Source organism: Mercenaria mercenaria, chromosome 5 (assembly GCF_021730395.1).
Source record: "Mercenaria mercenaria strain notata chromosome 5, MADL_Memer_1, whole genome shotgun sequence".
Taxonomy (NCBI): Eukaryota; Metazoa; Mollusca; class Bivalvia; order Venerida; family Veneridae; genus Mercenaria; species Mercenaria mercenaria.
Genome location: NC_069365.1, coordinates 26,294,947 through 26,367,035, shown reverse-complemented (window position 1 = coordinate 26,367,035; position 72,089 = coordinate 26,294,947). Strand labels below are relative to the sequence as shown.

At 34.8% G+C, this 72,089-nt stretch overlaps 3 protein-coding genes across 14 annotated transcripts in view; all 3 read left to right on the top strand.

Moving 5' to 3' along the window:
* The window catches only part of LOC123556764 (capping protein inhibiting regulator of actin dynamics-like), a 16,325-nt gene extending 8,169 nt beyond the window's left edge, over positions 1–8,156 (top strand). Inside the window, exons 7-13 of one of the 4 annotated variants that reach the window (XM_045347717.2) lie at positions 1,537–1,812; positions 2,520–2,712; positions 3,154–3,312; positions 3,742–3,822; positions 4,819–4,848; positions 5,125–5,232; positions 5,448–8,156. In XM_045347717.2, the coding sequence (XP_045203652.1) occupies positions 1,537–1,812; positions 2,520–2,712; positions 3,154–3,312; positions 3,742–3,822; positions 4,819–4,848; positions 5,125–5,232; positions 5,448–5,735 (1,135 nt within the window). In that variant the 3' untranslated portion in view covers positions 5,736–8,156. Of the gene's footprint in view, positions 1–1,536; positions 1,813–2,519; positions 2,713–3,153; positions 3,313–3,741; positions 3,823–4,300; positions 4,959–5,124; positions 5,235–5,447 lie in introns of those variants that run through there. The other 3 variants (XR_008370924.1, XM_045347718.2, XM_053543001.1) reach the window with 3 other exon arrangements.
* A 5,201-nt stretch (positions 8,157–13,357) lies between these two features.
* On the top strand, positions 13,358–27,815 carry LOC123558254 (rho-associated protein kinase 2-like). 6 transcript variants are annotated; one of them, XM_053542996.1, is made up of 10 exons: positions 13,362–13,465; positions 13,727–13,776; positions 14,643–14,713; positions 15,370–15,438; positions 15,922–16,050; positions 20,400–20,525; positions 21,886–22,011; positions 22,978–23,103; positions 26,779–26,862; positions 27,407–27,808. In XM_053542996.1, exons 3-10 carry the CDS (start codon positions 14,652–14,654, stop codon positions 27,693–27,695), a joined length of 1,011 nt encoding a protein of 336 aa, XP_053398971.1. In that variant the 5' UTR covers positions 13,362–13,465; positions 13,727–13,776; positions 14,643–14,651; the 3' UTR covers positions 27,696–27,808. The 6 variants fall into 6 exon arrangements, with proteins under 6 accessions (XP_053398973.1, XP_053398970.1, XP_053398975.1 ...); XM_053542998.1 differs by lacking the exon at positions 13,727–13,776 and having other exon boundaries at positions 13,358–13,465; positions 27,410–27,810; XM_053542995.1 differs by lacking the exon at positions 13,727–13,776 and having other exon boundaries at positions 13,358–13,465; positions 27,407–27,807.
* Positions 27,816–28,639: 824 nt separating this feature from the next.
* On the top strand, positions 28,640–67,379 carry LOC123556766 (streptococcal surface protein B-like). 4 transcript variants are annotated; one of them, XM_045347722.2, is made up of 18 exons: positions 28,640–28,931; positions 29,198–29,260; positions 33,749–33,874; positions 35,632–35,691; positions 36,796–36,840; positions 40,844–40,888; positions 43,224–43,316; positions 44,190–44,474; positions 45,928–46,101; positions 46,975–47,259; positions 48,666–48,858; positions 49,202–49,378; positions 49,569–49,703; positions 50,814–50,939; positions 60,795–60,854; positions 62,372–62,638; positions 64,254–64,361; positions 65,316–67,379. In XM_045347722.2, exons 2-18 carry the CDS (start codon positions 29,229–29,231, stop codon positions 65,601–65,603), a joined length of 2,499 nt encoding a protein of 832 aa, XP_045203657.2. In that variant the 5' UTR covers positions 28,640–28,931; positions 29,198–29,228; the 3' UTR covers positions 65,604–67,379. The 4 variants fall into 4 exon arrangements, 3 of the variants coding, with proteins under 3 accessions (XP_045203657.2, XP_053398969.1, XP_053398968.1); XM_053542993.1 differs by having other exon boundaries at positions 28,842–28,931; positions 62,372–62,506; positions 65,316–67,378; XR_008370923.1 differs by lacking the exon at positions 65,316–67,379 and having other exon boundaries at positions 28,643–28,931; positions 60,795–60,843; positions 62,372–62,506.
* The last annotated feature ends 4,710 nt before the right edge of the window (positions 67,380–72,089 follow it).

Genomic DNA, 72,089 nt, shown 5'->3' with positions numbered 1-72,089 from the left:
AGGCCACTGAAAGTTAGTTTTAAGACCGGTGTGCAAAACCGATGTGTCAAATTGTACATGTCATCCAAAGTTCAAGTCTGTATCATACAAAACAAGAGTAACAATCAAGGTTAACATCCTGACCACGTTTCATGAAGATATAGTCATAAGTGTGGCCTCTAGAGTGTTATCAAGCTTTTGTTTTGACTTTTTGACCTGGTGACCTAGTTTGTGACCCCACTAGACCCAGATTTGAAGTTAACCTAAAGATCATCAAGATTAACATTCTGGCTAAATTTTACAGATATATTGTCATGAATGTGGCCTCTAGAGTGTAAACAAGCTTTTCCTTTTATTTGATCTGGTGACCTAGTTTTTGATCCCACCTGACCTAGATTTAAATTTGACCTCAAGATCATCAAGATTAATATTCTGACTAAGTTTCATTAAGATATGGTCATAAATGTGGCCTCTAGAGTGTTATCAAGCTCGTCTTTTGATTTGACCTAGTGAACTAGTTTTTGATCCCACCTGACTAAGATTTTAGTAGGACCTAAAGATTAAAATTCTGACAAAATTTCATTAAGATATTGTATTAAATGTGGCCTCAAGTGTGCTAATTAGCTTTTCCTTTGATTTGACCTGGTGACCTAATTTCTGACCCCACCTTACCTAGATTTAAACTTGACCTAAAATTATCTGTTTTAACATTCTGACCAAGTTTCATAAAGGTATAGTCATAAAAGTCGCCTCTAGATTGTTAACAATATTTTCCTTTGATTTTTAGTCCTGGTGACATAGTTTTTGACTCACATAACCCAGATTTAAACTTGGTCTAAAATCATCAAGATTAATATTCTGACCAAATTTCATATACATTGTAGTTATCATTATAAATATGGCCTCTAGAGTGTTAAAAAGCTTTTCCTTTGATTTGCCCTGATGACCTAGTGTTTTACCCGAGATGAACTACATGTATATCAAACTCGTTCAAGACTTTACTGAGGGTAACATAATGACTAAGTTTCATGAAGATTGTGCAAAAGTTGTGACCTCTATAGTGTTAACAGTCAAATTGTTGACGACGGACGACTAACGACGGACGCAGGTCGATCACAAAAGCTCACCATGAGCTAAAAATAATTAATTCTATCTGAAATCTCATGCTTGTAGTTAAATGTTGACACTGAGGGCATTTGATTTCAGTTCAAAAGTCCGTTTCGGCTGTACTTTGTTGAAGTCGAAACTTCATTACTTGCTTTGTACACGAATGGCGAAAGTTTACCAGCCTCAACAGAGTCTCGGGTAGATAAACCTTTCTATGACAAAGAACCTTGGGTCAAAACGAGCAAACTAGTACAAACAATTAAAAGTAAACTTATTAACTTGTCGTGCGAGGTCATTTAATGATACTAAAGCCATGTGTGAAATGTAAAAAGCAAGTTGTTTCTGAAAAACACGGTTACATGAAAATGCCGCCAACCCGAGGACAAAGTGGTAACAAAAGTTCTAATTGTTACATATGCATTTTGTAATATTGATTTAATCAAATTTCAGAGACAAGGAATCTTTTGAAGAGAGTCAAAAACCGGTTGCAAGTCAACATGAGACAGAAAAAGAAGGGCTCTTGAACGAAATTCAAAGACTGTCTACTTTTGGGGATCAGTGTCGGGCACAACAAAAACGAATACATGAACTTGAAAAACAGCAGGAACAGAGCAACAACATCCAAACCGAGCTGAAGGCTAAAGTACAACAAGCAGAAGGAATGATTATTGCTCTTAGAAAGAACAATAATTCACTAGAGGAGGAAAAGAAACGTTTATTACATCGGTAAAAATGCAAAAAAAAAAAACAACAGTATACTTTTATCATAAATACAACGACAAAGATTCAATTGGAAATGTCCCCTTCTAAGACCGCAGTTATCCCCATTGCAATCAAAACTCTACAAACTGTATGATTGTTCAGATTCATGCAGAATAGATATGAACACTCACATACACAGACCAAGAAAAAGATATAGACAGCGCAGATAAAACAAACCTTTATCTTGCAACTACCCCTTTATTTCGCTAAAATCGGGTTGCCATGTAAAGTTTACCTTTTTTCGTCGCGCTGTCTTCACTCGGCAGATACAGACGTACTACATTTTAAGTACACGTAAATGGGGCATTGTAAACTGGCTCAAGATTTCAGAAGATGTGATGATCGTTCAAAACGACAAATATATACCTTGAAGTATCCATTATTTAAATTGGCTGTTCGTTGGAGCCAACTTGTCTTGATGTTTCAGGTTTACAATATTTGGTATTAAAAGGAAATAACATTAAATTTATTACAGTATGATGTTGGATTAGCGAGAATTTTCTGAAAATGACTGCTTTTAAAATTTTAAATAATTATATATAAGATGAAAACATAAATACTATAATGATAATGAGATGGAAGAACATTTATGTCGTATGAACCAACTTTTTCTGAATGTATCTGTTAGATTTGTATATTAAATGATAAAACTATTGTTCTATCTATAACAGGTTGAGCCAGTTGGCTGGTGCTAAACTTACTCTCGATAATCCAAATATCGCCGATCTTAGTGATACAAAACGACCGACAAAACTGGCAGAAGAGTTCGCTGAGCTTTATGACAATGAGTGGACAGATGCTTTTGAAGATGTAGAAATTGAAAATGAACAAGCGAAAACAGCATTTATGCTGAAAGTATTACAAGTACATAACATTATTGTTTTTTTTTTTTTAAATGATAATTTCAGTCGCTGATGTAAATAAAGTTAAACAATTTAGCTGACCAAGTGTTGACATAATACATACTGTCAGTTTATTTAAGTAAATTCTACTTGACGTAATAAGAACTTTTATTTACACTATCATGTAACTTTGGAACTTGGTGAGTATTAAGACTGCGCAAAGAACCTGTTTAATCAACTTACCGCTTGTGTTTTTGTCACTAAGCATTTAAAAGACAAAGCTCCACTTACTGTGTTCCATTATGTGTTTGTTTTGTTATTTATTTATTTCACTTAATCTATGTATTTTAATACATATGTCAATTGTTTACATATCCATACATTCGCGGCTGTATGGTTTTGCATCTATGAAGGAAGATAACCTATTGGATTTTTTTCATCTATATTTTCCCATTAAACTCAGAGAGCAAGTGAGATATGTAGCGAGGTGTCTAATGCCCATATGGATGGAATAAGGAAAGGCTTATGTACGTTACCCGTGCGTACAAATGATTCCTCTGGTAGTTCTTCGAAAATGCAACCTGAACAGAAAATCAGCCTTACAATGGATAACAAGGAGAAGGTGGGTTTTATGCAATTTTAGTAGGTGACAAATAATATTGGCTTTTGAAATAGCATGTGACAATAAAAAGTATAGCAAATGTAAAAGTAGTAAAATATATTGAAGAAGTAGGTAAAACTTTAATGCGTTTAGTTTTTAACATCTCTGAAAGATAAGAGCTTGCCTTGTAAGAACATAAAAATGCGTAATACGTACTCCTAACATTGTCGAATGAAAATAGATAATAAAACATGAAATCTATGTATTATTTTCAAATGTGCAAATAGCCGTTACTTTGTTCCAAGATTGGTGCTCTTATAAAAACTTGTATATTAGCAAAAACAGTACATGTACTTTACATTACATTGTACAATTTATAAATGTTCTATTATTATGTACATGTACATGTATATTTGTGGTTTAAAGTTTTGATAATCATTGTTTTAACAGGAAAACGACGAAATGACTAAAGCTAAACGGTCGCGCCGAAACAGCCAACAGGAACACGCTGAATCGCATGTTCCCTCCATGGTACATAAGTATATTTATGTTTATATTAAGTTTCGGCTTCTTAGACGTCTTTTTAAAATTATTTTTATTTCCATGCTTTCTCCACGATTTCTCAGAGACGTTAGCATCGAAAAGACTGTTTAGAAATGTTGTGATATCGATTGAAAACATCATTTGAGCTGAACAAGAGTTTACAACAATACCATAATATAAAAAATAAATTGTGAATTTATTGCGTTTTACATCATGTTGTTTTGCAACATTTGTTTGTCTATCCTACAATCTCTCGCATACATTATCACTTTATAATCAGTGACTGAAATGCTGTCAAAACCCCTAGTCAAGAGCATATAGTCTTTGGTTTAGAAAGAACGTATTTAAGTTAATCATGATAAAACACCATTTATTAAACTTTAACCAAGGTATTACTCTTAATCAGACAGCCTTACTAGGCACTTATTAATTAGAGTGTAAAACTGGTTACAGTCTGTTTTCACAGATGTTGTAGAAGCTAGGAGACTCATAAGAATTTGTCATAGAGCATCAAAAGTGAAGTATGTTTTAAAGCATCGATAACTTTTTAAGAGATTGAAGTAACATGAACTGGATGATTTTATTGTGTAAATACATTCGAATTCTTACTTGATAACAAACAGCTGTCTTACCGTATCTTAATGTTCTAATATTTTATTAATCTTATCTGATGTCTGATCTTTTTTTTAATGCTTACTAAATAGTTTATTCACAACGATATTTATGCTCATTTATGTTATATGTCATTAAATATCTTATTTTTTTGTCGTATTTTTATGTATTTGTAAAACGCCATTGAATATGTTTTCCGTAAAAATAGGCGTTTAATCAAATAAAACAGTTTCAGTTTCAGTTTTAACTTGTTAGAAAAATCAATGAATTATAACAAAGCACTGTTATAGTGAAATTCAACATAGCATTTTATTCAAAATGACTGTCCTAATTTATTTCTTGATACTTACGGTTTACATGTTTCTTTTTAAGGTAGTTCCAACAGAGCTGACGCAGATGAAGGTTTGTTCCAATACCCAAGTTGAAATACCAATATCATTCAATTATAGACATAAACTGGTAACCCTAGCTCTAGTAGAAAACACTGACTCGTCAATATATTTTGGCGAATATGTAATTTACCTTGTCGTTGACGTTATACAATAACCTTACAACACTAGTACTGCTGGTAATAAGTTGAGTAAACTTAGTTCACAAATAACATTTAGCATACTACAGTATTTAACACAGTTATAGAAAAGAGTTATCAATTAAATGTAAAATTACTCTTACTTTCAGGTACATGAGGTTACTTGTGACCTCAACATCTTGCGCCATGACCAGAAGAAAACAGTCATGGAGCTGCGAAAGTGTGTCGAAGTTAACTTATCCGAGCACCTCGAGGCGGTAGGTACAAACACACGTACTCGCACTCACACGCATGCGCACACACGCAAACACATTAAATTGTAATGACACTTCTTGAAATGAACAAATACTTATGTTAACATTTTATGTGAGAAATTAATGAATAGTAGATCTACTTTTGTTATGTAAATACGTATTTTCAAAATTCATTGCTATGTTAAACAATGTTATCAAAACACTCCCTTTATTTTCAGGTTGTTACAGATGTAATTGCAAAGGAAAACGATTTTGACATGGACCCTCAGGTTGCAGTTTTCAAATACATAGCGAAGTGTGTTAACATATGTTGGTCTATGTGTCGTGTCGAGCCTCCTGTATTTATTAGCTTTCCAGAAGGACATGGCGATTTGAGCCTAGATACAAATATCTTCAAACCATATACAAAGACGGGAAAATTTATAGACTACATAGTATGGCCAGCCGTATATTTGCACAAGAATGGGCCTTTGCTGTGCAAGGGTGTTGCTCAAGGAAGGACTTAACACACTCCTTGAAGATTGCGTGTATATGAAATCTTAACACGATTAGTCGGAAATATGTGAGCCATTGCGCATAATTTGGTGTTTCCGTTTCGTTCTGAGTTGATAATGGAAATGTTCAAAGTACTCTATGTTGTATGCATCTCATTTTTTTAATTAAATTCCATGGCCGGAAAAATCCTCTTAGACAGGTTGAACGCATAGTTTGGCGTCCTTTACAAACCCTCACCAACAAATGACATCGTTTGAAAATCTCTTTGAAACTACAATTTCAGAAATAATAATAATTTCAATGGCATTTAGTTTTAGTTTTCTATTTCACAGAGATTGTATAGAACATTTTTGCTTATTAATAATATGTAACAACTCTCGATCATTACTTAACAGCGCCTTTGTAAATAATTTTGAAATCTTCCGTCAATGCCGCTCTCACCGGTATTCGAACTTGCGACTTCAGAATAAGAATACCTACACCTTCCAAATGCAATAGCCTATCTCCCAATGCAATTAATTTGCGCACGTGAACTTATTTATTGTGATCTAAGTACGTATTTAGTTTTGACAGGCGTGCTCAATGTGCTATTTAAAAAACTTATGAATTTAACATTTTAATGAGAATTTGATCTATATTTTACATGCATATCTGTTTCAGATAAACATAAATGTTTTATTAATTTGTTTTCAAGTCAGTCTGCTGTTATCGTTATTATTATTGTTCCTTCTCATGAGAAGGAACACTTATGGTGAACATGTCACACTTGACTGAGCAGGTAATGGATACAAGGGTATCATCAAAGGCATCCGAATTCCAGTAGGCGCCGCCATTTTGTACTCATGCATATTCATTAAAAATAGCCTCTTTGCCAATGTGTTTTAACGCATCTTTAGGTCAATCTTTAGTGAAATACAACTACGTAATAAACAGACCAAAAACAATAATTTAGTTTAAACTATCTAACTCCTAAATCTTACATGTCATATTGTAGAATCGAGATTAACTAAATGAATATTCATCATCTAAAAACAGACTCCCGCCCAAAAATATCGTCTACTATTATTTTTCTCGGTTGCATTCTTTGCTGCTTCCAGAGGTTCTTTTTACGATTTTATTTCATACCAACTTTATTTTTTTAACATTTTAAGTATAACCATCAAAACATACTGCACTAATAGATCTAAAGTTATTCGAGATTTTTTACTTGTCTGTGAATGCTATTGCACGATACGTACCGTCGCCGGATTACGACATTTCAATTACTTCCCTTGTTTTTATCTAGAACTGTATGATGCATTTCTTCACTTTACTGAGCTATAAATATTTCGAACTTTGTAATTTCTTACCTTTTGATTAATTGTTTTGTAATTTTCAAGTTGTGAACTTTTTGTACGCACTTTTTTCAAACCCATCAGTTTGTTGGTGCCGACTTCTATAAAAACCCTTTTTCTCCTGGTTTAGTCGTTCTGGAGCTGTAAGTATCCATTCATGCAATGCAATTACTGGCATATGGCAGAACTTTTCTTCCATTATATTGCTAATTAAAATTAGGCAAACATATGACCAAATTCTGATCTGTGCCACTAGGACAGCTGTCGACATTGGTTCCCGAAATTTTGACAGAGTGATGGTATTTATTGTCCGCTGATAATATTTAGGTATGATCGCTCATCTAAAGGTGTTTGTTTATTATTTTAAGTTAAATCAATGTTTGTGTGAAATAACTTTAAGTATTCTTATAATAAATAGATAAGAATGCACGTAAACTAGCAAAAACATAGTTCATAATTATTTTATTAAAGATCCCTTAAAAAGAATATTTGATATGCGCTAGAAGGAACCTTTTGGTAAGCTAAATCTTGTTATTATTATTATCGTTCGTGATGATGTTGATGATGATAATGATGATGTTGCTGTTGTATCACTATAATCATCACTAACATTTTTGTTTTCGTTATTCTTTTTCATTAAATGAACACAACTGAAGATAAATGCAAAATACATCGAGAGGTAAATATAAGTGGCCTAAATTACGACATTTGATAAATTGCGCAGACAGAATAGCAAAATTTTAATTTCTGTTTGATGTATTTTAATATATAAATGTGCAAATATCTGGCGAAACTCGGTGCATTTTTACTTTTACTCCAATAAATTGCACGCTTCTAAAAAGGTAATTTTGATATAAAATTTAAAATAATGCACTATGGAACGCCTTTACTGCCTGGCGATGCTCCTAATTTGGATGTCCTGTGTTGTGATTTTTAAACTTTAAATATATACAAACGTTTTATATTGAGTACAGTAAACATGTACAATCGTCTTTACATTACATGTTCTCTAAAATGTATTATTATTTGGGGAATTTATGTTCTCTTGTGACATAAATTATTGTCATTTTTAGTAGGCAAGTAAAGCTATAATTTCTGCTTACAGTGTTATTTATTTTAACCCTGTCAATAATAACATAACGTGTTTCGATTATGTCATCTTGTATTTAAAACCGGGTTATTCCTTCAGCCAAGCCGACACTTCGTGTACAAAATCTCCTACCCTCCTAGCCCCAATACTAAAAATAATTCTGCTGCCGTGTTACATATTTCCAGCGTCAACTCACCAGGTCATGCCACATACTGCCGCGACGATATATAGTGCGTTTTGTGGATGTAGACAATCTATCATGCCAAGAGTTTCAAACCTTTCAACCAAGCATGTGCAGGTTTCGTTATTGATTCTGTTGACTTTCAACAATTAAAAAGACATCTATTTACTGAATATCAAAATCTTTCAATTATTATGCATTAAGTACAAATTTACAGTAAACACGCGTGCTATTTGATTTTACTGCAAAATATCAGCATTCTGAAATTATGAAAGCTTGAAAATATCATTGAAGAGACTAGTTTAATTGACAGTGGTAACTTTTGTTCTCATCGTGGCTAATGTAGTATAAGGACGACTTTGCGGTGATGGGGCGGGAAAAGCTGCCCGGCGCGGATCTGTACCGCAAAACCATTAAAAAATTTATGGAAAAATCTAACACGACTAGAAAATAACCTACATACAAGTAGAGCAAAATCTACCTCCGGTTATTCTGCAATAAACCACTTGCGTGCAGTGACGTCATCCGATCCAGGTGCGTAGTACGGTCGTAAAAAGTAGTTACCATTTTTTCTAACACTGTTGATAGTTTGATACTAGCATGTCGTGTTGGAATCGAAATAATAAGTTCCTACGTTTGATTTATTGTAGAATAACACCAGTTTTTCGTTCTTATGCGAAACAATATATTACGAAGGCCTACGGCCTTGGTGATATGTTCTTACGCATAAGAACTCAAAACACGGGTTATTCTACGATAAACCACGATTGGGAATTATTATTTCTTAAATAAACCATGGACGTACCGACCTTATGACATGAACACCAAGGAATAGTGCTCCACAGAGTTACAGACATGGGACGTTGTGCCAAAACACACGTCAAATACGTAACTTCACTTCCGTTTCCTTGTATACATTGTTAGATAAACTCCGCTGAAGAAGGCCGAAAGGTCGAAATCTCCGGCTACTGCATTTAAGCGTTTTAATTATATATATATCTTCGAGAATATGTATATTCTCGAGCATCATGATGTTATATTCCCGTATTTCGTTAAAACATAATAATCATGATAATTGAGTATTTCATTTCGCTGATACGTATAAATACCTCAAGAAATAGTTGCATTATTGTTTGATTGTTAATTTCACTGACTGCGTCGTCTGGAAAATATCTGTCGGTTTGCGCCCGGGAAAGATGACGCTATGGTCCAGGTTGAAGACAACTGATGATAATGATAGGAAGACAGAGAAAATTTACATGTGTCGTACAAACTTTATTCTTTCAAAGTTGCAGAAGTCATATAAAAGTGCATATAAACCTAACTGTAAAATTATCTTTTCATAATGTACATAATTTTTGCAAAGCTGAATAAGACAACGCATGCAAACGTAAGTGCTTTTAATGTTTGTAGTAATGTACATATAAAATTTTAAAGAATAAAACATATAGAATTTAATAAACGATAATTCCTTTTTTAGCTCATCTGCGCACGAAGTGTTCATGATTAGCTATTGTGATCACGCTGTATCCGTCGTTCGTGCGTGTGCGTGTGTCAATAATTTTGTTTAAACGACTTCTCCTCCAAAACCATTGAAAGGATTTTCATGAAACTTAGCCTGGTCAATCTTTTACCAAACCTTAGTGCTATTTAGTAAAAACATTGCCGCCAGACGGCATGGTCATTTTTATTAACAGCTGCTTTTAAAGTGACAGACAGTTCTGTCTCGCGCGCTTTTTACATTCAATGAATGTGTACATTGTATCCTTCGTATAGTATCTCATATTGTACAATCGCTGAAGACAGATTATCCCTGAGTGAATATTAATTAAAAAATATTACATATATGTCTTTGATTCTCACGACAGGTCATACTGCAAATCATACTGATTGAATTTTAACTGAATGTTCTTTTGTTTTGTTCACTCTCGCATTGCTATGCATGTTTAGTATATTTTGTTCTTATAGCGATGAACTGTACATGTTCAAGTTATATCATCTCCTCCAAAAGCACCAAATGGATTTTGATGAAAATTACCAATAATAATCACTGGGAGGTCCTCTTCCAATGTTGTTTAAATGGTTCCGGTTCATTAAGCATATGGTTCACCACGGTTAATAATAGGTTTTTAGCTATCAAACTTCAAAAATTTTCTTCTCTAAAGCTACAATAGCTTGAGCTTTGATATTTGGCGAGTGATCTAAAGGTTTGACTCTCCAACATAATTATTCAGATTATTGCGCTACGGTAAAAAATGGCCACGCCCTGTGTGTGACATGTACTAACTATAGGATATTATATAAGAAACTCTGAATCCGTAAAAGCTAGAGCGTGTGATATCAGGGATTGACTGCCTATCGTTATTTTTATTGCCCTAGGTTCAAAACTGTGTTATTAACCTTATTACTCATCGCAAAGTATATGTACATATATGGTATACATTATCGGAGGGATACACTGAGAACTACTTTTCTTTAGAAAAGCGTGGAACCGTTCGATATTCATCCTTTTCCAACATGGAAGCTAACGAAGGAGGTAGGCGTGCTGACGCCGTCCTAAAAAATTAAGAAGTTAAATCGTTTCAACATAATTAAAGTGTTTATAAATTTACAAATTGTTTCCAAAAACAATTTTTCATTTTAGAAGTAAATAAAGATAAAAATATAAATATAAACATTAGAATAAGAAATAAGTAATTTGGATTTTTCTGATCGCCTAGTGGTACTAGTGAAACTTTCTTAATTAGGAGTTTATCAAATTGTTCTATTTTCTAAACTTGATTGACCGATCGATCAATCGATTGTTTGATTGATTGGTTCATTCATTCATAGTTGCTTGTCGGTTTGGTCTATTAACAGAGTTGCAGATCAATGGACTGATCGACTGGTTGGATGGTTCCCTATTTGATTGTTGTTTCAATCGATCTTTCGTTGATTGATTTCGTTGATTAATCATCAACTTAGGTTAAAAGCAATATGCGGATAGAGCTAATCAAGACAGATTTTTTTACAACCAAACAGTTTTAACACTACAACAAGCAACACATTTGGTCTATAGAAGGTTGAAAATATAATGTTCTAAACCCCGCAAGCTTTGCGGAGCCACTAATCGTCCATGAAGGGAACCCATTTCCGGTGTTTATTTCTGGAGTCAGCAGACAACAAGACAAATGCTGGGAAAACAAGGCTCTGAACGGTGTTTGGGACCTAAGCAGAACCCCTGTCAATGTCAGTAACCTTAAGCAGAATGTAGTAGAAAAAAACAACCCAAACACGAAAAACTATTACAATTTTAATATAACGACGTTTCGCCGAAAGGCTTCATCAGGGTTTGGAGATTGACGCGTTTAAACAAATGATACGTGTGCCATTTTTGTTGTTTTATCACCAAAACTGACCAAAATATGTTTGATTATCATCTATATGGTTGTCCTTTTCAAAAATAAACGGTTGCCATGGAAACTGAAATCAAGTTTTTTCATAGGAACTTTTTTTTTATTTTGAAAGAGTTGGTCCTGCCGAATAAGTTAGTACCTATGAAAAAAGTTTAGGGGATGTGGGTGCATGGTAGACCTTATTGGCCCCCGTAATATATTACGTGTGCGCGTATAAGCTATTATGTGCGCACGTAGTAACTCTGTGTTAACCTTAACGTCACAGCGACACAGTTATAGGTCATATGGCGATTTTTAAGCCTAGACCTTAGTTGTCCATTTGTATATTTATTCATTTATGAGCGGGCACCTATAGTCCGCAAGTTAAATGAATGGTAAATGGCTCCCTCACCTGAAGAGTTCTACACCACAGAAGTGAAGAACGAATGATTCGAATCAACGACCTTAACTACTCGAACACGTTATCCTTTACATTATAACTAATACGATCACGCACAATTGTAAAGAACATCACTTTCACCTCTGTGCCGACTTAATGTTTTCGTAAATATTGCATAAAACCTTTTACAGATAGTGTGGATCAAACGGTAGTCTAGAGTACAGAGAGGGGCGATGAACAAAATGTAGCAATTTTAAAAGTAACAAAAACTAATGATCTGAAGAAATGCAGGAGTTCCTAAAATTTAATCAAGGAAAGAGAAAGAAATAGATATAGAAAACATATTAAGTAACTGAATGAGTTTTAATCAACTGTAGTTAACTACAAAAGCGCCAGAGATTTGTAAACGCATTAGTTTTGTTATAAAATGGAGTTGAAAAAAAGATGAGAACCTGCAGAGTATGAGAAATTTTAAATATAAATATTGGCACACCTGAATAGTCGTGGTGTTTTGACATTCCGCACTTTACGTGTTAGATGTAGGAAAAGGAAACGTGTGGTATAATACTAGCGCACATTTCTCTTGTGTGCCTTGATTATGCGATTTACATTGTATACTGTAAACATACACTCTGCTGTCTTTCTGTCATAGCAACTATTTGAGATATTTTAAGGGTTTAGTTTCTCTGTGCATAAAACGTGTGACCTTTCGTGCCGTGTAACCAGATCTACTAAAGCCCGTGACGGCCGTGACGACCGTGAAAATGTCATCACGGAAAATATATTTTTGTCACGGGGTCTGTCAAGGGTTTTGATGTTTGTATTGTTTTTGCCGCTTAAACTCATGGGCAATTCATGCTATCTAGATTCATAGGAATTTCCTAACGCCATTGTTGATGGCTTTATAAAAAGTGGATATATTTATATTTAATCTAGATGTGACGACTGAATTTCATTTTGACGCACACATTACTACCATATAACAGCATAAAGCCAAAATGCTGCTACTATCTAAATTATCATGTATACGGGGTATACTAACCCCGCACCCAACCTCCATCTGCCTACTTCTGCTTGTACAAGTGATCATTCAATTATAAGACTAGATTTAATTTAGTAAATCGGTCGTAAAATAGTATATAAAAAGGTCAGTCGAAGAAATGGTAGAACTACAAAGTAATGAACAACTACATTGTCGCTATCGGTGGTATGTAATCTTTACGTCGATATTGATATAAAATGTTAAAACCGAAAGAGGAAGTAAATTGTACTACATAATTTATATTATGTTTGATTTCCTGTATTATTGGTGACTCAGTTTTCTTTTTAAAATATTGCTTTCTTTGAGCTACATTTATTCAGGTAGGATTGAGTTGTTTTTATTATCACGAATACTTCTTACTAACTTTGGCTATAAATCTTTATTCATCTACAATGTAGGTTACATTTGACAATACAGAAAAGTAACGTTGAACTGTAAGGTACTTGAAAAAAAACTCCTTAAAGTGACTATTGTTAGTTAGAATGTGTCTCTTCCCATTTTCATTTTTTATTATGTTTCTGTATGAGAGGATTTATCATTCATATTTGACTTTATGAGGTAAGTGTATTTTATACTTACAGCCTTAGAAACTACAACAACAACCAATATAACAACAACAACCAAAAATATAGTTAAGTATAAAGGAATGTATTTTATGCCTTCGAACTTTGCTTGTACTTTTACATCATTCACATCATTTTCATTTTTTAACAAAACAATTATATTCATAGAACGTGTGACGCCGCAAGCCGTTGATCTGTTTCGGGCTGCAAAACCATCTTCGATCACAATGCGCTAGGTTGGTCAATGCTTGACTGTTCCGTCTACGTGACTTTTCCTTGACTTTTTTGTAAACTGAGTGAAAGTTAAATTGCTAATTTTCAGAATCTACCTTGCCAGTTTATGACCATTCGACATAGCACGAGAGGTAATTTGACAAAGAGTTGAATTAAATGTAAAGTGCGATTTATCATAGTGCCACCGCTATTGAAAGGGGCATCCATTTTGGGTTATGTTACACCTTTGTCTTGAGCATACATCTTCTTTGATTCTTTAAATAAATGAACGATCCAAGTAGATTTCGATCATCAAAGGCCCTATTCCCGAGAGGGATGGCTTCACCACTGACAACAATATACGGCATATCATAAGCTGAATTATGATGATCACTAAATCATGATTGACAACAAAGACATGATTAAAAACAAAACATGCATGCCATGGCATATATGAATTGATATTGTTTTGACAACGTCAGGAAATTGCATTGAACTACTGATACTTAATTCTGCTACTCTTCTACATAGAAATGTAGAATAGCTATTAATATATTCTGAAACGTTTGATCTATAGGACATCTTTCTGTGTATGTATAGGGCTTTATTTATATAACAAAAGCAATATTTGAAACCTTCTATTTAAATCAAATTTGACTCTGGTGACAGTCGCATAGTTGTAGTTTTTTTATCCATCAAATGTATGTACATTGTATTCCAGGAACCGGGTATGGAATGTTTGGGAAAATCGACGTCTCTTGAACACGGCAAAAACTATTTCAACAATTTAGAGTACGTTTATTACATTGATTACGGATCTCTTATACTGCTAAATATTTAAAATCAAAATTACCATTCTCTCTTGCTTAACAGTGTAAAAGTGAATTGACTTAGTTGTTTTACTAAGTAAAGTCATGTAATAAAAGTCCTGTAGTTAACAATTTATTGAACTTGTTTAATATTAAATATTTTCTCACCAGAGACTCATACAATTTTAGCTTGTACATTAAAATCGGTGCTGAAACTTTACTCTAACTCATGTGGATTCAATCTGTCCTTCTCATAAGTTAATTTAGCCATATCAAAAGGTAGTTACTTCATAACACGTATCTTAAAATAACCTTATACAAATACATCTGATTCAATAATTGCCATTGATGAGTAATGCATTTAAACCAAACTTGATATTGTACATTTGTTACATCTATGCTGCCTGTGATGAATGCATCTTTAGTTTCTGAGACCATTAACATGATGTATACTGGGACATGTAATTTATTAAACGTTTATTGAGCCATAAAAAACTTATCAAATTAAAAACATTATTTAACTCGCCACCCACCCATTTTATACGATCTTTAGTGCCGCATGTATTTTAATGAATCAAAACAACAAATTTAAGTACCAATAACAATGAAAAATATTCCACTTCTGTCTTATTTAAATAGCGACCAAGAAGACTCAGATGATACGGACACAACAGACACTGATACAGAAGAAGATCAAGAATGCTTACGGTAAAATGAAATAAGTATTAGTTCATGTAATATTTAAGATGTTGGCTGTGTCATGGCTTTCTGTATTATCAACATTTGAGGCTTGTTCATATACACAAGTGTAGGGATTTGATTCGATGGGGCTGCGGTCTTGGGAGCGTGTTATTTTCTATTGAATTTGTGGAGATTGTTTTGTAAAAAGATCCGACGCCGCATTTATTCTAACTGGCCGTTTTTCATTATTTGTGTAAATTCATGTTGATAGCGTGTATTTGTTACTCCGATTCTACATTCTAAGAACTGGTGTATATTAGCAAAGGACCTACTGAACTAGATATATAGCTGCTTTCGAACTTAGGCAGTTATATTCAAAGATAATTCTTATCTGTAACGTATCTGCCGTCACTGTTATATTAACGTTCAAGGTTAACCTTGTCGGTTTACTAAATTTAACAAAGAATAGACAGTTTCACGAACGTTAAAAATGATGTACTGTTATTGCAGACTGGACGAAAACCTTAGTAATAAAGGACAGACTAATGTGCAGACAGAACTCACCGCAGAGCAATTCATTAAAGAGTTAAATTATGAACTGGAAGAACTAAAAAAGGAGAAAACTAACTTATATCAAAAGTAAGTACCTTTCCGCAAACACAATGCCTGAATACAAACATTAACACTTCGTTTACTGATTTTCAATTTTAGCACAAATGTTGTCGTGATGGATGTGGCATAAAACGTAAATCTGTGTCATACATATCATTTTAGAAAATAAGAAACGTTATAATTTGTCTGTACTTCTAGAGGTCTACTTGTTCGTAACCTTTGTGGAATCACTTCACACATACTAATTTTCACGCGGATACTTGATATTACAAAACGGCATTGGAACATCGGGTCATCAATACTAAATTCTTGTTGGTTGAACTTTCTGTGCCATGCTACTGATACCTATATTTCAACTGTTTTAAAACTGGAACTAAATATGTTTGTCAATGTTGCGTTAATAGATAAAAGGTTAGTATAGATTTCACCAAAGCACAGAATTCCTCCAAAAAAGCCATAGAGCCATACATCGCATAGTAGTCTTATAACAAAAAGAAGCTGTTACTGTAACGGAAAATATTGTAGACGGTTTGCTTCATAAATCCCACAACAAGTACATTTTAATTACATATGCAAAATACAGAATAAAATAAAGGTGGTGCGTGTCGGGGGATACGGGATAGATAAAAAGGTCGGGTGTTGATTTTGTTTGTTTGTTTTGGGTTTAACGCCGTTTTTCAACAGTATTTCAGTCCTGCAACGGCGGGCGTCATATTGGCTGTAATTTGCGTGGTGATGTGGTCTGTTAAAGTGCGCCAGTTACGGCCCATACACCTCCGACTTCAGCACTAAGGGTTATTTTAGGGTTACCTCTCCCTTAGCCTTTCTCTAAAAAGGGTGATCCGCAAGGCAGCGGAGCTAGTTGACCCATAGCTGGGGCAAGGTTATTGAGTGCTAGGACATATCCACACACCGGTGGGCCTACACACTGCAACTCTGGCGCCCTTGTTGCTCCGAGATCCCCCTCAATTTAGCCTGGGATAGTAGTTCCCAGTTGATGTGCATTGCCATGGAGAGGCATTGAGGGAGTCTTGGTAGTGCAGAGGTTTTGTACTGACAAGGCAAGATTTACGCACTCGACTTGCCCTTTTACCTACAAGTAGGCTAGCCAGCGGCAGCAGTAGATCTACAACTGTTGATCTCCACCGCACTAGACACATTTCACTACCCTGTGATGAAACATCACCAATCCACAAAGTAAAGCTTAACACCTCAGAACTAAGTTGGAATGTCAGAGACGCGGATGGAGAGAAAAGACATCATCTCTCAACATGGAAAAAGACACCTCAAAGCTTTGGAATCTGACAAAATCTTTAAATGATGAAGCAAATGAAAGCCATACCATCACTCTCGGACATCAAGGACAAACCATCACTGGCAAAGCTGCAGCAAATGTTTTCGCAAAAAGTTACGAGGCTGAAAGTAACACCAACATTCCCTCCTCTAGAAAAAAAGAAGTAAGACAAGAGGAAAGAGAAAGAACAAAAACAGCTTCTCATGATGTAATGCAGAATGACATCACAATGACAGAACTCAAAAGATCACTTAAACAATTAAAAAAGAAAAAGTCTCCAGGTCCAGATTCAATTACAAATGAAATGCTACAACATCTTGGCAATTCTGCACTGAAAACACTGCTGGACATATACAATCTAAGCTGGAGCCAAGGTCAGGTACCACAATGCTGGAAGGAAGCTATCATGATTCCTATATTGAAGAAAGGAAAGAACAAGTCAAAAGCCGCAAGCTATCGACCTATCAGTCTAACAAGCAGCTGTTGTAAACTGTTAGAACGTATCATTAACAAGCGGATGCAAGTCTACCTAGAATCAGAGAACATCATCGGACAAGAACAAGCTGGCTTTAGACAATTTAAGAGCACAGAAGACCAGACAACACATCTATCACAGGTCATTGAAGATGCCTTCCAAGCTAAAAAAGTAACACTCACTGTCTTTATTGACTTACAAAAGGCCTTTGATAAAGTATGGAAAGATGGACTCCTTGTAAAACTGCTAAGAAGTGACATCACTGGCAGAATGTACTCATGGATCAAGTCTTACCTGTACAACAGAAGAGCCAGAGTCTTTACAAACGGACAATACGGAAAAAAGGTTCTTCTGAAACAAGGAGTCCCACAAGGAGGAGTACTACCACCAACTTTATTCATCCTCTACATGAATGATATTGTCCCAGAGCTACCGAAAGGAGTACATGCAGCCTTGTATGCAGACGATCTTGTCCTCTGGTGCTCGGAAGAATATGCAACCACCGCACAACACAGAATACAATCTGCCTTAGACATGATAGTGGGATGGGCTGATCAATGGTGTGTTACCATCAACAGAGAAAAAACTACTGGTACTCTCTTCTCACTATCAACAAAGCAACAATCTATACATCTGAAACTAGACAACACACCACTAAAAATGGAAGATCAACAGACATATCTTGGTGTTACTTTCGACAAAAGAATGACATGGAAGCAACATATAACATCCGCTGAATCAATGGCTAGAAGAAAGCTTAACATCATGAGGAAATTGGCAGGAACAAAATGGGGCGCTAATGAAAAAATACTGAAAACAGTCTACCAAGGAAATGTACGCCCACACCTAGAATACGGGTCAAGTTCATGGTTAACAGCTGCTAAAACACACCACCAGACCTTAGACAAAGTGCAGAATCAGGCATTACGTATTATCACTGGTGCCATGAAATCAACACCAATAAAACAAATGGAAGAAATAACAAACATACCACCACTAAACAAGAGACGAGAATGCAAAACCATGATACAGGCTACAAAATACCAGTGCACTCAAGAACATCCAATGAACTGTAGGCTAAAACAACTTTCATCAGGCAGACTTAAAAGATCAAGTTTTGTTTTGGAAGCCAAGACCTTACAGAGAAAACACCAAGAAATTATCCCGAAACAAGTAAAACCGATAGCTTTTTCTGCCAATGATCTCCTATGTAGTGATGACAATCTAAGAAACAATATCATTCGAACAACAGTACCAGACATCACATCCAAACATGAACAATCAAACACTGTGAAGAAAACTCTTACCAACAATATGCTTGAAGATCAGTACCCTACCGAAACTTGGATAAGAGTATTTACTGATGGATCAGCCACCAATGCTACCAAGAACGGAGGAGCTGGCATATTTATACAATATCCCAACGGTAAACAACAGTATGAGGCTATACCAACAGGCTTACACTGTTCTAACTTCAAAGCCGAAGAAGAAGCCATCATTCATGCTGCAAACATCATATCAAACAATGTCAACAACAATACTCCAGTCGTTATTCTTACAGATGCACTCTCTGTATTACAGACACTCAGTAATTACCAGCTACCAAGTGTGGAGCAAGCAATATCCAACATCAACAGCTCCACAACAGTGCTACAGTGGATACCATCGCATTGTGGCATCTACGGCAATGAACAAGCCGATCTATTAGCAAAACAAGGCGCAGAACAACAACAGGAAGAAAATCCAGTCTGCCTAGATGAGATGAAAACTATCATTAAATCTCTCTTCCACAAACAACAACAACCTGACAGTTACCATCAGCTCTCACGATCTCAGCAAACCACCATATTTAGACTGAGAACAGGACACAACAAACTCAACAAACACCTCAACGGAGTAATGAAAGCTGTACCTTCAGCCATGTGTCCATGTGGTGAAGCAGAACAAGACACCGAACACATTCTGCAGACATGTAAGCGCCACCAAACCATGAGAAATCTGATATGGCCAATACAGTCCACTATACAGAAGAAACTGTACGGAACACTGGAGTCCTTACAAAAGACAACCAGATTCGTAGAGGTCGAAGACATACAAGTGTAATATGGCGAACGAGAAGAAGAAGAAGAAGCAACGGCGGGCAGTTAACCTAACCATTATTCCTGGATTCTGTACCAGTACAAACCTGTTCTCCGCAAGTAACTGCCAACTTCCCCACATGAATCAGAGGTGGAGGACTAATGATTTCAGACACAATGTCGTTTATCAAATAGTCACGGAAAACATACGCCCAGCCCGAGGATCGAACTCGCGACCCCGCGATCCGTAGACCAAACGCTCTACAGGTCGGGTGTTGAAGGACAGTGATGGAAAAGCTTCTTAAAGGCAAATTTGGGAAGGTTAAATGCAACGGCGGTCTCAGATATTGCACATTCATGTCTTTTCGATATCTTTTTTGCTTGGAATATGCAGTTTTACCCTGCTGTAATTAAGATCAAAATAAGGAGTGGTCAAAAGGTCGTTTTACATCTCATTTCTTATAATAGCCGTTACTAAGTTATCCATATTCCATCTTATCTATGTATCATATCCATATTTCTGCTACAGATTGGAATCAGTCAAAGGTATGTTGGAACAAAAATCAAAATTAGCCGCCGAAAATGAGGACACAGTCAAAGTCCTGAAGGACCAGATCGAAAAATACACTGAAGAAAACAAAAATCTTAAAACAAGGCGAGTTGCTTTTAAAATAAGTTTGAAATTCGTATTTGTAAATTGTCTTCAGTTTTCATACAAAACAAGTCATTGCAGTAGTAGAGAAACTAACGTTATACAAGAATGTATGGTTGCTTGACTTAGGACATTGAACTTTAACTACTGGTAGGTCTGCACGGACAATGCAATTAATCGTCTATGTGTTGATGTTACTGCTTAAAGATTTTTGTTTAAGTTTCATTTTGTTATTTAAATTTGCAATGTTGTATTATTCAGTCTTAATGGCAACTAAAGTACTCGACAATCTTACTGATTGTTAAAGTGCTTAATTTACATAAAGAAACATTAACACTTTGTTTATTGTATAATAGAATAGAGAAAAGTGGAAGCTTCACAGGTCGCCAAACACAACAAAAACAAAAATGTTGCAGGCTCGGTTTGATTGAGCCTGTTCATGGACGGTAGTGGAAATGCATGCTACCGTCCAATATGTCGACTTAAGCAAAAATGTTGTTGTAATGAATGTGACTTTTACTTTAAAATTATGTCATTCATATCAGTGTTATATGATATATCTGGATGTATACTCATCCCTAACCCTTGTTGAATTACTTCATACATACTAATTTTCAAGTTTATACTTGCTATTACATGTATAAAATGACAATGAAATACTAAGTCATTCATTTCTATGTTGAGACCGCCTCGGTAGCCTAGTGGTAGAGCGTCCGCTTCGAGTGCGGGAGGTCGTGGGTTCGATCCCCGGCCGCGTCATACCAAAGATGTAAAAAATGGTACTAGTAGCTTCCTCGCTTGGCGCTCAGCATTAAGAGGGTAGTACTAGGACTGGTCAGCCCGGTGTCAGTTTAATGTGACTGGGTGGGGTATCATGTCACGTGTCTACGGCGTGATATTCCAGTGAGGCAGCACTATAAAGTAGACACCGTCGTTTATATGACTGAAAAAATGTTGAAAAAGACGTTAAACCCGAACACACACACACACACACACACACACGCACACACACACACGCGCACACGCACACACACACACACACACACACACACATTTCTATGTTTCTTTGGTTGAGCTGTCTTGCAATGCTGATACCCATATTTCAGTTGTACTTTACAGGGCACAGGTATGTTTATACATTTTGAAGAATGCGAGGCAAGATATAAGAATATCTTATAAATGGCATTGCACCTTTGATTTCATTATGTTTTAAACTTGGAATATGCACAGTTTACCATGCTACCTTTAAGATCAATTTTAGCAGAGGTTAAAAGTTCTTTTATTATTTTACGTTTAATCATATCCCTAACTTTAATCGAGTTCTCATCTTATCTTTGTATTATACTCTTTATTTCTAAAACAGTCTAAGGTCAGTCAAGGATATGTTTGAACGAAAGTCAAAGTTAGCCGCCGAACATGAGGATACCATCAAAGACTTGAAAGACCAGATCGGAAAAAATTCTGAAGAAAGCAAAATACTTAAAACAAGGTAAGTCGTTTTTAAGAAAAACAATCGTATTTGTAAACTGTCTCCATTTTTTATACGAAACAGTTCATATGGAACAGAAGTAACGTTTCACAAGAATGGGTGGATGCTTGACTAAGAAAACTGAATTTTAACACTAATCCGTCCTACACTGACAATGCAGCTGATCGTCTATGAGTTGCTGTGAATGTTATATAAATAGTTCTGTTTAGGGTTCTATTTAATCTTTTACACTTACATTGATTTATTACGCAATGTTAATGGCCAAAAAATACTGAAGTAACTGTCTGTTTGCAAAAGTGAGTACATTTTCGTAAAAATAATGCCTGAAAAAAACAACAACAAAGCAAACTTGATGTTATAATAGAGGTGACATAACTTCTTTCATTCATGCTATTGTCTATAGCAAGAAATGAACAGACTCAGTCAAACCGAGTCTGCTATTATTAATCTTGGTTGCATTCTATGCTTTCAAAGGATCTTTTTACAGATATTATTATGATTTGTCTGTATTTCTAGAGTTCCACTCATCCCTAACCATTGTGGAAATACTTAATACATACTTATTATCACCCGTGTACTTGACATTGGAAAATTACATCTTAACCCTGAGTCATTCCTTTCTTAATTCGTCTTTGCTAAACGTTCTGTGCCATGTTTTTGATACCTATATGTCAATAAAATTTAAATTGGGAACAGGTGCGTGGAGACATTTTGAAGAATGCGAGGCACTATTCTGTTTCGTGTCTTTTAAGGCAATTTAGGGAAGAACCAGACATTGCACTTCCTTGTCTGAGTCATTTCATTTTCATTTAAGCTTGGAATGTGTACAGTTTCACCCTACTATTTCTAAGTTCAAGTTCAACAGGCGTCCAAACATCTTTTAATATTTCACTTCTCATCATAGCCGTAACTTACTGCTCTATTTTCTTACTTTATTTATGAATCGTATCCATATTTCTGATACAGAATGATGTCAGCCGAGGATATGTTTGAACAAAAATCAAAGATAGTCACCGAAAATGAGGATACCATCAAAGACTTGAGGAACCAGATAGGAAAAATTACTGAAGAAAACAAAAATCTTAAAAGAAAGTAAGAGACCTTAAAGATTAGTTATTGTACATTTTCCTTTACATAACAATTCTTTTCTTTAATGGAACAAATGAACGCTATACAAGAATGGTTAATTGCTTGACATAGGAAATTAAATTTCAACACTCGTGCGTATGACTAATCATCCATGATATTGTAAGCATTTTCCATATTGCTGCCATACATCTCAATTTCACAAAATCGTGCTATTTGTGGGAAAAACATGGCACTTTGTACAAATGTTATTGGGTTTTATCTGAATGATAAAACGAAAGGAAGTTACTGTAATAACAAACATGAATGGCTTGTCTGCTGCTAAAGTCCAAATATTTCTTCCCATAGTTATGTTTTATTCACTGACATATATCATACAAATGACCGTCAAAAGTAAGAACATGAAGTAATGATGATGTATTTCGTCAATCGAACCATCTTTTCATTCATTCTTACCGTTGACATTGGCAAGTAACTATACACAGAATTACAGTCATTGCAGATGATGCAACGTTTCCTCTTTGAAAAGACAGAGGCCATTAAACATCGCACCGTATTTTTCTTCATCGCGATTATTTAGCCAAATCAATTAAGCAGGCATACACAGGAGCTGATCGCACGTTATTATAATAACAAGTGTTTTTCCACTGTTTGGCAGCTGATTATCCTGATATATGAACATTTCACCTGTTAATTTAGAAAACTACCCTCTATTGAGATAAATTCCTTTAAAAACATTTCTGCATCACATATCTGTGTGTCACGCACAACATCATGTGGATAGGCTAAGGAGTGATATGTAAATGGACAGATAACCTTTCTCCTGCCCACTAGTCGTACTTCGATACAGTCGCCCTGACTACGAACGACTTGTAAGAGGTCCAATTGTAAAAGCAGCTTGAAAGTAAGAGTAAGTGGCATTAACACGAAGTTACAGTCAATTATCAAGTATACAGAGATAGATATTGTAAGGCTTTAATTAATCGTTACTCTACTTATGGCTATAAGGACAAGGTAGCGCTTTTGCATTTCCCTTTGAGTTATATAACAAAGACTGTGCACATAGTTTCAGCTGCCTTTTTCATAAAAAAACCCCTGAAAACATGAAAAATTTAAAAACAACAGTGCATATCATTTAGGTCAGATCAGGTGGAGTTATATTTTACAGAACATCATGTGATAAGAAACTGTTTTTAGAACTAACTCCTTAAACAGAAGAAGACATTATAATAAAATATCTGAATGAACTAAATTTAAAAAAAAACATTCAATGGATTTACTGAATGTACCAACGTTGTTTAAGACTGAGTAGATAAGGCTACTGTTAAAGAAACTTGGTCTAGAACTATTACCCTAAACAAAATGCTTGTATCCCGCCTTTGACTCATTCATAGGTTTTGAAACGGTAGTTGGCAGCCCATTAGAGCAGCATCTATAAATTCCAGTGAGAAGCAAGTACTCTAAAATGTATTTGTTGCATAGTCGAAAAGGTGTGCTTCAGTTACTTGTAAAATCTTTCATACATAAGTAATAACAGATTTATGAAAAGAAAACGTTTTGTTTTCGACAAAATACTTCAAAAGTAAAAATATATTGATGTCCCCCGACTTTCAGTATTTATTCCTTTACTTGCAATCTATGTGTAATGTTACTAACTATAGTAATTATGCCATGCGAATGACCCTTATACAAACAGATGACTGCTTCTTGGACCCTTAATTTTGTCTTAAATACTGACAACTGCAAATCCATTTCAATATGTTTTTAGAGAGCATACAAGTGTATTTAGTTTAAACATATTTATTCGCCAGTGATTTCAAGATATATACAGTATAATAAATTGACGAGTGGAGATTGAATTGGATACAAATTGCTTATTGGTTCGTTTCACTATACAGAATCACGGTATTTTGGTCATGACATTATGGAATTCATGCAACAGTGAGCAATTGGCTGCAATATAAACATCAAATGAATGACATTTGTCAAAACTTAACAACTTAACAATGTGAAATCAATAGATTTTTTTTTATGGAACAGAAGTAAGGAGAGCGATTGAAGCGATTGATACTGAGTGTCATTATTATAACTTGTTACCTTGCTTATCAAAACATTTTGACTTTTCTATAAATGTTTGAACAGCCGAGAAGATATTGTCATTTAGGTTGTCGTCAAACGAAGGGTTTCCTAACCATGTTACATGTACTTAGTAAAAACAAGGTAAATCAAAATAGATAAGTTAGACGAAGCCACCCCGTCACAGCGGATTTACTTTTGTTACATAGTCTCAAGTTACACCATGTAGTCGTGATAGATGTAGCTTAACTGTTAAGGGGTGCCGACGAAAGAACAATCTTTTCAAGAAATAAAAAAAAGAAATTGAACATAAATATGTACAAAAAAGAAAAAGCATATTCATCCCAATAACCTGAAAATAAAACAGGTTCGTATAGCGTTGTGTAATGTTAGAGCAACACTGTGACGTAAATGCAAAACAATTAGGTAATAAACCTAAAGACTTAAATAGGTTACAGCTATGGGAAAGTAAGTGGGACATGAAGTTTAACCCCTCAAAATACACTGTTATGAACATAACAAGGTCAAAAAACCCCTTTCAAATCAAAATACACACTCTATGGCCAAGTCTTGGAAACAGTTCCTGATGCAAAGTACCTTGGGGTCACTATATCCTCAGATCTTAATTGGAATAAACACATCAATTTAGTCACGTCCAAAGCTACCCGAACACTTAACTTCATCAAGCGAAATATCCCATGCAAAAACCCAAATGTTCGAGAAGTAGCTTATACAGCCCTAGTCAGGCCACAGCTAGAATATGCTAGCTGTGTTTGGAACACTTACACCCAACAAAACATCCACCAGATCGAAATGATTCAGCGGAGCGCAGCGCGATGGGTTAAATATGACTACCCCCTCTTACAGCAGTGTCACAAACATGCTATGTCAGCTGAGATGGCGTAACCTTGAAGATAGGAGCCACCTTATGTTCTACAAAATAGTGAATGGTTTGGTTGCTGTACCACTCCCTCCCTATGTCAGCACCCCATCCCGTCTAACAAGACATATGCATCCCCACTCCTATACTCAGGTCCTCACTCCCTGTAATTACTATAAGTACTCTTTCTTTCCAGCCATCATAGTGCTTTGGAATTCCCTTCCAGTACAACTAGTGCAAGCCCCCACCCTGAACCAGTTTAAGCAGGGTGTGACCAAACTTGCACACAATGCTTAACATGATAGACCTGTTTTTAAACTGCTTTTATCTGTAAATCCTTCATGTTTTTAACACTGTCAACTGTATTCATGCTTGTCATACATATCGTGTATTACTTTTATCCTCCTATCCAATCAACTTCTTGTACAGGCGCGCAGTTGCACATAATACTCGCAAAGAGGAGTGGTGCAGTATAAATAGATAGATAGATAAACATGTATAAATTTGGCTAAATGCAAAATTAAATTTGTAGAGTATCTTCACTACAATGTGACTTTCAGACAGTCATTTATTTTGATTTAAATTCTTGTTTTACTTGTTTTCGCTAAAATTAAACTACGTAAGACGATCCTTTAGAAGGGTACGATGTAAATAAGCAAAACGATAGCAGACATTTTCTCAGAGTCTGTTTATATTTATATATTAATTTATTTTATCTATCATAGCCTAAATAAATTAAAGGAGGAAATAAAGAGGAAGGACAAAGAAAGCGAACTTGAGAAAAACACATTAAAAGAACAATTCGAAACGTAATTATGTTTCAATATCCTAATATATGCAATATATAAAATCAGTCCAGCTTTAACCGATGTTGTTAATAAAATAATGTAGTCTCTCTATATAAATATCATAGCTGGTCACTTTTCTCATGTACTTAATAGTCTTATGTTTGCGTACTTGTACGATCGTACTTGATTATTTAAAATTCTCACAAGTAACAAATACTAGTTCTCTTTCTATTGTAGTATCAGATGACCGGTTTAGAAACCGCGCGACATTGTACATCGTTTCAATTTAATCATGAAACTGAATACGTTTGGTTTGCAAGCATAGACTGCAACCTAACATATTCGTTTTGATTTCGTCTGTTCATGAGAAATATTGACAAGCGCAAAAACTCTCACCCCTCCAGCACCGGCTTAGCCAAACCTCACTTATTGTTAAATGTCTTTAAGCAGCCTTGTATCCCTTCAAAATAATATTGCCTTGTATCTTCTAATTGATATCTATCGAGGTTGTCCACTACACTTGATTTGAATTATTTTCTACTAGTTTTTCTTTCAAATGATAAAGAAGTAATAGAGACAGGGAAAACCATCTGGAAAAAGTTATGACTGGATATGAGGAAGAAATCAAAACAAGAAAAAAGAATCAGGAGGAACAAGCCAAAGAAATTGAGAGGCTACGGCAGTTCGAGGCTGTCCATCCGGCTCTTAAAGATCAACTTGCTGAACTTGAGAATAGGCTGAGCCAATCTGAAAGTGGAAAATTTGAAACTGAAGACAAATTAATGCAAGCTGAAAATGAGAAAAGACAACTTGGAGAAGAAAAACAAAAACTACTGCTTCGGTATAAAAAATAAAACCACACTTCAGTTAATATTGCGTACTAGATCTACATGAAACATAGGCAAAATGTTTGGCTGTATGCAGTCACTATAAGACTTAATACGGGGTCATCTTTGGTTACCAATATTTTATAAGGTCAAGTATAGGAAAACAACTTGAAAGGCTCATATTATCTGCCTTGTTAGAATCGATAAGTACACAATAAACTGAAATAATAATTACAAGAGCTAAATAATCGTAATGTCCCGTTAAGACAGCTAAGGTTCAAAGTTTAAATGATTTTGATTTATCTTGTTTTGAATTATATCGAGGCTTGAAGCAAGGCTGCCTATTGTTGCCAATACTTATCAATTTGTACATCAATGACTTACTTACTGTTATCAGAAAAACAAATTGTAGAACCACAATATATGACAAGTTGATAAGTATCCTACTGTTTGCAGATGATGTTGTAATTCTGGCTAAAACTAAACTCCAGAAGATTTACAAAGGCTGCTATATATTTTAAACAGTTGGTGTTTGAATAATAGTAAGGATGTCAATTGTAATAAGTCAATAAGATTCCTAGTTGCATACGAACGAAGATTGTCTTAAAAAAATAAACTGTTGCCTTTTAAGCCGTTAGAGCATTTGGGCTTGTAATCTAAAAATGTAAAACTTTTGGATGTTTCAACTTTTCAACATTTTCAAACCTATAGGATACAATGATTTTGGTTATATGTTATTCAGTTCCCATAGTAACAAAACAGTATTTTACCTTTTCACAAATGCAGAAAATAAAAGTTTTTATGTAGGTACATCATCATCGAATGTTACATGACTGTAAAAACAGTATTTGTCAGTATTTGTTACGCATTTATCAAACTTTTACGGAATGGAAAATAAGCTAAGATAAGAGATCTGATAAGTGGAAACAATCAGTAACACGAGATGAATCTGCAAGAGGACAGGCTTGTTATAAATCAAGAATTTACAAACTTATTAAAACTAACTATGAAACAGAATTTTATGTGAAAGAGTCACTAACTTTTCACTTTCATAGTGGTATGTGGCGAAGCACCCATGAGCAACCCAATATTATAAAATATATTAACAGTACATTAGGCACGTAGTCTCTTTCATTTCTTCTTTAAACAGACTTTAACTTTATTTGTTCAAAGATGCATTTAACATTTTCTTACAGCATGTACATGTAGTTACAGATGCATTCACAGTTTCCTCAAGTTTTTATGTTAGGAAACTTATTGAAGGTATACTTATTAATAATGATTTTTAATAATTTTATGACAATTACCCAGTCTCTTATATTTCTGTATAGAGAGGTAAATACGTATTTTGCAATATCTTAATAATTTATACTGTTTGTTTTATTATGCTGTACGTATGAAGATACATAAACATGATACATTAACGTTTTGACATTGACTTGACTTGACTAATTGATATTTGACCTATACTGGTTATGCAAACATTTTCCCAAAGAATAATAAATTAACTTTTTTCTATTTTTAAACAGAGTCGACCAAGACCCACCTATTGGTATAGATATGAACCAAACAGAGGGTGATGACACTGAAAGGTAATCGATCATCTCATAATCTTTTACGAAAGTTGAAACACAACATATTGCAATGTCAAGTCTTACATTCATTTATCCCGATGAAGCTAATTTATTTATTTATTTGTTTATTTTCATATTTTTGAAAAACAAAGTTAAAAAAACACCAAATCATAGAAAAATGGAATGTTTTACATGAAAATTGAACAACATATAAAACATGCATTTTAATCTACAAATCAGTTATCAATCTACTGATGCATTCATTGATTTCCAGAAAAGGACTGCATAAAGGGACCACAGCCTTTTAAAAACCCCATTTACAAAGAACTGTTACATATCTTCGTTTTGATGCATTTGCAATTATGTCCCAGTGCAGAAATTTTACTTAACTTGGTTGATCGTAGTTTTCAGCAATTGTTTATTTTTATTCTTTACAAACTGCATGCATTTTAAACGAAAAGACAGCTTTTTGCAATTATTTAAAGTATCCAGTCGTACGGGACAGTACGGTAGATCATGTTATAGACAGGTAAACTGTTGGTTAAGATGTTGTTTGTTTACCAAATATTTCTGTGTTTTGATGAAATACTCCTAAATCTTAATGTATAACCATTGTATAGAATGATTTTAGCAGTTTGCACAGTACTTGGCATACTAAATTGAGTTTAGATCACGGTGTAAGGTAGTTATTTTTTAAATATACTGAAAAGAGATTTCCTGAATAAGCTAAAACGGGTCCTTACAACAGGATAAGAGCTCCTTCTGTAACCGGTTTTGAATGGTAATCATGAAAAACACAGTATTATCAGAATGATTTTCACACATTGGAGGAAACAGAAGGTCACTGAGTTGTGGAGGGACTTTAGGCTTTACTTGGTGTTTGAATAGGTGAAAACAAAAGAAATACATTACTTACTTTACAAGCTACTTGAAACAGGAAGGATAAATTTATCTAATTCTTTTTCTTAAAAAAACAATACGAAACAAAAACAAGAAATAAGATATTTTAAACATTCCTATTGTCATAGTTTCTTTAATACATAACTTACTTTACAAGCTACTTGAAACAGGAAGGATGAATTTATCTAATTCTTTTTCTTTAAAAGATACGAAACAAAAACAAGAAATAAGATATTTCAAATATTCCTGTTGTCATAGTTTCTGTAATACATTACTTACTTTACAAGCTTCTTGAAACAAGAAGGATAAAATTATCTAATTCTTTTTTGTTTAAAACACAAAATGCAAAACAAGAACAAGATATAAGATATTTTAAACATTCCTGTTGTCATAGTTTCTTATTACTTTTAAGATATGATGGATAGTATGTTGAATGTTAATAATAATGCTCCTATATCAACCTTAATATTTCATTTAGAAATAAAGAAAATGATACCGAAGTCGTTAAAAATCAAATTGAATATATAGTTGTTACAAAAGCAGAGAAAATGCGCACAATGTACGCTCGTACACTATAAATTTAAAAAGTGAGTGCATATATTAATAAAATTATCAATTACTCATACCTCTAGGGATTCGAGTAGCTTGTACATGTACAAAACGTTTTCTTGAAGGAACAGAGACAAACAAAAGTGAGACTTTATTAATTAAGTAAAAATTTATATTTCACAAAGTATTTAAAATTGCTATGGTTCAATAAATTTTAATCTACCTTGGTATACAACATCGTTAGGATCATGAATAATGTATATAATTTTATATGCCATTCAGAGCTTTTTCAATGATTAGTTTTTTAATTTATTTGAATACTATTATGAAAAGATTTATTTTAATCCTTCTTATTGATAAGCCCGTACTTTTTTTTACAAAAATCTACCTAGAGTTCAGTATTTGGTTTCTGAAATATTCAGAATCATCTATTGTACTATTTCCACTCTAAAATCCGTTTTAGCTCAATTATTCGAACAGTAGGTAGAGCTATTGCAGTCACAAATTCACCGGCGTCAGCGTTTCGATTGTGTTACGTTTATATGTGTATGTAATGTAACCATTTGTAGGAATGGATAGAACTTTTCACACTTTTTCATTGTGATTAACTGACAATGCACAGGTTTCATGACTATATATTGCTTCTTTTATAAACTTATGTCTCTTTTTCAACTCAGCAATTTTTGGTTATTCATTGTGTGTAAGATGATGAAAACTCACAAACCTATTCATTTTGATGGGCTGTGACTTCACCTGGTGTATTCATTTATCTCTTTTGAACCACGGCTTTCCAATTCCAAGGCCGATCCATCATTATGCAACTTAATCGTATTTTATAAGCATATTTTAGTGCTGAAATCCTCTAGAATATAAAATTTTGCATTTAGAAGCGTCCCCGTACCCAATTCTATAGAAATGTTATCACACTGTATAGAATAACCATTTTATTTGAAACAGTTCTCAAACAATTAGACAAACATTATTAATAATGATGTCAATAACACTTAGTAATAAAACATATGTTAGAATACAACATTTTCTTATGGAAATGAACTCAAAGGTTTTTGTCAGAAATGACCTTATCTCAGAACTCAACATAAAGCAGGATTTTGATTTTAGATAGGATTTACTTCCGGTAGTACCCTCCCCCTACCCCCTCCCACCACTTTGAAAAATAATTTCTGCAACGAAGGTTTACGAACATATATAAAACTGTCTGATTCAGGGATGCATTCAACAAACTCACCTAAAAACAGTGCAACAATTTTGTTAGCCTAAAATTCAGACCTACATATAAGATCATTTCAGATGACATTTTCTGTTCGCTATGCTCTAAAAACATTGTATCAGTCTTAGGTCATGGAATGACCAGATGACACACCCATTGTCTCTTAGTTACACAAGATATTTTGCTTCTTCTCCCTTTACATTTCTTAACCCATCAGACTTTCGTATCTTGCATGATGTCTAGATAGTTATGACCTTTGTTGTACCTGAAAGCAATTATTATTGAAAAAGATTAACTTAATGAAACTTTTTGCTTGCATTTACATCAGATAAGCCATACAGGTAACATAGTTACCTACTTCTCCATAGGCCTATTCATGCGCATTATATGCACATGTGGTATGATTTATTTTATTATATACCTAGAAATATTCTGTAAAAAATCGGCTTGTATTTCACAATTAAATATGAACAGTCAGACAAAAATTCCGTATTGTACCTTTAAAATTCCGTATTGTACCTTCCGTATTGTATGCTGCCAGACTATTTTCATTAATATGCATGACCCGACACATTTCTATAAATAGCGCACATAAAAATTTCACTAAGTTACATTTAATATCGCTAAACATTGAAGATTTCGTTCAAGAACAAAACAAGAATCAAAATGGTAAAGGTATGTAATAAAAGGGTCATTTTAACAGTAGCTAGATCTGGGACTTTGTATTCGGCTCTCGTGGATTTTGCAAGGTCGGATCACACTCGGCGCTTGCGCGCCTCATGAGATCCGATCTGGCAAAATCCACTCGAGCCGGATACTGCATCCCAGATCAAGCTACTGTTATAATAACCCTATTATATTGATCATTTTAAAAAGGGGAATATTATATCTCGAAACATAAAATTAAAAAGAGTTGTTCTATAATTCCAAATTTAACCAGGGGAGCATGCCTCGAATCTCCAAGATCTATCCCAGGACATCCATTTTGGCTGGCTATGCCCCTAGTGGCTCATTATTTTTGAAGTATCAACCATATATATGTACTGTAATAGCAGATTTGAACTCATGTATATAACAGTGGTCAAAATTAGGAAATATAATTTTGCTTAAAATTGCTTCTTAAAGATTTAATTGAAGAGACTTTCTTCAGCTACTTAAGCAAACTGGTCTATGAAGAACGTATGTCTTTATAATGCTGATTAAGTATTGAATAATGAAAATGTGACATAGCTGACGCTTTCGAACACTCTATGCTGCTGGTGTATTTAGTTACGATGCGAATCTGAACATTACACTAACCCAAGACACTTCCTGATATCAAATCCAATCATTGGTATTCCTGAAAGAGACTGTTGAAAATGGAAACGATTACTACCTATGATCGACTGAAAATGTGAAAGAAGAAAGGTCAAACACATTTTAATGAGTAAGAAAGAAGAATATATGTGTGCCTGAGTGAAAAATTACAGTTGTAACTGAAATTTGGATGTACACTTAAATGCAAAATAGTATGGTTTACATATCATCGGACATTCCTATCAACAATTCATTTTAGTAACAACATGAGTTTACCTTTTAGATATGTCCTTAATTTTGTGTCATCCATAGATCTCATATAATACGTTTTCTTTTGCCGACATAAACTTTCTGGTGTGTGAGCTACAGCATTACATTGTGTGAATAAATTAGGTATTAATCGGGTATCACGACACTAATTCGTCAACGTTTTCCTTATAGTAACTTATGCCCAGCCTTTTATGTGTTTCACATATACAGCAATGTTCTACAGATTTAGCAAAGAACTGAATAATCTGCTATATTCAATACAGGCTAAAGAAAGCGGAGAAAAAGTTACATGAAGCGGAACAAGAAAACAAAGTTCTTGTTGAATCGATAACAGCACTGAAAGAACAAGTTGAAAAAGCTATGAAATCTAAGGATGACCTTGAGGAAAGGTAAAATGACAATTGGTGTAATGAGAGTGTTTGATATTAGGCAAACATTAATATTATAAAGGCATTTAATTTTACACAATCTGTAGGAGAACTACTGCGTGTGATTTTTTACTTGACCTTCAATAGCAACCTTGACCTTTACCCGATATCCATGGCTCTTGTGCGCGACACATAGTCTAATCATGGGGAACATTTCTATGTAGTATTAAAATCATACAATGCAATTTAACGTAACGGAGCATAAACAAATTTTCACTCGACCTTGAACAGTAACATTGACCTTCAACTTACAAGCATAGATCATACGTTGACATATTGTCTCATCATGGGAAACATTTGTGGGTAGCATAAGATAATCCATTCATGCATATTAAAGTTATGGAACAGAAATAATTTTAACTTGATCTTCAATTGTGAACTTGATCTTTGATCTACAAACATAAGTCACATACGTGCATAATCTACATATTGCCTTCTATTTACATACTACGTTTTAAGAACATAGATTGATACTTTTTGAATTATCGCAGGATCCGCCTACATGTATAATTGTTCAGTTGGAAACTCTCAAGAATATCTTTCAGAACTTCTCATGAAACAAACACAGACAAGGAACTTGCGTTCTTCAAATTCCGTTACTGGGTGTTTCGTTGTTCCTTTCAACAAGCGCAAAACGTTCAGCGACAGAAGTTTTGGTACTGTTGGACCTAAACTCTGGAATGAATTGCATCTCGAAATAAGGAACTCAGACATAATAGATGTTTTCAAAAAGAAGTTGAAAACTCATTATTTTGGAAATTACTTTGCACTCTTTTAGAGACTGTGACTGTGATTTTTAAGATATTGAAGTAAAATGAACAGGATGATTTTATTGTGTAAATACATTCGAATCTGAACTATTTTATCGCAAATACAAAAATACAGTTGTTTGTAATAACTTATGGGCATGTCGCAATAACCCACTTCTACTTACTTAATAACAAAACAGCTATCTTACTGTATCTTAATAGTCTAATATTTTTTATTAATCTTATCTGATGATGTCCAATCTTTTGTTTAACGCTTACTAAATAGTTTATTCACAATGATATTTATGCTCATTTATTTCATATGTCATTTAGAATGTCTTCATTTAATTTTTAGACGTATTTTTTATGTACATTGTATTTGTAAAACGCCATTGAATATGTTTTACGTAAAAATAGGTGTTTAATCAAATAAAACAGTTTCAGTTTTTCAGTTTTTAGAAAGATCACAAGGGCATATAGGCATTAAACGTCATTTAATTGAGTACTTATATTTGGTCAGAGAATGAATAATAAATTGGGATCAGTAGGTCAAAGATCAAGGTCACGCTGTCAATAAGCTTGTTAATAAAAATAAATATCCTAGACTAATAAAATGACAGAAACATTCTCTGTAGCAAATACTTTAAACAGTCGCGGACGGGATAATGTCATATTAACACCCACTGATACTTAAACTAAAAAGGAAGTTAAGTGACGAATTTTGTATTGTATGAATATGTATTGCGTGTGTAAGCTTTAAACGAAATGTACGATTGAAATGTTTCAAAGAATTGGTAATAGATAAACAACAGAATGAAACAGTTAAATCTAGTTTGGACAAAGTTAACACTATATAATAGCTTATTACTGAGGAAACGCTTGGAGATATTTAGATACCTACAACCAATTACAGTCTGTACAGTTACATATTTATTGTAGACGATTCATCAATGATATTTCTTTCCGTAGTTTGAGGAAAAAAGCAAAGCAGCATGCTGATTTAGTTGAGACGTACTGCAACATTGAAAAGTATGTAACTATTACAACCAAACCCAGTAATGAGGTACACGTTTTAGTTGACTTAATATTTTGCTCAGGGTTTTCGTAGTATCTTCCGAAATGGTAAGAGAATAATGTTGAGGTCATGATGATATTTGTTAACATGATATGCTCAATAATTTTGCTTCAGTTCGAGGTGTGTTGTATAGCACTTACTAAGAAAATTATTGGTATATAAAAAAAAACTGAAAGTGAACAAAATTCAGAATATAATCTGTATCGATTGGGCTTCTAGATTAGACTGCGATAGAATGTATACAAATAGTAAACGCTTGTTAATCACTAAGGTAAAATTAATGTAGATTTAAATATTACCCCATTTGTTACTGTCAATGACTTTCGTTACAAAACTTACTACATTTTGCAAAGAACTAATAATATTTTTACTTTTTATATTATTTTTTTTGGTATACTACATATCACACAGTTTTATTTTCTATGATATCTAGGTCATAAGACGGGAATTTTGCCATATGTACCTATATAAGTCTTATATATCTGTACGTGGTTATGACATGGTTATTCCATGTGTACAAGTAAACATCTATACATGGCCTGTAAATACTGGCTCCATATCTTTGTTGGAGGCGAGTTGAAAAAAAGAGCCAATGAGGCGGCGCTAATGACCGGAAATATACGAGAAATGTAAACAAAGAAAAAGGGTGAATTTATTTTTTTAATTTCTGCAACAAAGTTCTTTCCCAAAAGATCGGTTTGATAACTTTTAAATCTTTAATAGTGTAAACTAGGGCCAAGTAAACCGGTCAAAATTTAAAACTTTCAAAAGTTCTCATATCACAATGTGCTTTCGCTCAAAAATCGACCCGCATACTTACAGCGTATAATTTTTCTGAATGAAACTACATTGTCCTTGTTTTGAAATAAGGTCTTAAATCTGTTACAGAAAGTAAATCCTCAACTCACCATCTTACTTTGTTTACATTTCCGGTCATTAGCGCCGCCATCATTGGCCTTCTCCATAAAGAGAGGGAGACAGTGTTTATACGGCCGGCCATTCAGTCTCTAAGTTAATAAGTATATCACTAATATATAATTAACAAATCTGTTTTTCAGAGAAAATCAAAATTTGAATCAAAAGGTTTTTCAGCTAGAGGAAGGGTATGTATCTCTTTTATATAAATTACAACATTACACATGTTAGACAATTTGAAAATTGTGTATTTGGTGTTAAAAACATGACACTCATTTACTGATGAAAGGTATACATGTATATATTTCTCTAGCAAAATTAATATTGAGACAAAAGAGCTAAACTAGATGATGAATTACTAAAAAAGGAGACATAAAAATAGTTGAGTGTTCTTACAACAGCTTTGAATAGACAAATAGACGATTTTAATATTGTTGTTTTATATTATCTAACCTGTTTACCAATACACGATTTTAACAGACAGACTAAAAGCAAAGGGGTTATGCAACAAGTTCTGAAAATATTATATTTAACTGTTATCCGATGTTTTATGCATTTCAGTGCATATATGAAACATCTTTGCAATGTTAAAAAAAAGGTCGGAGAGGCTACCTTTAACAAAATGGAACATTAATATTCGATGTTTGGTTGGATATTATACATTTTACTGAACAATAGTTAGAGGTATTACAATGTAGTCATAAGTTTATGAAAAATGTACACAGTTTCTTTATTAAAAATCTATAACTGTCGTATGGTAAAGCAGAAGGCCACTTATTAAGCACTTATTATTGCATTAATTTTGCATTTTTAAAAGAACTTATTATAGAGTTTTGTTTTAATATATATTTTGCTTTCGCATAGACATGTAGATATGTTAGTAACAGAAAGGGTATGATTCACTAGAATAAAATGGTTGTAACCTTTACTCTTTCTAATTTATAGCAGGAGCAGCTAGTAATATCACTTTAATTTTGCTACTTAATTGATCACATAATACCCCTCAATACCATTGGTGAATACCACGTTTATTCATACTTCAGGTTAGTCAAACTGGAGGCAAATCTGTGTTGGTGCAGTTATTGATGTTATTATGTTGACTTATCAAACAAAAGATGGATTTACTGATTCTGATGTTTCAGGTTAAGACAATGGATTTAATATTGTAACTGGTACATGCTAACCGGGCGCCTCCGTGGCCAAGTGGTTAAGGTCGCTGACTTCGAATGACCTGCCCCTTGAGGGGCCTCACTTGAGCTTTAGAATTCTTTCATGTTACGTAACCATGCAGTTGGCTTACGGAAGGTTGACGGTTCTACCAATGTACTCGCCTTCGCCTGAAATAATGGCAGTTTTAAAGTAGATTAGCTTTAGTTGATATAGAAACTTGTTCTAGAGGCTGCATTTTCTACCTTTGATCCTGTCAGCATGGTCAGAGTATATGACTAATAAAATAAAGGTTAAGTTTTAACTAGGTTATCTGGATAAATGATTAGATCAATAGCTCAACTTTAAAGAATCTTGTTCACACTTTAGCACCTGAATTACATGAATTTTTTTTTTTTTTATAAATCCTAGATCACGTTTTAAACTGAGTTATCTAGAGCCAAAAGCTACATCACGAAGCCTCATCAAAGTACCTTGTAAACATCCTAGAGGCCACGGATTTTACCTCATCTACATGAAACATGGTCAAAAATTTTGCCTTTATATATATATATATATATATATATATTAAAAAAAGTCAGTAAAATCCTTGTGCAGGTATAAAATATATAAAAGTTCAATTTGTAAGGAATAAACAGCAGCAGACTTCTGTGTTTTACAATTATTTTAATTCTTCACTGCAAGCGCTTTCAATACATATATCTTCAGGCAGTTTACATTTTGAAATAATGTACAATGACGTCACGTCATAACAAAAATTACGGGAAACGTCGTAAACAGACGTTGCGGCAACCTTCAAGAAAAATGTATTATACACTCAAGAATACCCTGTGTATGTATGCACACAAAACTTGAAACAGATATATTGTACCATTTAAAAGGGAGTTAATAACTGTGCTTAAAACGTATTTATGCTCGATATATCAGTTTAACAAATAATATCAAGATGATTACTTAAAAAGTAATAATAGCTTAAAAATCAATTATGGATACAGTAAAGAGAAAGAATTGCTCAAATTACCCTCACGTTCTTTATGACAAAAGTGGTATATAGCCAATGATAGATATAGCATCAAAAATTAAAGGGAGGTAATAAAATTTAAAGCTAAAACTGTATTTCAGGAAAAAAAAGAGATAAAAATTTAAAAACAAAGCAATATAGTACGTTAAATGTACACAGTTGATGATATTAATTTCTAAACAATTATGACCAATACTATTCCACGTGTAAAGATAGATGAGCAAGCATATATAAATATGAGATTCTAGTTACACTGCACATAAATAAATAAATTTAAGGAGCTCGCCATACTCGCGATAACAAACGCTGTTAAGTTCTGGTTTCAAAACGTTTATAAAATATATTTCTTTCTCATCTCTGAAACTGTCACTATTAGTCAGATTTTTGTAAAGAGGGAATATTTCAAACTTCCCACCCGAGCATTCATGGATATGTTTATTTACTTTCAGGATACGTAGTTCATCATTATTAGTTTGTTGTCTATGTAGTGTCATTCTTTGTTTGACCGATGTAAAATTGTTTGCAATTCGCGCAGATGATAGAATAAATAACATTTTTTGAAATACAATTCATATTCTGTTTAACAGTAAACGTTTTACCATTTGAAAATTTAATTGAGTCTCCTTCTAGCAAATCTGGACACGTCTTACATCTGCTTCTGTTACACTTTGTTACAGTCGCGATATTTTCCACCATATCAAATTTCGATTTAGATAGAATGCATTTTAAGCTTTTAGGTTGCCTTTTACTATTTATTATTCTTTTCTGTTGTAAAACATTTTTCATCCTGTCACTGTTCTGCAGCATTGCTTTGCATGTTTGTATTGCCGGCGACATGTTCTTATTACGTGGGTTAAAAGTTGTTACAAATGGAATGACATTATAATCCGATGTTTGATTTTCGCGATTATTCGTTGCTATAGGTCCTTTTGATTCCGCCTTTGATATTCTGTGCTTAATAATTTCTTCCGGATAGTTTTGTTTCAATAATTGTAACTTTAATTCTGAAAGTCGTGTTTCTTATAACTGTTTATCTTTCACTATAGTGATTATTCTTGAAGCTAAGTTAAACGGTATATTAACCTTAGTATGTTTAGGGTGGCAGGAATTAACGTTTAAGTAGTTATGTGTGTTATGACGTGACGTCATTGTACATTATTTCAAAATGTAAACTGCCTGAAGATATATGTATTGAAAGCGCTTGCAGTGAAGAATTAAAATAATTGTAAAACACAGAAGTCTGCTGCTGTTTATTCCTTACAAATTGAACTTATATATATATGGGCTAAATTTGAAACTGCTTCGTCTTAGATGAAGAACTATATCACAAGGTGATAAAATAGAAAGACATTGTTAACACTTCAGATGCCACATTATCTATTTGTTCTACATGAAACCATAATATATAGATCAAATTTCAAACGGGGTCATCTTTGGTCTAAATCTAGGTCTGTAGTTTAAGTCATAGATAAACTTTGTTAACATTTCAGACGCCATAGTTTCCAACTAATATACACTAATTTTGGTCAGAATGCTTATACCTTTTACATCTAGATCAGATTTGAAATTGGATTGTATATTATACTAGGTCGCTATGTCAAATCATAAATGTTTTGTTTACATTCTAGATATTTAGACAGTTAACTTTATTTGATTTGTGAAAAACATTGCAGCTAGAGGGCGGGACTAGTTTCCATGTGTGTTTTATACCTGTTTGAGCTATGAGACTCAGTTGAGCAAACTAGTTGTTACACAAACGTGCTTACAAATATAAGGGTCGATTGAATCTTAGACTAAGAGTTTTTATTACGTATGGTAGTGCGGAGAGAACTTTTACACTTTCAGCCGTCCAGGTCAGGGATGGTGACAGTGGACTCTAGAGTCGAACCATACCTTTGTATTTTGTCCTTGAAACTGATATTATTATGACGATTTCAATTTCATCAGTAAAAGTATATTAGTCTCTCCGATTATTATGTTTCACTTTTCATTGTCTATTTCAGTGAAAATGATAAACTGGGGAAGGAAAGCAATAAACAGGGAGAAAGGTTTGTACTTTACCTTATTTTTAGTATTTCAGTTTTGTAAACTAACCAAAGTTTCTGTTCAAATACTTGCCTGTTCTTTGAGGATGGGGACGAATGATATCAGACGTATTTTCTGCCGCCTAACGAATCCAACGCTCAACTTTTAGTTTGTTTAGACTTGTACTTTTTCTACAACGTAAGTGTACGGAAGTTAACCTTAGTAAAGTATGGTCAATTAAAGAAGCATACCATACAATGAAATGAAGAAAAAACTTTGCGTTATGTGAATAATCTGCTGTTTTCTCTTACGAGTTTCATGAAATTGTACTGTAAATTAAACAGGTTGTAACATGAAGTACATACCGATTTTCTAGTATACCTATTAAGCAGCCAGTAATAAAATTTATAATGCAAGTCCATTTGGAATACCTTTTCAGCCGAAATAGGTCCAAATTCAATGATACATTTGAAGTTTTTAAGGAATACTTTTACGTTACTTTTCTTCATAACTTTACAATATAATGACGTCATGTCAGCACATAAATCAAGTGCGGTATGTCTACGTTTTGCATTTTAGTCAGTTTTTGCAGTTTGGGCATACGTTGTCTCGATTTCATACGTACACATTGTTGTTTCTATAATAAACGGGGAAATACACGATGTTCATTTGCACGGAATGATCGATCAGTTCTTGTTTCTTATTGCTGAGTACAAAACGTATTTGAAAACGTAGCGATAAACCCATCATGTAACAAGCTTTACTTTTGGGGTTAAATTACCTTTCATGGTAAAATAAATGCAATTACATACATTGCAAATATGTAGGACCTGTAAAAAAATCGCGACTAGAGACTTCCTTCCTTGTTTATCAGACTAGACCATACTACCGCAGTACTAGAGGAGATTAAACGGATCATAATCTGTAGCGTATTACGTTACAACAATACATAATGTCGCACCGACACAGTTATAGGTCATATGGCGACTTTCCAGTTTTGATTGTAGAGGAAGACTTCAGGTGCCCCACCGTGTTTTATTTCATCACCAGCGGGTACCTGGATAACCACCCACCTTCCGTAAGCCAGTCGGATGGCCTCCTCACTTGAAAAATTCAACGCCCAGAGAGAGGCTCGAACCCACACCAGTGAGGAGCAAGTGCTTTGAAGTCAGAGACCTTAACCACTAGGCCACGGAGGCTTCTACAACATTCAGAGCTGTGTCAATTCGACAGTGATATGCCACTGCGACACAGGATCAAAATGTTTCTATCAGCCCTCTCGTCTACATATAAAATGAGACTGTTCACTGACTGTTATTTTTGCTACTTCAAATCACTTACCCCTCATCGATGTAGGTTCGAGCCTCATTCGGGGCGTTGAATTCTTCATTTGAGGAAGCCATCCAGCTGGCTTACGGAAGGTCGGTGGTTCTACCCAGGTTCCCGCTTGTGATGAAATAATGCACGAAGGAATACCCGGGGTCTTCCTCCACCATTAAAGCGGGAAAGTCGCCATATGACCTATTATGTGTCGGTGCGACGTTAAATCCAACAACAAAATATTTTTGCTCGTAGTCGAGAGAAATATTATGATGTAGTTTTAAGGTAGTTCTGCACGTTAGAATCGAAATTTTTTCTACAAAGTAGAATTTGATTAAACTCTGATTTTTCTAAACTTCCGAATATACTAAGAAAATTCAGCAAATAAAAAATATAGGTTCGTGTGCTTGATTTTTTGCTAGACTGATTTGAATAATTTCGACCTTACGCAATTTTTCATAATGGGAGTCTATGGGAAAAACGCAATTTTCATAACATTTTCGCGAATAGAAATTTTTCTACAATGTAGATTTTAATGAAACTTCTCACAGTCGTAAATAAACATACGGCCTATAATATGGTGAAATAAAATATATAGGTCCGTATGCTTATTTTTGAGATATCTGGCTATGATTAAACTGAACCGCCTATTTCAAGCTAATTTTAAGACATTATTTTGTATTTTTATTATTAACGTGTAAGATGTTTTTATGTCATTTTTTAACTTTAGAAAGATAGTGACAGTGCCATTTTAATACATTTACTCACGGGTTGCCCTGAACTCATAAACTGATCTTCGTTTCCGTACGCCGAATCCAGGTATTATTCTACGTTTTCCGGATAAAGGACGTTACGCCATCACTTCCGGTTTATCAAACGTGCTGAACTATCTTAAACATTTATATAATGCCATCCATAAACAGCCGCTAACGGTATTTCAACGCATTAGTACTGGGATAAAACGTTTTACTATCAACATAATATTATTAATTACTAGTATTGGTTCGAAGACCTATATGTTTAGTTTATCTTTTCTAGCATACAGCATTTACAAGCAGTGGTAAACAGACGAGAAAAGGACATCAAAGCCAAAGACCATGGCTATCAAAGATTGTTGAAAACTTCTCAAGCGTAAAATATTCTTACACACATTTCAGCTTTTGTTTATCAAAGTACTGAAAGCATACTGCCTGTAGAAATGCATGCAGTCTTCATGAGAGCAGTATATTCAATTCACTAAGATTATTTTGTACGAATTGTTTCCGCTGACTTACAAGTACGCTTCAATGTACGACTTGCCATTTGAAATATCTGTATGCTTAACATTATTTGACTTAATGAATGACCGATCCTAAGATAGATGACTTGTGTCATAACAGTGTGGAATTTTAATATACAAGAGTGGAAGGAGGTAACTTTGCCTTTGCTGCTTAGTTAAATGATTGCATAAATAATATTTGTGAGTGATTATTCACTCGGTGTAGAACGCCTAGACCTTTAGCCGTCAATCGAAATAGGATGATTGCTTGTGGTGTGTGGATCATCCAATTTGTTTTGAATATCTTACGGTTGTAGGTCAATGTGACAGTCCCGGAGACTGAAAACAGTCGTCGATGAATCAAAAACTAGAGTACACTGGGGCAGGCCGCGTTCACAGATACTTATGCAAGATAACGGAAATGTTATGTCACAGTTTACTTTTCGCACAATGTCATGTATTCTAAAGATTTCTATTAAAAATAACGAGAATGTGGTTATCATGCAATTTGGAATTGTTGTTGAACAACACTGAAATGTCCTGAATTGTTCAAGATACTGCTTGACTTTAATTCCTTTAAGCAATTCAAACTGAAATGAAATAGAGAATTAAACTAAGAGTCCATATGTTAACGAAACTCCTGTACTATTATTATTATTAAGTGATGCACGCAGTTTGTTCTTATTGTAGCTACTCTTATATCAGGTAAGTTTATAATAAGTTTCGTTTTATTTTTTTGTCTGCAGTGATAAAAAGGAGTATGAAGCGCGACTAGAGAAAAGGGAAGAACAGATATATGCTTTGAATAAAAGACTTTCAGAATTTGAAAATACGAAAGCACGATATGCTACTGAATTAAAAAGATTAAAAGAGTATGAAACGATACATCAGACTTTACTAGATGACATTCGTCGACAGGAAATTCAGTTGAAGAACGCTGAAATGGACAAGTTGTCATACAAAAAGACAATGCAGTCGGTTGAACGGGCAAAACAAACACTTTGGGAAGAAAATCAAAGTTTATTACTTCGGTATGTACACAATTGCATCTAAGTATCAATACAAACGTACACTATTTCATTGCATAAAAATTTCATTCAATGTTATGGCAATATTAGCAGCTGGCAGAATGTTCTCTACATGTGTAACATGCTTGTTTCCGCATAAAGTATGCATGCTAGCAGCTTTTTGTAAATTCGTTAGTTCCATTTAAGATGACCACAAAACATGCTACTAAACATTACTTCATTAAGATAAGCTTCGTAATATGGTTGTTTCATGACTGGCTTTTCGAATGTTTGGCTTTCGTTATGAAATGTCTATATTAGGTAAAAAACAGGGAAAACGAACTGTTGGAAAAGTATCGAATTTCGAATTATTGTCTTGCATACCTAACCTAACTTGCCGATTTTAAGTGAGTTTCTGTGGGTTTCATTTCATAATTGAGTGGTTTAGCATGTAATCTAAGAGTTTTGGATACTCAGATGAGAGATTGTTACACTAAGATTTACAGATGTAATGGTTATATTATGTTTGAAACAATTTCATCTCTTGTAATTTATATGTGTCCGTGTTATCATTTTCATTCTTATTTTAGTGTCAGTGCGCCCGGCTAGCTCACTGGAAAAGGATTCGAACGATTGCCCGAAATGCTATAGTTCATATCCCCGAAAGGAAGGAACACCACCCATACCCCCCCCCCCCCAACCCTCCCCCCGACGATGTGATAAAACACTATCACCTCTAAAGTCATCCTGCTTCTATAACTGTTTTTTATGTGGAGAAGCTGTTAACTTCTTGCCAGAATTTTACTGGCTTGTTTTGCAAATTTAAACAACTGGCAGACCATTTGACAAATATTCAAACCTTAACTCGTTTGAAGAAATGCATATAATCAAATAAACAGTCTCCATTCAAATCTTTCGATTTTTGGGTGTTTTTGCTATAGATAGGAAAGTAAAGTTAAAATATAGGACACAAAACTATATATAAAAGTTAATATAATACAGAAAAAGGGGAAACTCCACAGGCCGCTCAACACAACAAAAAACGAAAATGTTGCAGGCTCGGTTCGATTGAGCCTGTTCATGGATTGTTTCTTGTCCGGTCCATAACTCTGCCATCGATGAAGGGATTTTAAAAATTACTTGGCATAAATGCACGGGGGCATTTGTCAGTGACAGTGACAGCTCTTGTTGGAAAATGCAGTGGTAAAAAATTCTCACTTAATTAATATCCATAGAGAAGTGACCATATCAATTTTAAAGATACAGAGGTGAGTATACTGATATGATTTGTGTCTAACAAATGGAAGGATAAAGAAGTAAGCATAGACATATTTTGTGACTTTTAAAAATTGTGTCGATGTCGATTTTCTTCAAATTTCAGTATTTTATTGGCAATGAATGTGCTAAACGTTATGAACACTCCCATAAGGGTACTGTTTACAATATTAAAGATATTGCTAAACTATCGACTTATTAGGTTAAGCAAGATAGCAGGTGCCAATCTAACTCACGAAAATCCAAATATTGCGGATCTTAGCGATGGCAAACGACCAACACAACTTGCTGAAGAATACTCCGAGCTCTACGACAACGAATGGACTGACGCTTTCGAAGACCATGGCTATCAAAGATTGTTGAAAGCTTCTCAAGCGTAAAATATTCTTACACACATTTCAGCTTTTGTTTATCAAAGTACTGAAAGCACACTGCCTGTAGAAATGCATGCAGTCTTCATGAGAGCAGTATATTCAATTCACTAAGATTATTTTGTACGAATTGTTTCCGCTGACTTACAAGGTACGCTTCAATGTACGACTTGCCATTTGAAATATCTGTATGCTTAACATTATTTGACTTAATGAATGACCGATCCTAAGATAGATGACTTGTGTCATAACAGTGTGGAATTTTAATATACAAGAGTGGAAGGAGGTAACTTTGCCTTTGCTGCTTAGTTAAATGATTGCATAAATAATATTTGTGAGTGATTATTCACTCGGTGTAGAACGCCTAGACCTTTAGCCGTCAATCGAAATAGGATGATTGCTTGTGGTGTGTGGATCATCCAATTTGTTTTGAATATCTTACGGTTGTAGGTCAATGTGACAGTCCCGGAGACTGAAAACAGTCGTCGATGAATCAAAAACTAGAGTACACTGGGGCAGGCCGCGTTCACAGATACTTATGCAAGATAACGGAAATGTTATGTCACAGTTTACTTTTCGCACAATGTCATGTATTCTAAAGATTTCTATTAAAATAACGAGAATGTGGTTATCATGCAATCTGGAATTGTATTGTTGAACAACACTGAAATGTCCTGAACTGTTCAAGATACTGCTTGACTTTAAATCCTTTAAAATTCAAACTGAAATGAAATAGAGAATTAAACTAAGAGTCCATATGTTAACGAAACTCCTGTACTATTATTATTATTAAGTGATGCACGCAGTTTGTTCTTATTGTAGCTACTCTTATATCAGGTAAGTTTATAATAAGTTTCGTTTTATTTTTTTGTCTGCAGTGATAAAAAGGAGTATGAAGCGCGACTAGAGAAAAGGGAAGAACAGATATATGCTTTGAATAAAAGACTTTCAGAATTTGAAAATACGAAAGCACGATATGCTACTGAATTAAAAAGATTAAAAGAGTATGAAACGATACATCAGACTTTACTAGATGACATTCGTCGACAGGAAATTCAGTTGAAGAACGCTGAAATGGACAAGTTGTCATACAAAAAGACAATGCAGTCGGTTGAACGGGCAAAACAAACACTTTGGGAAGAAAATCAAAGTTTATTACTTCGGTATGTACACAATTGCATCTAAGTATCAATACAAACGTACACTATTTCATTGCATAAAATTTTCATTCAATGTTATGGCAATATTAGCAGCTGGCAGAATGTTCTCTACATGTGTAACATGCTTGTTTCCGCATAAAGTATGCATGCTAGCAGCTTTTTGTAAATTCGTTTGTTCCATTTAAGATGACCACAAAACATGCTACTAAACATTACTTCATTAAGATAAGCTTCGTAATATGGTTGTTTCATGACTGGCTTTTCGAATGTTTGGCTTTCGTTATGAAATGTCTATATTAGGTAAAAAACAGGAAAAACGAACTGTTGGAAAAGTATCGAATCTCGAATTATTGTCTTGCATACCTATCCTAACTTGCCGATTTTAAGTGAGTTTCTGTGAGTTTCATTTCATAATTGAGTGGTTTAGCATGTAATCTAAGAGTTTTGGATACTCAGATGAGAGATTGTTACACTAAGATTTACAGATGTAATGGTTATATTATGTTTGAAACAATTTCATCTCTTGTAATTTATATGTGTCCGTGTTATCATTTTCATTCTTATTTTAGTGTCAGTGCGCCCGGCTAGCTCACTGGAAAAGGATTCGAACGATTGCCCGAAATGCTATAGTTCATATCCCCGAAAGGAAGGAACACCACCCCTCCCCCCGACGATGTGATAAAACACTATCACCTCTAAAGTCATCCTGCTTCTATAACTGTTTTTTATGTGGAGAAGCTGTTAACTTCTTGCCAGAATTTTACTGGCTTGTTTTGCAAATTTAAACAACTGGCAGACCATTTGACAAATATTCAAACCTTAACTCGTTTGAAGAAATGCATATAATCAAATAAACAGTCTCCATTCAAATCTTTCGATTTTTGGGTGTTTTTGCTATAGATAGGAAAGTAAAGTTAAAATATAGGACACAAAACTATATATAAAAGTTAATATAATACAGAAAAAGGGGAAACTCCACAGGCCGCTCAACACAACAAAAAACGAAATGTTCATGGATTGTTTCTTGTCCGGTCCATAACTCTGCCATCGATGAAGGGATTTTAAAAATTACTTGGCATAAATGCACGGGGGCATTTGTCAGTGACAGTGACAGCTCTTGTTGGAAAATGCAGTGGTAAAAAATTCTCACTTAATTAATATCCATAGAGAAGTGACCATATCAATTTTAAAGATACAGAGGTGAGTATACTGATATGATTTGTGTCTAACAAATGGAAGGATAAAGAAGTAAGCTTAGACATATTTTGTGACTTTTAAAAATTGTGTCGATGTCGATTTTCTTCAAATTTCAGTATTTTATTGGCAATGAATGTGCTAAACGTTATGAACACTCCCATAAGGGTACTGTTTACAATATTAAAGATATTGCTAAACTATCGACTTATTAGGTTAAGCAAGATAGCAGGTGCCAATCTAACTCACGAAAATCCAAATATTGCGGATCTTAGCGATGGCAAACGACCAACAAAACTAGCTGAAGAATTCTCCGAGCTCTACGACAACGAATGGACTGACGCTTTCGAAGCGATAGAAATTGAGGATGATAAAGAAAAAACAACATTGATGTTGAAGATTCTACAGGTGCAATATATGTATCGAAGAAGTTTTCTTTTTCTTTCATTCATTTTAGATTTCATTTGAATGTTAAACTATGCAAGTAGCTGCATGTTGTATATTCATGAGATATCGCCGAAAAATGATGTCTTAAAAATTCCAACACTTACCTCTTTCAAATACCCTTTTAGCTATATGTTAAACAAATGTAATTTATTTATCTTATAACTGTACTTAAAACGTACATATGCATAGAAACTATAAATGCTTCTTATTACACTATTGCCCGTAGGAGTATTATCGTGAAACTGCTTTAATAATTCTGAAGATTTTGTAGTTATATATATATATATATTTCGTTTCAACATAGAGAGCAAATAAGATTTGTCACGAGCTGTCAAATGCACATCTGCAAAATATAAAGGAGAGTCTATGTTCATTAACTCTGCATATACATGTTCCACCGGGTAACATAGACAAACGACAAACTAAAGAAATGGTAAATGGTACCGACAACCGACAGACGGAGATGAATGTAAATCCAAAGGTTCGGAATTTAATCAAATACATTATTCCTACTAAATACTTACTGTTTGATCCGCATTTTCAAGTTTTTCTTTGAATTGTTTTTTATACAAGAGAATACCCTTTACATTATAGATAATGCTGAATAACTTCATTGATAACTATATTTAGTACCAAAATACTAGACAATTATAATTTACTCATTTTTATAGGCAAGTCTTATTTACTTGAATCAGCAAAAGCAGAATGCAGAATGGATTCACGCGGAAACCTCCACCGAAAAAAATGTTGACGATGAAAATATCAATAAGGATCAAAGTACTAGCGAGCCAGTGTCGGATCAACAGGTAACGACTTCCTCTTTGCGTCGTCTGTGGTGTTATTTTACTTGTATGTTGTTTTGTTTTGCTAATACTGGTATCTATACACGTCCAACTATTTAGAAGACAGGTTCAACCAAACACTAAATTTGTCTCCCACTCAGACACAAATAAACTGGTGAAGGATCATTAAGGAAAATGTCCTTTCATCAAACATAAAGTGTGTCCACTGTAGGTTATGTTGATTTTCTCGAAGTATTACAATGTTATTGTTTTACAAGTTTAAGTTATCAGATAGTTCTTCTAGGATTTTTTTCTTTTGGACTATTAGGAGATGTTGTACTGGGGTTGACGGTATCATGTGCTGCTTTTCCAAGGAAAATGCTCATTTCAGTTATTCGGTGGGCTTTCTCGGTACTGTTAGGTATTTTAAGAGTGACGGATCGAGACCAAATTGTATAAACGTATTATTTACGTAAATACATGTGCAAACTGGTAGTAGTTTGCTATTAAGAAATACTGGAAGGTTTTTCAATACGATCTTGCTTTAGGTTCTGTCCTGTCCTCCGTAGAAAGCTTCCTATTTAAAGCATCGTGGAAGGTTCCATTACTTTCATATATAAACAAGAATAAAAATATTCTAGAAATATCCAGAATAACTCAGACTTTAATATAGTGTAAACACCATGTTTATAAAAGCTTTTTGACCCCATAGTATATAAATAATTATATTTTTTATTGATATACAAAATGTCTCAGAACTATGACATGCTTTATCTGAAATCAATGAGTCATCAATATAAAAGAAAAAATAATACAGTGAACACAATTTGATTTGATTCAAATTTTGATTGATAAATACTTCAGCATGTTGAGGGGATGGGGCAAGCGAACATGAATGAATGTCAAAAGCATGTTTAGATAAAAATATATGTTTAATAAAAAAATAATGCCTTTTACGAAGGAATTGCGATACTCATAAAAGCATACGGCATTGACAAGTGCCTTAAAAATTCAACGGCATGTTTATCATTTTGATGTACTAAACAATGCATTAGTTATGTCATATCTGTGATTATTATGCTTTAATCTTATTACAGAACCATGCATTCCCCTTATATGGTTTAATGTTTTCAGCAAAGTCAGAGTGTTGATCCATTAAGAGAAGATGGTCATGCAAAACATACCAGCCATAAAATGCATTTGGTGGAAAAGCAAGAGGAAATTGATCATTCTAACAAATCATCTGCTTCAGGAAAAAATGTAAGTATTACCTCTTAACAAAAAAGGCGTTGTATATGGCATTTTATATATGTGATGGAGTTGAAAATAGAACAAAAACACCTTTAAATGACTCTTATGTAGCGCTTCATGGATATTAACAAAACATAGTAAGAGGCATCCAAGTATTGCCTGTCCTATAAGTATAGGTGGTTCTGCGTCAACATTTTAACTTAAACGTATTTTCTCTGAAACGCTTTAAACGCAACACCCAAGCATGAACGTTCCTCCTCACGATTGTTTAAATGGAACCGATTGTTCTGTGACAAGACTGGCCGTACCGGCGACAACAACCATCAGAACAAATCAACACCCTTTACAATATTTACAAATTTATTTACATAAGATGATTATTAACAATGAATAGATGATAGGGAAAAAAATCTGTTTATAAGAAATAAAACAAATTCAAAGTTCCATTCTTATGTGACGTGGCACAGTTCTTTAATTTAATTGCGAACTTTAAGTAGCACAAACAATACATAACGTATCTTCAAATCAAGTCCCTTTAAACCGTGAATACGTTGATTCCGTTTTGGCTCCCTATGGTGGTAGGTGATTGCATCCCTGAGCTGACTTCAGGGGATAACAAAAATCAGCGTCTTTGCGGTTTACGGCACAACCATGGGACGAAAGCTCTGCGCTGGGAAAATCACATCCAGACGAGTGAAGACAAGTGAACCTCGGGCATTGTACTTCCGGGTTACATCGCCAGGTAAAATCGTCTGGCGGAAGAAGCTAAAATATATAACATATGGTAAGCACCATAGCAAAACAAATAAGTCAGGGCATAAAACTGCTCCTTTGGGTACACCAAACCTCCGTAGGCTCCCATAAATAATATGTGCTACTTATACAAAATATATGTGCTACTAAGTTCATACGTCACGTGATTAAAATACGTCACTTATTACTTCCCTTATTACAAAAATTAATTACTTAAAAGACTAAACTAAAAGTATGAAAAAGATATGAAAAGTTTATGATGAAAAAAAAATATAATTATGGACATGATAAACTGCAGCTGTTATTTACAACTACAAATTAACCAAATTCAATGTAAATCAAACGTTATATCATAGTTGGCATCCATATAATACCTAATGCCATACAACAAAACGGACATTGTATGTATATGCAATAGACTGGCACACAATTTCATATTACAATGATATATTATATACATGGTACTAGATTTGCCATATAGATTTATACATTACAGTGCAATGCAGTATCGGCGTTCCATAACATCGAAATGTTTGACATATGTTTTTGAAAGTATATAGAGTACTATACAAATATCATGTTATAAATTTCAGTACAATTTTACATCTTATATAAACGAAACATTTTAGATTCCTCTTTCGAAATAATTTACAAAAGTCTGAAAAATTTAATAAATTATCATGACATACCGAAACTAGCTAAAATCACATGCCGAAAAGTAAATGTTACAGAATTCTGTAGAATGCACAAAAATTTACCAAATAAAAAATCGTAATTCAAATATCATACAAAAATCTAATAAATAAACTTCTTACCTCGATCGAGCATAAATTTCTAGCAAGAAAAATTAATCAGACATAGATTCGTCTATAATGTCGGAAGGTGGTGTGCGCAAGGCATATCTAGTCCAGTCTATTTGAAGGGTAATGTCCCGCCAAATACTAAATTTCATGGGACTCACGGCTAAGTCGTGAGCTCTGACTATTTTTTTTTCACGGGATTCACGATATAGCCGGGAAATCTGACTATTTTGGCGCGGATTGAAACTGACAATTTGAGGCCCATTATAGTGGTTTTGGGGATAAAAACATAAATTACTAAAGTTTATAAAATATCAATTTTCTTATTACTGAACCGAATTTAATGAAATTTACATGGAAATTTAAGTTATGAAATACAGAAAAACATGAGAGGTATTTTATGCGTGAAATCTGACATTTACCTCAATAACTCAAAAATTTACAAAAAGATGATGCAATACCTGCATTTACAGTACAGATAAAATAAGGCCCGTATATCAATTTGTGACAACGTCTCTCAAAATTCTTCAATGTTTTTGCTTGAGCCAGTTGTCTTTGGGAACGCCAGAGCTAAGAACTTTCAAACGGCTTCTTCCTATGGAGTTTGATGAATCTCCCCAAAATATGATATATTGCAGCATATTATGGACCTTTCTACACAATCTTCAAATAGATCAGCTTAAACACTTTAAAATTAATCACATCTAATATCGACAAACATTTAAACGACATTTTCTCATGAACCATCTATATTATTCAGATAGCATAGATTGATCCCTTTATATGACCCAACAGAGCTAAGAATAGACAAAAGGTTTAAACGATTTCTTTCGTCAACATGTTGGTCTATCTTCACCAAACTTGGTCTGAAGCATCCTGGTATAAGCCATTTTCAGACGTGTTGAGATTGTCTTACTTGGCCTCGTGTAGGTGCTGTGGGGGCTGAAGATAGACACGAGGGTGATGATGGTCCCGTACCGCTCATTAAAGTTTCATTGCTGGAACAGTGTAACAAGAAACATTTCTGCTAAATTAATTAAAATCTAGCTTTCAAGTTAAGAGAAAGCTTTCCAATTTTCCTTAGAAACAGATTGAGACCCACCCCTGGTAAAAATGTTTTTCCTGGCAAGGAAGATTTTCACAATTCATTTTTTTAGAAGAGCATCTTGGTAAAGGTCTTGTGCGAAATCATTTAGTATCGGGCAAGCATTTTATACGAAGATTTATTTTTACACATACATATAGGGAAAAGAGATCATGCCCTATGGCGGTCGTGTTTGTACAAATCTGATCAATCCGAACAAATTCTGTAACGGATGGCCCAAGGAACATTTATGTAAAACATATCGAAATTGGGCCAACAGTTTCTGACAAGTTTCTACAATATGCATATATGGTGGCAATGTTGCTTGATAATACATAATAATTTGAACAATATTAGACAGATGTGCCATCCCGATATGAACAACATTAGTAATATATACTATACAAAGAGCATCTATGTCAAGTGTCATCGACTTTCAACACATAGTTTCAGACATGTTGTTTGAAAACATTGTTGTTGGCATATGGTGAGTGGTCAAAATAGCTCACCTTTAGCACGTTACTTTGTGTACTGGTGAGCTAAAAAGTCAAGATTATATTTGTCCAATAAACCACTTGATTAATCATAAAAATAAACTTGGTCTGCAGTCTTGTATGAACTTATGTTACGTTTTTTCAAATTGTCCAGCTTGACCCATTTAAGATACCGCCAGAGCAAACAAAAATAATTTAAAAGACTTCTTTTCCCAATCACCGGTCCCTGAATCTTTAGAAACCTTGATCTGTAACATCCTTGTATGCATCTCTCTTAAGGTTTTCCCAAGGTTTCGCTTAGCCCCATTCAAGGTCCGCAATACTTATAAAAAGAAAACAAATTCCTTTTAACAACAATTCTCATGAAACACTCGATTGAGTTGCAGAAAATATGGTCAGGGGCGTCATTGTATAGTTCTCATTTGAACCTTGTGTGTTTCACCAAACCCGATATGTAGTATCTAATGATCCTTTTAAACAATTTTAGGTGGATTTATACCACTTTATCACATAATTTAATAACTGGCAAAGTGAAACTAACTGCCCTAATTCAAAAGACTATTGCCGGGGAATATGCTACATTTCTCGCATACAATTTCTATAAAGCTGTTTTTACTAGCTGCATTATTAAACATTATACAGTGTGGTTCTGTGACGAATTTTGTAAAGTCCTTTCCTTTTAATTGAATAACAGTTAAGTCAGGTTTGGGAATGTGTTATTCAGACAAGTAATTGGAATTCCCATGGGAACAAATTGTTCAACCCTTGTCGCAGATTTGTTTTTATATTGTTATGAAAGAGACTTTATGTTGAAACTTTCTCCAGATACGGAGACCGGCGTTATTACTGCATTTAATAATACATCACGCTATCTGGATGATATTCTTTATATAGATAATCCGGGTTTTATGACAATAGGGATAGTTTTAGATGTAGCAGTGTATTTCCCCCATTTATACCTCAGGCTACATCTTATGGTCTATATATTTCTAAGTGCCATCCAGCTGGCTTACGGAAGGTCGGTGGTTCTACCCAGGTGCCCGCTCGTGATGAAATAATGCACGGAGGGGCACCTGGGGTCTTCCTTCCCCATTAAAAGCTGGAAAGTCGCCATATGACCTATCATGTGTCGGTGCGACGTTAAATCCAACAAAAAAAAATATTTCTAAGTTAATTCGGTTTGCTAGAGCGTGTACTCATGTTGAGGATTTCAATGAACGTAATCTAAAATATATTACAAATAAACTTTTTCAGCAGGGCTACCGTTATTACGAATTGCGTAAATATCTTGCTTAATTTTACTATCGTAATTCTGATTTGGTTTTAAAATTCAGTAATAACTTAAAGATGCTGCTTCGAGAAAGTATTTCAAAACCAGAATGTGGTTTACAAACAATGTAAGATGTTGGGTCATAATAAGTTTCCAACTGTATTTGGTAAAATTAAAAAACGTTTTATTAAGAGGTTACGGCCCAACTGTTTTGAGACCCACCCCATGTTTAATGTTCAACCCTTTTACAGTCCCTCTTTGGTTGTGTCTGGTGGAAGAGAGGGAGAGGAGTCTGTTGTAAGCAGTTTTTAAATCCAACCAGGACTGAACTGTTTTGATTTCTATCCTCTGGCCTGTTTCGTCGGGCCCTTTAGGGTGTTTCTCTTTATGCTCTGTCTTCTACAAAGGTATTGAGTACATACGTTTTTTATTCTTAAGGTTTTCTCTTTATATAATTATATACGAGAGCATTTTTGTGTATTACACGCCATGCTTTTTGTTTCCATTGCGTGTGTTAAGAGATTCATCTGGCGGGGATTACTTTTATTTACACTGTCCCGTGACTTTGGAGCATGGTGTGGTTAAGAATGTGGTTTGATGCGCACCATAAACCGGTTTAAGCTTCCCAGTGGTGTTATTGCCACTGAACATTCAAAGGCGGTGCACCACTGTGTTATTTTGTTTGTTCGATCTGTCCTTATGAGTTTGTTTTGTATGTGTGTGCACATCTGCGTGCTGTGATGTCCGTTTTGGGGAGGCTGCGTTTTTAGAACGTGACAATCCCTATTCGATATTTATCTCTCTTTTTTTGAGTTTGAGTCTTCTTAGGGACCACCCGAGCTAAATATAGAAAAAATCTATCCTGGTCAAAAGCAGAACCGAAAGATGCATCTTTAAGTTATTCTATCATATCATTGCATAACAAACCGTTGTAATGTTATTAATGTGTGTTTCAGTGTTTATGTTCGTATGCAAATACTGTAAAAATGCCACCATTTTAATGCTTTTAGACGAACATTTTTCAAAATTACTTGCTCTGAAATGCAACGAAATTGATGAACACACTATCACGATTTCTTAATGTACAATGCACAACTTTTGTCGAGCATGGCATTTTCAGGGACCATTGTTCGGAAATATCCATAAATTTGCTTATATTCACTCAACAAAAAAATTAAAGGGTCAGGTATATAGGATCATAACAAATATATAAACGTAAATGTATTCAGTAAAATCTTAACAGTCTCATGTAAAATTACGTGGTTACTTCATTGTAGAGTATTTTTCTCTAAAACAAGTAAAAAGCAATATCGCAATTCTCCATAAAACACAACCACCCTTAAAATTCCGCTTGTCAGACTAGGTGGGTGGGGTAACAAAAATTAAACCAAACGTCCAACCTTATGGGTTCTTCCCTCAAATCACAGTTAGTATCGTGCGTGTCTACCACGCGCATTAACACTTCCTGGAATTTGCGGGGAAAGCTAAGAATCAACCTCCGATGTCGGCAATGGGTATCCTGTGCCATTCTTCAATGAGCATGTCTGTTAGCTCCTCAAAAGTCCTTGGTTGCCGATCGCGACCGGATGTCCTGCGTTGCAGAATGTCCCAGGCATGCTCTATTGGATTGAGGTCTGGCGACCTCGCTGGCCAGTCCATCCGCTCTATGCCCTCCTGTTCCAGGTACTGGTCCGCTACCCGTGCTCGGTGGGGGAGTGCATTGCCGTCCATCAGGATGAAGCCTGGACCGTAGGCTCCAGCGAAAAGGGCGCACAATAGGGTCTGTGATCTCGTCCCTGTACCTAACACCGGTCAGATCCCAGTTCCTAATGACGTATAGGTCCGTGCGCCCGTCATAGGATACACCCGCCCATACGAGCACTGAACGCCTTCGAATCGGTCATGCTCTGCCACAAAGCAGTCCCAGAAACGTTCGTTTCTCTGTCTCCACAATGCGCCCGCCATTGAAATCCAAATTGAATTTGGACTCGTCAGTCCACAAAACGTTGCGTAAACGTTGACGTCCAAATGGCAGCTGGTCGCTAGCAAACACTAGACGACATCATCGGTAGTGTGGGGTCAAGGGCGGTCGCACGACCGGTGTTCTAGCCCGCAAGTTTGCAGCATGAAGTCTGTTCCTGGCGGTCCTGTACCCATACGTCTGTTCAAAGTCACTATATAGCGTAACGGCGGAGTCGAACCGTCGACGTCGTGCCATAATTGACAAATGTCGGTCCTGCGCTCCAGTTGTGACCAGCTAACGACCTTGATCTGGTCTTCGCTGTACACCCTCTGTGTCCAGGTATAACTGCCACAACCTGCCGATGACGCTCTGGCTAACATTAAACTCCGTCGCAACATGACGTTATGTCTTCCCAGCTAACAGCTAGCCAAGAGCACGCTGCCTTTCATTTGGAGTCAAATGGTGTCTTCGAGGCATTATTTTTGAAATTTATTCCAATATATACTCTACCGCGCACGTTACATTGAAAACAACTGTGTAAAAAATCATTGAAGCATAGACAGTAACTTGATGCGAAAATCCCGTGCACGTTAAAAACCGGGTTTTTGATACCTGTCCGGTTCACTTCATTCAACCATGACCGTGTTTGCACTTGGTTATTTGTTTTTCTTCATTTGTTATTCTAAATGGTCTAAACATTTATTCACTGTTGTTATTTTTAATATATTTGCATTTTCAAAAATATATATGATATTATACTTTTGACCCTTTAACTTTTTTGTTGAGTGTATTATTAATTTACTTCATATTTTCAAATGCAGAATTACAATACACATGTACATATAAAAAGGATTATATAGGATGCTTTATGTATGTTTATATCCCTTCAGGAATACAGTTGCCCTCCCTCTTAGTAGGGAGAGCGCAGATCCACGGATCGCGTGGTCGTGCGTTTGATACCCGGGCGAGGCGCGATTTGATAGAAGACATTTTGTCTGAAATCATTCGTTCTCCAGCTCTGATTCAAGTGGAGAACACTGGTTAGGTTACATAGAATAATGGCGTTAAACCGAAAACAAACAAGGAATAGTTTTCCAACATTTGATATTTGTAACAATATTAAAATTACTTATATAGTCACACCAGTTTCAATGTCTGCAGTTAATTCATTGAAATATCCTTAAACAATGTACGCGTTCAGTGTGTAAAGGACCTTGGACATTTTCTTATTCAGATTGCCTATCAAATTAAGTAAAAACTGACCTAGGCCTAGACTTCTGAAATAGCATAATAAAGATAGTTAAAGACCATTTCTTGATATATTCGAATGAATTTTACAAGTTTGTTAACAAAAAAGATGATTTTGTAGATATTTCTCATTTTCATTTCTATTGAAATATGAACATAAATCATTTTTCATGTTTTAAACATCCCCCCTCCCCCCCCCCCCCCCCCCCCCCCCCCCCCCCCTCGCTACGTGACGCTACAAAATATTTCACATGCCTTTGTAAATCATTATCATGTACGTATGTTGCACAAATGGTACTTGGTCACTGGTCACGGTGGGGGGGGGGGGGGGGGGGGGAAGAATGTTAAAAAATACATAAGATATTTTGACACTTATTGCATATGTTTCCTAAATCTTACATATCTACAGCCTTATTCGTTTTTGTAAATATTTCAAGCATAGAAAACATAATAAATAAATGAATAAAAAGGGGACATAGAACTTCAAGCTTGAAAGCAGACTGATCCTGGTATGTACATCTTATTAATTTTTCAATCAGGCCTGCTGCCTTCCGTTGATTGAGTCTCATGAGGACTGAGGCAACTGCGTCTGTTGCAAGTCGTGAATCAAGCAAGTTTATTAGATATATATACGTAGATGTATGTTTCTTCAACCTGAACATGACAAAGAGAGAGATATAGACGAACGTCTATGGAAACGGTGCCACTGTAGTGCAAATGCCTTTTCGCCCTTTGTAGGATTCAATATTGGCACAGCTAGAATGCATTTTAAGAACAACTTCTGCTTTAATTCGAACCAAAGAAGCACTGTATCCAGCATCCTCAACTCTTAACAGAACTACACTAGACACCGACTCCTGAACTGACCCGGGTGCCTTCCGAACTAACACTGACGCCCCTAGAACTAACACTGACGCCTTCAGAACTAACACTGACGCCTCCAGAACTAACACAGACACCCCTAGAATTAACACCAATTCACCCACACGTCTGAACTGAAGCTTATTCCGAAGCCGACAGAAATATTAGTAACGACCCCAAAGGAATATCGACATTAATGTTGATACTAGCTAGTGAAGTTCTGTTCCATTGATATATTGAATCAGGCGGTATTTTATTACTACATTTTATTATTATGTTGTTTTATAGTTTTTTGCATTAGAGTAACAGAAAGCACATTTAAATGTTTGCTTGACATTAAGAATATAGGCTAAATGTGCATGACTCTGTGGTGTAACCACCATTATTTAAGCACAACAGGACTGTGCCTACAGATAATTTCGGAAACTGAAAAACTAAACACACTAAAATGCAATACTAAGGGACCTTGAGAAGAGCAAACGATGCATCTAGAATGTGTCCAAAAGTATCATAAAATGCTAAAACCAAGGCACACCTGAACCTATAGTGGCCTAGGTAGTATCGTACACCACTCCGCTATAACTGAAAAAGGTCAGCTACGCCAATGTATGTAAAACACTTCATGTATGCAACATATAACTCTGCCGATAATGCCCGGTCAGTTTTGTATATGTGTCAATATACAGTGTACTAATAAACTTTGATAATATGGCAGTTGACCTCAATACAATCGACACTGTTTATTTTCCAATACAGGTAAATGCAATATTTACTTTACTATAGATCTATGACGGATTATCTTTGAACACCCGCTGGACTTATTGGACTCAACTGCCACATTATCAAAGTTTATTAGTAGCAATAGATGTATAGAAAACAAACAATAGGCTATGATCAATGCATCAGTTATCATGAGCACTCGGTGGAAAGAAATGGAGTACAGTTGTGTCGCCAAAACTTTTGTTCTACTTTTATGTTTTGCTTTTCAGTTATCTTTAAAAATGTTAATAAAACTGATAATTTGCATAGTAAAAGTTTATTTTTTTGTTCTAAAACACTTTGAAATAGACATACCTTATATGCATAATGCTTATTTCACTAAAGATACACATTTTACATTTTTCAAAAAATATGACCCTCAGTCACAAACTGCTCAAATTTCAAGACAACGAATATGAAATAAAATTAATTTTCCTATCAGTCTGATAGGTATATAACTTATTTATGCGTAATTGAAGCCATTATATAAAATTATCAGCTATTGAAGTCATTAAATGGCATTGAAATTTGGGCAAAACCCATAGCATAATGTCCAATGTCCTTATGAACTGTAAACATTTTTCATTTGCCTTGTTTTATTCCTTTCAATAGAATGTCACAACTAATTTCAGGCTGCTGGTCAGGGCATACATGTTGAAGAAGAAGGATATCGTTTTGAAAGTGAGTGTGTGGTATGTGTTCCAATTATTATAAATATTCCTATAATAGAAATTGTACTTTCTGTTTAAGAAATGGTTTGCAGGTAAGTTTTATTTAAGCATATTAATAATGTGCGCATTTAAAGAGTACTTTAAAAAAACACAGCTTATACATAATTGTTATTAATCACTTACATCGCTAGTCATATCGTTTATTGACTTTGTTTTCTTTCTCTCATTTACTTTGATTAAATAACTCAGTTTTGCATACATTTGACCCAGTTTTGCATATATTCCAAATTATTCTTCGCAGCTAATCGTGTATGACCTATAATATGTTCCCACTTTCAGTGTATTTCAAAGGAAATAAAATGCATTTGATAGGAAGAAAAACTTTTAGATAAAATATTGTGAAATTTTACTGCATAATATTAAACAAAAAAAAATATCATAATGCCACTGCATGTGAAAAACAAGTCATAGTAATCCGCACGTAAGGTAGCGAGTCATACATAAAAAGAGTGGGTTTTATTTGCATAATTAAGTTTTACTTTTTTATTTACGGACATTTGAAATTACACAGTACATGTATCTCAAAAAGGCTAAAAATAAAATTTGAACTCGACCAATAGCAAACTATGTATTTCCCGTCGACCTGAAAGTATATGAAAATATCAATATCAGGGGTAAAGTTGTTTTTTTAACTGTCGTGTCACATTGAGAACAGATGGGTGTCTAGAGCCATTAACCGCTTTAAAATTCCTAGTGGTGATTTATGCCACTGACCGTTCCGAGGCAGTGCACTTCTGCATTTCTTATTTGTTTGTATTTTCATCGACTGTATCAGTATATTTAAATATCCTTATCTATTTTATGCACATTTTCAAAATGTATGCATGCATGCATATACTGCTGCAATGGTTTCGGTTCAGACTGCGTTCTGTGACTTGATCTTTGTCATTGTTGTCCTTGAATTCATGACACACACTTTGATTTATTATATACCTTTATTAATTCTGTAAAAAATATCGGCTTTTATTTATCAAGTAAAATGAACAGGCAGAAAAATATCCGTATTTTACTTTTTGTATTGTATGTTACCGGACTACTTTCAATAATATGCATGACCTGGCAGTTCTATGAATAAAAACGTCACTAAGTTCCATTTTAACATCGATTAACACTAATAAAATGGTCATTATAACTGTTGCTTGATCTGGGATTTTGTATTCGGCTCTCCTGGACTTTTCTAGGTCGCTTATGCGTCTCGTGAGATATGATCTGGCAAAAATCCACTCGAGCCGAATTCAGTACCCCGTATCGAACTACTGTTATAATAACCGTATTATATCTGTCTGCTCAAAAGTTATTCTACATTGAATAATCTGATAAAGATATCTGCCTTATCAAATATGTCTCGCCATCTTTAACTTCATCTTCATACAAATCTCAAAATATATGATAACGCTTTAATTCTACCATAAATAATCGGCCATACGGCATTTCTTACTTAAGAGGACTCATCAACTTACACTTTATTTTCACACCAGATTGTGGGCAACGCTGAACAAATCAATGACGATGTCGTTTCTGACAAGACGCGAGTGGTTCCTAACAAGTCGTCACTACAGGTTTCTGACAAGATACAAAAAGTTCATGACAAGAAAAATGTTGCTCCCCATCAGGTACAAACAGTTCCCAACAAGACAGAAACAGTTTTTAGGAGGAAACAAGTTGATCCTGTCATGACGCAACTAAGTCTTGCCGAGACAAAAGTAGTTCTTGATCAGAATCAAGTCGTTCCTGACACAAAACAGGTTGATTCAGATAGTGTTTACATTTATTATTTATAAAACATAGTACCCCTTCAAGGAAAAAGGGTAAAAAGCTATATTGTTTAGTTCTTTTGATTGTATTTTAACATTCCAATACACCAATATTATTCGAATAAGTTATTTCATGTGGTACCTTGAACCTCTTTTCGTTCCATTAATGTAAGGGGACGGGATAACCCCTCTTATATTTACCGCGTCGCCGCTAAGCCTGTGGTATTCAGATTATTTTTAAAAACATTTTAAATTTGCTTTTGTCGAACTAGCTACAATCTGGATCCCTATTTTCCTATAATTGTACGTAGGTCCAGGGTCATGGTCATAGTGAACGCGAGACTGACAACAGTTTTTCATGGATTTCTCAAAACGCACAACTCTGTAATATTGTATATTTTCTGGCATTTCATAACTCCTCATGTTTCTACTGGGTTATAACGCTACATATATTAAGTTTTGTAGTGTTAATGATGTTTTAAATTGTAGTAATTGCTAGTTAGTTAACGCCATTATATGCCGAATTCATTGCTACCCTATGTTTTGCGATTTTAGTAAACATATGATTTTGTTGTTTGCAAAATATATTTCCACTCAAAGGACCATTATAAGTGTCATTGTGATGGTGTAAGCCGATCCGTCTATTAGCAATTTCAAAGACATAAGACTGCTTTGACCTATATCCTCAAATTTAATTTGCACAATGCCATCATATAACTTTGTTCATTTAACAACTACATTCCATTTTTAAAAAGTCTAACACCTTATGACAGAAAAAAAAAAACCCAAAAAAGCAATAAAATATCGATGTCTTGCAGAAACTAGAGCATTTAAGTTTAAGGACTCCTATATCAATGGTAGAAATTTATAGCAGGTTTCGTAGTCGGACAGGTTACCACTAGACCACTGCATCCACTCTTCATTACTTCTTTCAACAGGAACGTGTGTTCATTTTACCAGCGATCAAGCACCCTCTTTCGGCTTATAATTTACATAGACACATATAGTACTTATATTGTAAAGAGCGTCGTTTTTGAATTGAAAGCAGGTAACCTTGCAATTTCATGTACAAGACAAACTTGAGCTGGTATTTTAGTGATTTATTAAAATGGCGTGAGGTTGTTATATCAAATGTGTGATTCAATCGTTTTGAAATTTTTATTTTTACCGACTATGTACGTTATTTTGTTTTTAAAAACTACTTGATGGCCGACTTTTTCTAAATTTTGACAAAATAGCACAGTAATTCCCAAGTACACAATCATGTTGGAAAAGACGTATGCTAACATTTTTATACAAAACACTCTAATTACGCAAGCGAAACAAGTATAATGTCTAAATTTCTACATTCTACATTCTGAAATGTGGAAAATTTAATTATTTCATTAGTGAATGATAACAGTATTTTAGTCAGAAGGAAGGTATATAATACCGATTGATATTAAAAGTATTATACACATTTGTATACATGGTGGACAGTTTATATCACTAAGAAAAACGCGTTTACTCAACAACTGTACTGAACAAGAAGAAAAGGAAGGCATTTGGTAGAAATACCTTTCAAAACGTTCACAGCCAAAACATTAAAAGTTGAATGTATTTGCAGATGCTTCAAGTGGTCTATGATTTCGAAAAAATGCCAAATGACCAAAAGAAGGTGGTAATGGAGCTACGGAAATTCATCGAAATCAGACTTTCAGATCAGCTGGAGACGGTAGGATTTTAGCTGTACTATTCAGGGATTAAAGATGGCTATTCTATTCTACTGGCCGATGCGGCTTTCAGATGAAAGTTTTATGGCACGCTTCCCACTTCACTACGCCATAACCTTAACTACTGCCTCTCTTAACATCAAACCTAACTTAATAGTTGGTCTTGGTAAGGAGAAAACATGTTTTTAAGGTTTTGGTACCACAAGGTCAAGGTCACTGAAATACAACATTGTAACATTATTTATTAATGATTTATGGGAAAGATCTCAAAGGCTTGTATCTTCCTGACCAATGGAACTGTTTTCGCGGTTTTAAATGTTTATATAAGAAGAAACACAGATTTTGGTGTTTGGAAAGAAACAGTTAAAGTCGCAGGGGACCCACCAATCCATTAAAAATTGTCATTCTTCTCTTAATAGTTCCATATATAACAAAACATACTTCTTCAGTGAAAATAGCAAAAGAAACACATAAATTAAAAATAACGGAAACGGTGGTCTTAAGCCAACTCGTGTACTGATAGTACATAGTAAGAGGAATACTAAGAAACCGTAAAATAGAGTATTTTAAATGTGGTAAAAGGATGGTTAAGGACGCGCATCTAAATTTTCACCGGTCTTACAGTTTTAAAATGCTGTTTTTGGAAATTTATGTTATTTATTTTAAAAAGAAGCTAGTTGCTTAGATATTATTATATTATTTTCGGTTAAGAATAAAACCGTGGCGTTTTTAGACCCGTGGAGTTTTCAGATCATATCATTAGTCTTAAAGGAAAAGCTTCATTGAACCAAAATGGACCAGTTGTCAAAGATCATGATCATTTTTAACGAAAGGCACAGTCGAAGACGTCCAATATATTTGCGGTAATATGTGATGCGGCTTAGACCATGCTATTCACGCTGCTGCATAGACCGGTCCAGGAATTCTATTCAATGTTTTATCATTTCTACTTTCAGGCTGCTACAACATTTATTGCTTTTGAATTTGATCTTGATCCTGAGAAAAACGAGTTGATTGTCGAATTTGTCAGGAAATGCATGAACGTGTGTTGGTCAATGTGCAGGCAGGAACCGCCAGTACATATTGGCTTCCCATCTATACAAGGAGATCAGAGTTACGATACCAGTATTTATAAGCCGTACACGAAAACGGGGAAATTTCTAGATTTTGTTGTATGGCCTGCTGTGTATCTTCATGAGGGAGGGCCATTGCTGAGCAAGGGAGTTGCACAGGGACGAAATTGACGTATTAATTTTAGAGTAACAGTTTGATGATTTTATTTGTAAAGCTGCCTAAAATCGACAGAAGAATGTTCTGACACTTTTATCAGCTTAATTCCGTAGCGGTATAAACTCTAAATATACACAATTCCTTGTACTTACTGCAATATTACGGTTGCATTTGTATCTATATAAATATCTATGTAATTCCATGACCTTATATTACGTGCATTTTTATCATAACTGACAAATATTTGTCTTTTCCGGGCATGACACAAGAAAGGTCACATGGTTATTTTTTGTATTCATCATCAAATCAGAATACAGGTAAGATGACGAGGAATACAGGAAAGTAGAGCGAGAAAGACAAATTACACGTATTCTTCTCCGATAGAGCTTTCCTAGGTGTGTAAATGTTTGCAGTTAGTGTTTTAATTAACATTCTTATGACTCATAACTTGTTTCGCCGCTTTTTTTAGTGACCGTGTCAGTGTTTTACGCGATCGTGTACGGGTTATAAACACGACCGGGTCATCATATAAAAATATAAGAAACTATAATTTACGATTTTGTGGTTCATTTTAAGGTTAGAAATGTATGCATTTTCTGTTAGTATGATCCTTTGCTCGTGTAGTTCAGTAGTTATAATTCGGATATTAACAAAATGTTTCGCGATAGCATGGGGCACAATAATGTAGGCATCAAAATTGAAATTCACCACGATTCTCCCCCCCCCCCCCGCCCCCCTTCCCCCCAACCCCCCTTGTCTTTCTATATATCGTTTATTTTGATTTTAACATACAAGGTCAAAACATCCCCCACCCCTCTATTATAGCATGTGACGGATCCCTGTGCTGATTTAACATTGAATTTCGGAAAAGGACTGCATAACAGGTTAACCTACATAAAGGGGACAGTTCAACGCCTTTATTATCCATTTTCAAGGAACTGTTATATATCATCATTTAAATGCATTTGCAATAATGTCCCAGTGCTGAATTGCCACATAACTAGATGAAAAGTAGTTTTCAGCTATTTCTTTACAAATTGCATTCATTTTAAATGGGCCCACTTTTTCAAAATTGTTTTAGTATTCACCATACGGGACAGAACAGCAGAACATATAATTGTCAGATAGATTGTTGATAAAGGTAGTTCGTTTATCAAATATGTCTGTGTTTTGATCATATACTCCTAACCCGCAATTTGTTCTCCACAAGTAACTGACAATTAACCCGCATGAATCAATAAGTCGTTACTGAGAACTGATGCCTGTCGGATGTCGTAATTAAGCTTTTCTGACTTAGGATATTGTACCCGACCCATTGTGTACAGCCAGATGAAGATCGTCGAACGACTATCGCAAGGTGATCATATTGTTTCGCGTCAAATTTAAGCTCTCAAAAAACATTTTCCACAGACCTACATGCACTTTTCATTTTCATTTTCATAAAACTTTCATATCTGAGACAATTGTTACATGTATGATTAAGAATTACCTTACACCCTTATCTACTACAGAATAGCACGCCTTTCTAATTAATTGATATAAGCCTAGACGTCGGAATTTTCCTAATTTGTTTGTTTCAATTTTACAGATACCACAATAGTTGTTAATTTTTATTTTTGTTAAAATATTTATATCCTGTAAATATGAAGCGTATTCTTTGTTCGAAATTTGTTATTTTTATGAATGTTGTTAAAACAGAAACATTAAAAAAGACACATGTGCATAAAATTATTGTGTACTTTTATTTTGAAACGTACCTGTAGAACCAGCTGTATCATGGACGGTTAATGTAGAGACGACAATAAATTTTGTCGAAAATATATGACATGCTTTTACATTTTAACCGCTTATTGAAAGTCGACGATAAATATCCAACAGGAAACTATGGAAGCCCTGGAGGGACAATTGATTTCCGTACTTCTTACTTCCGACATTTTGACTTCCCTCTTCTAACTTCCGCACTTCTGACTTCTAACTTCCGCACTTCTGACTTCTAACTTCCTGACTTTCGACTTCTGATTTCCAACTTCCACACTACTTACTTCCGACTTCTTGACTTCTTACTTCCCTCTTCTAACTTCCGCACTTCTGACTTCTAACTTTCATACTTCTGACTTCTAACTTCCTGACTTCCGACTTCCAACTTCCGCACTTCTGACTTCCAACTTTCCCTCTTTGGAAGTCAGAAGTAAGAAGTGTGGAAGTTGGAAGTGTAAAGTTAGAAGTCAAAAGTGCGAATGTTAGAAGAAGGAAGTAAAAAGTCAAGAGGTCGGAAGTAAGAAGTGTGAAAGTTGGAAATCAAAAGTCGAAAGTCAGGAAGATGGAAGTCAGAAGTGCGGAAGCTAGAAGTCAGAAGTGTGGAAGTTAGTGGTAGGAAGTAGAAAGTCAAGAAGTTGGAAGTGAGAAGTGCAAAAATTAGAAGTCAGAAGTGGAAAGTATGGAAATCGATTGTCCCTCCAGGGCTTCCATAGGAAACAGCTGAAAAAAATATTCCTATCGTGCTGATTTTATTCGATCGTGGAGTTTAAATGCGCTCTTTGCAGAGCAAAAAGATATGAAAAATGGTCACTTTTTCTTTAGAAAGATAATGTTGCTATTTTCGACGAAACTGTTTGTATGATATTTCTACAATAGTTACGGTCTATCCATTTTCTATTTATGCATTTGTTTTAAATGTGAAATTCCGACCAATGAAATGTACTTTGATACATAATTTGGCCTGCAGCAGCTGACAGGCCGAGATCGCAATTTCATATATTTGAACTGCGAACTGTGCACTAGAGTTCGGTCCACAGTTCACAAATTGCACGGCAGCTCACTTTTAGAATTGCAAAAGGGTCTGCAGTTTACGATTTGAATTTAAAAATGCAATTCACAGTTCAGATGTCATAGCTGTGGAATCGAATTATGAACTTCAAACTGATCTGCAGTTAAATATTTGAGTTTCAATATGCAGTCTGGTATTTGCTGATTAGATAAGGCCAGTGTAACTGAATCACCAAAACGCACAATATACAGATACACTTCATCGAACTTTCAGCTCTTCAGAAACCCTTAGCAATGCGTTTACAATACGCCAATAATATGACGGACTCCCACAAGTTTCGAGAAATCACAAAGGGCGAACCGCTACAAAACACTAATGATTCATTAAAGAGAAAACGGGGTGTTTTGAATCATTATCCAAAGTATGTCATGTACTTGAGAATTTTCTGAAACAGTTCAGCGGTAACAGATGCAACTGGTCACCTAGGCCGAGCTTATGAGAAAATGTGCAGGTGCGGATAACGTGTGGTAGACCAGACACAGAAATGGATGTCGGACATCAGAAGTTTAGAGAGCTAGAATTCAAAATTGACTTGTGTGACACTGTACAAAGTCGAGATTTCCAGGCGTGAAGCTACAATAATTCAACTGAGAAGGGCACAAGGCAAGAGGGTAATTATGACAACGAAACGTTGCAAGAGAACACACTTAAGACCTCATCTAAGCAATGGTAGTCAAGGTTCTTATGGACGCCCACCTTATGTACAGACAAATAGTATAAATATTCCAGTTTTTATTGCTAAAGAGAAGTAGAAAGTATGGTCGTAACAAGATATTGCTGGATCGACGACTAGCTCCTTTTAAGAATACAAGGGCCTGCAGCAGAATTCGTGTTTACAAAACTGCCTAAACGTATGCACTCAAATAATAAAGAGCTAGAACAGAGGCTACATATATAGAGTAATTGAAACTTCAAAGACGTTTGCAGGAAAATTTAATCAGAGGATGCTGAAATCTAGTGAAATTGCAGAGTATTATGCTACGAAGTTGAAACGACTGTATGATAAGAAATATACAATTAGGGACAGAAATATACGACAGGGGGACTAATTACGATCGATTATGGATGGACTTCATGACGATTAAGTTAGAAATAATATGGATTTCCATAAAAAAGACAGAATGCATCGACGAAGTTGGATACCATGTGGTGAATTTTATACATAACCAACGGGAGAATGCAAACAAAGGATACGAAGAAAGAAGATACAGAAAGGGTAGCAAGAGAAGACCTTAATGAGATATGTGAGGTAGAGGAACCAGAAAACGTTCTGAGGGTACCACTAATTAAAATGAGTGCAACAGACGACACAGTTAATATCAACGTATGTAAAGGGGTGGATAATCAAGGGCAGACAGAGATTAAATCTGGAAGTGATGGATCAAGCGAAAACGCTGAAAGATATACAGATAAAACATGGCCAAACTGGCGAACAGCCCTAACATAAGAACAGTTTATGGTGACTTACCAGATTTCATGTTGGATGAAGACATATGTGCCCCTCCATGCATTATTTCATCAAGATTGGGCACCTGGGTAGAACCACAGACTTTCCATAAGCCAGATATATGGCTTCCTCAAATGAAGAATTCAACGCCACGAGTGAGGCTCAAACCCATATCGATGAGGGGGAAGTGATTTGAAGTCAACGACCTTAGCCACTCGACCACCCCCATTAGAACAGATCAAAGGGATAAGGCAAAACGAACGTAACTTGACAGAAAACGAAAGAAGCGGAACACGAGAGATCAGGAAACCGGGAACAGAGGAAACAAGGAGAGGGGAGAGGTGGGATAGGAATCAGATGGAGTGAAGATGAAATGGATTAAAACTGTTTTATGTCATACATCAGACCTTCATGAAGATGTTTAGCGCGAATATTTTAAATCGTGTAGCGCGTGAAGATTTGTGTTTTCTTTTTGCGTTTCATAATGCTAGCCGCAGTTATTGTAAAATGGCTTCATGTTTCTTTTCTGCATTTTTGTGGCTTGTGTCTGGTGCAGCCATTGTTGTGTGCATCTACACTGTAGTATACGTCCACAAAAAGTGATTTGTCATTGAATAAATCATCATTATAGTGAGCCAAGATACGAATAACATGGGCCCTCCTGATATGATAATACGCATCTAAAAGCACTATCAGATGTTACGATCCAATTGTTTTGAAACACACTGCATATTTAGTGTTCACCCCGTTTACATTTCCTCTTCGAGTGTGTCTTACGAAAGAGTGGAAGGACTCTGAAAAGCTGTATTTTAAAACCCACCAGGACTGAAATGTTTTGATTTCTGTCTTCTAGCCTGTTTCGTCAGGACTCTTAGGGTGTTTCTGTGGATACTCTGTCTCCTGCAAAGACATTGTCACGGTGTATACCCATATCGGATACCTCTCTGTGGAAAATGAGAAAACGCATTTTTATCGTTACATTTGTTTTATCTGTTCACACAAGTCCAAACGAAGATGTAATGTAGACGGAGGGTACTAGCTTGGATAAACATCTGTTTATGAAATATGAAACTTAAATACGACTTTCTTAAAATAGCAAATATCTGGTACCTTAGATGTGAAGTTGTTGATCCCATCTTTCTTGTAAACACACTTTATGTGGATATTTTCACCATGTTTCCTTAAAACGCCCTACTTTCGATTTCATTGATGCACGGTATCCCTCTCAATTTTGCCTCACATGCTCCCTCTTGACTCTATGCACCCGGCACGGGAACCCTCTTCAACAAAATTTTCTATCGTCACCGACACCTTCAACTTCAGTGTTAGAATTTTGAGATGGTATTCTTGTTGAAAACAACCTCTGTTTCTAAGGATATAGGTCATGGTGTTTTTACTTCCCTTAATATGCTTTTAAATTGAAAATAAATAAGCAATTTATCATAACATTTATATTTAAAGTTTAATATCAAATTTACTGATACCTACGGAAGAACATTAGTGCTAGGTGAATGACATTTATTAACTCAAAATTTCTAGTTACTAACTCGAAATTTCGAGTTACGAAGTTGAAATTTTGAGTTACTAAGTCGAAATTTCGAGTTACTTATCTCGAAATTTCGAGTTACTATATTGAGACTTCAAGTTACTAAGTCGAAATTTAAAATAAACTACAATTATTTACGTTGATGTATAGGTCTTGGCCAAGATTAGGTACCTGGTGTAGTCATTGAGTTGCCATACAGGATCATATGGCAGCGTTTGCTCATAGAAAATATCTCTATTTAAACATCGGTACATACACTGACGCCTGACTTTCATATCGGATGCGTGGCGTAATTGAGTGTGTGTCGTGTTTTTTTTATTTAGTTCAGTATAATTGTCAATCTTATTTAGACTTAAAAATATAGTGCAGTTACATTACATTATATGCATATGTAATAAAAAGGTTATCATCTTTGCATCGGTTTATATGCACTCGAAGAATATTGCGCTCATAAAGTCGTACCATATATTTCCGCTGCAAAACGTGTGCATATTTGAGGGGGGCACATGTGCCGATAGAAAAATAATTGTGTCCGAGAGGGTTCCCGTGCCGTGTGTAGAGAGAGGGATCCTGTGAGGCAAAATTGTGCCAACTGAGAGGGATCCCGTGTATTAACGAAATCGAAAGTAGAGCGTTTATAAGAAAAATGATGAAAATATTCACATATTGTATATTTACAA

What these genes read in the sequence shown, in the direction of transcription:
- LOC123558254 (XM_053542996.1), top strand. Translation starts at nt 14,652, where the DNA reads ATGGAATGTTTGGGAAAATCGACGTCTCTTGAACACGGCAAAAACTAT. An exon ending in AAAACTAACTTATATCAAAA is followed by an intron (nt 16,051 to 20,399) that starts GTAAGTACCTTT and finishes TTTCTGCTACAG; the next exon opens with ATTGGAATCAGTCAAAGGTA. An exon ending in AGCAAAATACTTAAAACAAG is followed by an intron (nt 22,012 to 22,977) that starts GTAAGTCGTTTT and finishes TTTCTGATACAG; the next exon opens with AATGATGTCAGCCGAGGATA.
- LOC123556766 (XM_045347722.2), top strand. Translation starts at nt 29,229, where the DNA reads ATGAACCAAACAGAGGGTGATGACACTGAAAG. An exon ending in TTGTTGAAAACTTCTCAAGC is followed by an intron (nt 43,317 to 44,189) that starts GTAAAATATTCT and finishes TTTTGTCTGCAG; the next exon opens with TGATAAAAAGGAGTATGAAG. An exon ending in AATCAAAGTTTATTACTTCG is followed by an intron (nt 47,260 to 48,665) that starts GTATGTACACAA and finishes TCGACTTATTAG; the next exon opens with GTTAAGCAAGATAGCAGGTG.